The 72,089-nt window shown below is 35.9% G+C and overlaps 1 protein-coding gene across 1 annotated transcript; it reads right to left on the bottom strand.

The window, feature by feature from the left end:
* Nucleotides 1-52,237: 52,237 nt before the first annotated feature.
* Nucleotides 52,238-66,601, bottom strand: LOC143637048 (protein CLT1, chloroplastic-like). Its single transcript, XM_077104518.1, has 10 exons — nucleotides 66,219-66,601; nucleotides 54,614-54,759; nucleotides 54,491-54,528; nucleotides 54,195-54,310; nucleotides 54,017-54,113; nucleotides 53,891-53,926; nucleotides 53,750-53,800; nucleotides 53,542-53,665; nucleotides 53,320-53,445; nucleotides 52,238-52,407 (listed from the first exon to the last, which is right to left on the bottom strand). Exons 1-10 carry the CDS (start codon nucleotides 66,599-66,601, stop codon nucleotides 52,238-52,240), a joined length of 1,287 nt encoding a protein of 428 aa, XP_076960633.1.
* Nucleotides 66,602-72,089: the final 5,488 nt, after the last annotated feature.

Here is a 72,089-nt window from a genome sequence, read left to right as displayed (position 1 = left end):
ATGTTAAATGTCTATGGAGCAAGTGAGGTTACCTATGAAAATCAGATTAAGAGTTTGGAGGAGGATTGTATGCAAGCTTATTTAATTCAGTCAAAGTTGAATGTTGAAATTGAAGGGCTGAAGAAGATGTATACAGAAAAAAAGCTTAAGAACACCGAGCTGTTGATTCAAGTAGATTTTTTGAAAAATCTTGTGTCCACAGGGAACATAGTGGGACATATTGAAAAGATGAATCCTGAAGAGAAGTACAAGAAGGTTCCACCACCCTTTTGTGACAAGTATCCACTTAAGGTTGACAAAGAGCAAAGAGAGGAATACTTTAAGCAATTCAACAGTGTTTTTGAGGACAAGAAGGAATTTGTAGAGATGTATGACAATGTGATAGTGGATAAAGATGGTGAGTTTGTGATGAAAGAGAGTGCTGCACCAACAGAGAAAGAAAAGAAACATGTTGAAGCCAAAGTAAGATGGAGTGAGTACTCAAGTGAAGGAAGCACTTGCAGTTGCAAGAGTGATAAGTCAGAAGATGAGAAGAAAATAAGGAAGCCTGCAAAGAAGAAAAAATGTAGAGAAGATACCATTGGTGCCCAAAGCAAACCATAAAATGAAGAAACACTATCAAAATATGAGAAAGGAACATCGAGTGTTTAACACATGTGAAAGAGCAAAATCAGTAAATGTCAAATCTACAGGTTATGCATTTGATAGTTGCTTTGCTCCTATCTATCCTGTGTTTTCAAATCATGAATTATTTGACATAGGAGAAGTGGAGTATGCACCAAGAAGAAACTATGAGAAGAATGGAGGTCACCATACACCCCACTGAAACAGAGAGTGATCAAGTTTGTAAAAGCAAAGGATTCACAAGTTTTGGATGTTTCTAGACCTGTTCAGATTGATTTCAGCAAGACCACTTATGCAAAAACATCCTTGGGATTTGACTTCCCAAGACCAAGTGACAAGGTCAAGAACAAAAAGGAACTCGAAGAACTAGGGAGTTTTGCTAAGGTGTGGTGCAAGAAGTGTGACTCTTATGGACACCACACTGATTCTTGTTGGTTTGAAGAAGAAAAGAAGTATGAAATTCCTGATAAGTACTGTGGTCAAGACATGAAGCTATACAAAGAAAAGTATGAGAAGTATTTGAAGGATGAGAAAGATCAATCTGATGAAGAGGCTAACAGAGTAAAGTTAGAGAAAATACTGAAGGCTGTCTTGAAATTAAATGAACATTCCAGTGAAACAGACAGCGCATGAAGAGGAAAGAGGTCTAGCTTCAAAGGAAAACGTGTATAAAGACCTGGTTTTCTTAATGGTGATGAGAAATACCTCCTCAAGCAAGGTTTTAAACCAAGAGGCTTTCAATGGAAAACAAAAGAAGAAGTAATAAAGAAGAAGGAATTTGTGATTGAACAAATTGAAGTTGAAAATGTTGAAGCAACTGTTGAGTGTGGATATGAATCTGATGATTCATATGAGATAGTGCATGAAGATCCAGTTCCACCTCCTATGGAAGTCTCATATGATTCTGATTTACAAACTGATGAAGTTTGTATCTTAGAAAGTAACTGATCTTCTTATGTTTGTATGTGCAGGAACAGTCCTCAAATGGAAATGATATATGGTATATGGATAGTGGGTGTTCCTGGCACATGACTTGTGACAAAGAAGCACTAGTCAATTATGAACAAAATTTTTAAAGACATGTTGCCTTTGGGAGTGATGAAAATGGAGGGAAAATTATTGGAAGAGGCACTCTAACAAATGGCAAAGTATCCTTTGAGAATTGCTGCATGTTGAAGGACTACAATACAATTTGCTCAGCATTTCTCAAGTTTGTGATAAAAGATACAAGGTCGGTTTTGATGATGCACATTGTTTTATTTTGAAGCGTGAGTTTGTCATCCCATCTAAAATGATAATGATGATGTCTCCAAGGAATGGAAACCTCTATGAACTGAGAATGAAAAATGCAATATCTAGAGGTAGTTCATGCTTTGTATCTAAAGCAACTGAAAATGAAGCAAAAATGTGTGTGAATCTCAAGAACATGAAAGGTGTTCTTCTTGTATCAAGGGGAAGCAACACAAGTCCTCACGCAAGAGCATATTGATTAACACAATTGATGAGGTATTGGAATTGCTTCACATGGATCTGTTTAATCCTATGAATGTTCCAAGCATTGGAAAGAAAAGGTTTTGCCTTGTGATTACTGATGATTTATCAAGATTTACCTAGGTGTTCTTCATGGGAACCAAAGATGAGACTACTAAATTGATCAAAGGATGTGGGCAGAGAATGGAAAACGTGCTTAAAAAGAAGGTGAAAGTGATTAGAAGTGATAATGGGACAGAGTTTAAGAATGGAACTATGGATGAATTATGCACTTTTAAAGGCATCTTTCAACAATTTAGTGCTCCAAGGACTCCTGAACAAAATGATGTTGCAGAAAGAAGAAACAGAACACTTATAGACACTGCAAGAACCATGATAGCTGATGCCTATCTGCCAGTAACATTTTGGGCAGAAGCAATCAATACTTCCTGCTATGTGTAGAACAGGGTCCTTTTTAACAAGACACACAACAAGACTCAATATGAGATACTTTTCAAAAGAAGGCCTTATGTGAAGTTCTTGAAGCCCTTTGGCTGAAAATGCTCACTTTTGAACACAAAAGACTATTTGAACAAGTTCCAATCCAAGTCATTGGAATGCTTCTTTGTGGGCTATTCATCACAGCCAAAAGCATATAGGGTTTATGTGAAGGAACATATGTATGTAATTGAGTCATCAGACATAGTGTTCAATGAAAATCATTTTAATGATGTTGATGGACCAAAGTGGCTGTTTGATTTGGAAGAGTTGATCAAGTCATTCAAGATCTATAATGAAGATATGGATGACAAAATGTTAAGAACAAGCATTGAAGAAAAAGGAAAACAACTGAAGATTGATCTGGACAAACTGTGGTCAACTGTTGACTCAGGAGAAAAGGAATTTGATTTTGTGAGAAATAACATAAGACCAAATGAGATTGAGTCTACTAGACCCGAAACAGCAGTTGAAATCTCAAATGATGGTCCAAGTGAAGTGGAGAGTGAACCTATGCAAAGTCAACCTGAAGAAACAAATAGAAATGAAGACAGGTTTCAGTCATTGTTTGACTCACTGCAAATTGGAAATAGTGAGGAATCTACATCAGAAAATGCTTTCAATCAAGAATCTGCAGAGAATGTAGAAGAGCCACAGATTGAAACTTCTGATGTAAACATGACAAATTTATATGCTGAAGTAATGGCAGATCAGATTGTTCAAACTTTCTCAGTTGGAAGAAACCATCCTTCTGAAAATATCATTGGTGACCTGCATGAAAGTGTGACCAGAAGTTCATCTGAAAGGGAAAACATTTGTCTTTATGCTTGCTTTCTCTCTCAAGTTGAACCCAAAAACATCAATCAAGCTTTGAAAGATAACCATTGGGTAGAAGCAATGCAAGAAGAGTTGGCTCTATTCAAGGACTTACAAGTTTGGGAATTGGTAGGCTAACCCAGAGGAAAGTATGTAATAGGAACCAAATGGGTATTCAGGAACAAAAAGGATGAGAGAGGAATTGTGATCAAGAACAAGACAAGACTGGTGGCTTTAGGATGCTTACAGGAAGAAGGAGTGAATTTTGAAGAAGTCTTTGCTCCAGTGGCCAGATTGGAAGCTATCAGAATTTTCTTAGCCTATGTAGCATCTATGAACATAAAAGTCTATCAATTAGATGTGAAGTCTGCATTCTTGAATGGAAAAATTGATGAAGAAGTCTATGTTAGTCAGGCTCCAGGATTTGAAGATCCAAATCATCCAAATAAGGTGTACAAACTGAGTAAAGCATTGTATGGACTACATCAAGCTCCTAGAGCTTGGTATGATGAACTCTCAAACCACCTTCTGGATAATAGATTCTGCAGAAGAGCAATTCACAAGACTCTATTCTACAAAAGAATGAAGAAGGACTTGTGTGACATTCGTCAATTTTCGATTCATGTTCGTATTGTAAACCCGGCCCGTTGGGTCGTTTCGATGTATTAAATATATTTTAATAAAGTGATTTTTAATGTTCATTATTCGATGTTCGTTGTCATTCAAGTATTTATAAATTCCCGAGCCTTAAAGTAATCAAGCCGTACGGGTTAAACACGTAAAATCGAAAACTATTTAATTTAATTATAAAGTTTAGGGTTGAAAATGTAAACTTCAAAAAAACAAACAAACTATATTTAACTAAAAGATTTAAATTATCTTTTAAATGGTTATTGAAACTTCAGGGGCCAAACTGCAATATTCTTATTTAAAATGTATTAAAGTAATCAAGCTCAACCCTACCCCCCACCCCTGCCCGTTTTTCCGACCAACAAGTCCGGCCGCCGGAGTGGCGGCGCCGGCGACTCCCATCCACCCCTAAAACTCTAAAATTTGACCCAGAAAAGTTGTTTAACGCGTTGTATCATCGATATTACATGGTAATCAGCATATTAATTACATCATAACAAACTTATTCGCGAATTAAATCCCGTGATACTCGCCGGATTTTACGGGAATCAAAATTTAAGCATTTAACGTGTATACGCTCCAGTAGTAGTATAAATAGGACCTTACACAACCTTTACAACTCGCTCATACTTCTCTTTCTCTCTAAATCACACTATAATTATCATAATTGTTCTTCAAAGCTTCGGCTCCGGCATCGTCTTGTTCTTCACCAAATCATAACATCTAAAGGTAATTGATATATGCTTCTTAATGTCGTTACACCAATAAACAAAACCTCTAAACTTACTGAAACAAACATGGAACAGAAACCCCAATTGGAAAATTAGGGTTTATGTTCTTATAAGATGAAGATGATGAATCTGGTAATTATATATATATAAAATATTTTTTCAAGCTCAAACTGAATGAACACTTAGACCAACTGGTTAACTTCATTGTGTTGTAAACAGCAGACACGGGCTCGAAACCCGGGTCAAGCGTTGTCTTTTTGTTTAAATTGTTACTCATAATAATATTATTATTAATACTAAATAACTTTAAAATTAATAATATATATAATAATAATCAATACCTTAATGAATACGAGATCCAGACAGTTGGTTAAGACACTACACATTCACAGCCAAGACCCGGGTTTGAAACCCGGGTCAAACATCATTTTTTTTTATTATTAATATTATTCATTTATATTATATTAACTTAATTAATCATTATAAAATCATAAAAACCTTTTTAAATTAAATAAAAATTATGTAAATTGAATATAAAATATATCTCACCATTTTACGTTTAAAAACCAAGTTTCTCGATTTCGTAAACCATCATTAAAAATCGTTATTAAACGTAACGGAAACTTTAATGTTCTAAAATCGTCTCGTTAAAGCAATAATTACGTTCTCGTCTTATAAACAATAGTTCAAGTATCTCTAATGTTTAAACTTCATAATTCTCGCCGTTAAACTATTTATATCTTATTAATCAACAAGTTACCATTTAGCATGAATAATAATATAATAATCTAAGAGCCATAAGATTCGTAATAAAATTATAAAATAATAACTAAATTCTAAAAATTATTCGTGCCCAAAGCTATGAATGTGGCAGTACAGAACGTTTCAAGAGAAATTGCCCAAAGTTGAACCAAGGTGTCGTTGGAAGACGAATCTCATGACAAGCATCAACCTCTGATCAAGCAAGGAGCCGTACTTATGTGAGTAATTCGAATGAAGCACGTCATGATCCAAAGGTGGTATTGAGTATGTTGTAGTTTTAAATCAATAGGCTTCAGTGATATTTTTACGGTTGTCGATAGAAGTTAGTTCCTGCTAACCTCCTATCATTTGGAAAGATACCGATTAGTGAAACTATAGAACCCCATACGGTAAAATCGCTAACGGTAAATCCCTAATGGTTAACTAAATTGTTCGGAATTGTCCTATTATTCTGAACGATTAACCTTTCCTTATTAACCTACGACCAGTAAAGTTAAGAAGTTGTGACGTGATAGTTAACATGGATTGGCTAACTTAACATGAAGCTGCAATCAAATATGAAAAGAAGATGATTAGAAGCTCTCTTTCGGACGATAAGGCGATTAGATACAGAGAAAAGTGTACGGTATTATGTTACCACTCTAATCTCATCTTGAGATGTTATAATATTTACGACAAGAAGACGTGGTGTATTCAACAAACGCGATTGCCAAAGCATTTAAAAGAAAACATATAGAAGATGTTTCGGTGATACTTAGATATCCAGAAGTTTTCCCAGAAGAACTTCCTGGAATACCGCCAACCCGACAGGTCGAATTCAGAATCGATTTAATACCTCAAGCTGGCCCTGTTGCTAAAGCATCTTACCGACTTGCACCGTCCGAGATGCAAGAATTATCCAATCAGTTACAAGAATTTTTGGATAAGATTTTATACGACCTAGTTAGTCACCATGGGGTGCACCAGTTTTAATTGGGAAATGAAGGACGGAAGTGTTAGGATATGTATTGATTAGGGAGAATTGAATAAAGTGACGATCAGGAATAGGTATTCACTTCTTCGAAGTAAATGATCTATTTAACCAATTGCAAGGGGCGATTTATTTTTTTTAGAAAATTGATCTTAGATATAGTTATCACCAAATGAAAAATCCAAGAGGAGGACGTTGCAACAACAGCGTTTCGGACTCGTCACGGCCATTATGAATTCTTAGTTATGCCTCTCGGGCTAACAAATGCGCCGGCAGTGTTCATGGACCTCATGAACCGAGTCTATAAACTTTATTTTGACAAATTTGTCATAGCATTCATTGATGATATTTTGATATATTTGCAACGTAAAGAAGAGCACGAACGACGGTTAAGAAAATTGTGGAAGTGTTAAAGCAAGAGGAGCTATACGCGAAGTTTTCGAAATGTGATTTTGAATAAAGAAGGCATAATCCCTTGGTCATGTTGAAAAGCAACAAAGATTTCACAAAGATCCAAATAAGATAGAAACCATTAAAATTGTGCCAAGCGCCGATTTTAAGTCTCCCCGATGGAGACGATGGTTTTGTCGCGTATTGTGACGCATCGCGTAAAGGGTTAGGATGCGTGTTAACGCAGTATAATAAGGTTATAGCCTATGCTTCCCGACAGTTAAAAGTACACGAGAAAAATTACACTACTCACGACTTAGAACCGGGAGCGGTTATCTTCGCACTTGAAATCTGGAGACATTATCTCTACGGTACGAAGTGCACCATCTTCACCGATCATAAAAGTTTGCAGCACATATTTGATCAGAAGGAACTGAATATGAGACAACGAAGATGGGTCGAGTTGTTAAGCGATTATGACTGTGACATCCGTTATCACCCCGACAAGGCTAACGTCGTAACCGACGCCTTGAGTAGGAAAGATCGGGTTAAGCCATTGCGAGTGCGAGCGCTGGGGATTATAGTCAGTCGAACCTTTCGGACCTGATTCGAGTCGCTCAACGTGAGGCGTTGAAAGAGGAACAATTGGAAAAGGAGGGACTTTACGGCAATGAGAAGAATCTCGAACAGCACGTGGACGCAAATTCCCAAGGTTTATCAAATGCATGATGTAAATTGGGTAATCGCGGATCGATTAACCAATCCTCGCATTTCATCCCAATCCATGACGATTACCACAATGAATTCTCGCCCAAATTCCTAATGGCGAAATGGTATCTCGTCGGGGAGTACCATTTTCAATGATCTCAGATCGAAATAGTCATCCTACTTCCATTATTGGAAGGCGGGGAAGGAAGCATCGAGAGCTTGAAGCTTTCTATGGGTGAAGTAATTATCACCAAGTTGTTAAATTGAAAATGGGTGTCAATCAAGCCATAAGATTTGGGTTGATTCGAGAAACAACCAATCGGATTTATAATATTTAAGACAAGTTGAAAGCAGCGCGAGATTGGCAAATGATTTATGCCAACATTTAAAGGAAACCATTGTCACTGGAGAGAGGTGACAAGGCATTTTTAAGGCATCACCTTAGAGAGGTGATATGAGGTTTGGCAGAACCGAAAATAGCTCCGTAATATATTGGACCTCATGAGACTATCTCCATGATTGGTCACTTAGTTTATTGATTAAAGTATTCCAGGGGCTAAGTACTATACATGATGTTTTGCAATGTATACGGATTGAAAAGTACCTAAGCGTTGAGGCAACGAAAGTACTAGTAATGGAAGTACCCATAGAAAACATGCCTGATATCATAAATAATTCCGTTGAGATAGTAGACGGGAAAACTAAACAGTTTGGACATACCAAGCTTTATTGATTAAAATTAAGTGGAATTCACAGCGGGGACCAGATTATACCTGGTAACGCGAGGGTGAATTCTGAAGGAAAAACCCCCCACCTTTCTCTCGGAAGGGATAGTGGGCGTGTAAAATTTCGAGGACGAAATTTCTTAACGGGGGGAGAATGTAACGATTCCGACGAAACCCGGTATACCCTAACCGGTAGACAATAGTTACGTCATATTTAATGTCGGGTACATGAGTTACCATAGTAACTATACGAGAATACAGGATTCACTGTATTGATTGTGCGTGAATAAATAATTCATCGTATTGAATATGCGATTAGTCGATTGATAGTTATTGAAACCCGAACGAATCGAGGGTTCAATTATAGACGAGATATATGATATTTAGTGATTTTACGAAGCATTAATGCTTCGGGATAAGTAAAGTACGGCACAGAAAAAGAATTTCGATTTAATGGTACGACGGTACATTAAACGAAACCTTTAATACCAAACCGAGCAAGAGATGATCGATCAAGCCGAAAAAGATGCGCGATAATTAATGATATGATGTTTTAAGTTAATAAATGACATGGTTTAAGTTTTTAAAGTTTTTAAATCGGTTTTATATAAATTTCACTTTTAAGCCGAAAAAACGACCGTTTTAACCTCGTTTTAAGCCGAATTAAACGTTTAACCGAAAAACGAACTGAACCGGATTATCCAAAACATTATCCGGATTACGAGAATCCAAATATGTGGCTAATATTGGAGAGGTGGGTCCCACCCCACCCCTTGATGATTCCGATCGGATCTATAGGGTCACACCCCACTCTTCATTCTTTTTTTTTGTCCTCCATTGCAAGATCCTCATCCCTTCTTCAACATTATAATCCAAAACCGAGATTTGGGAGCAAGAAAAACACGGTAAGGATCGAGTTATCTATGTTTTCACCTTCGTTTCTTGAATTGGTTTGTAAGAAAATGAGGTTTCAATGATGAAAACCGATTCTTGCATGATCAAGTGATGTATACGGGTTATACAAGGGATCTTGGTCCAAGAAAGGAGTTAAACGAACCAAAAACGAATTTTTACGGTTAAATCTTTGTTTTTAAAGCAATAACCGAAACCATGAAAGAAATGGCTTGATCGTGAGTGTAACTTGCTTGGTATTGTGGTATGTTTTTTGTAGGTTCTGTTTTTAGTGGTAGATAAGGCGGAAAGACGAGTTTGTAGCTCGTAGTGGCGGAAAACGAAAGGTATATTCGGTTATGTTCGGTTTTGGGAAATTTGGACAGATTGTTGATGCTTTAGAGTTAGGTCATGAAATTTTACAGAGGTGTTAAACACATGAAAATATGAGTTCTGTGAATTTTTGGTAATTTTTGGATAAAGGATGAATATTTGGTAAATTTAATGCTCGGTTTTGGCCAAAAATGGTGAAAAATAGTTAAATATCATGAAAAATTCTGGACAATTGCAGATAAGCTTTTTATATCATGTATAAGTCACACACAAAATTTGAGGTCCGTTGGAGAAGTCTAAGTAGGCTTTTCGGTTAAACAAGTTCTAGGGTTTTCTAGCTCGGTTTTAGTGAAAATGGCATGTAAAAGAAGATTTTTGTTCTGGAAAATTACAGGGGACTATGTGGATGGCAGGGGACATCCAGGAAAAATTTGGGATTTTTCTAAGGTAGTTTGGTATTTACGACATATTTAGTGTTTAAATGGTGTTTAAAAATAGATAAATAAATTTTAAATATAAGAATTAATTCTGGAAATATTTTTATAAAATTCCCCACTGTTAAAAAGTGATTTGTGCAAAATTTCAAGATCCGAGAGTAAACGGATAATTATTTGTGCTAATTATCAAACTTTTAAAGTTAAAACGCGTAAACCGGTGAAGTTCGCTTAAGCGAGCTGACTGGTGTATAAAAACCCTAAAAATGAACTATTTTCATATAAATGAGTTAAACAAGTAAAAATAAATCATCCGAAAATAATTCGGATGATTTGAGTAGTTTTAACCTATTTTAACAGTTTCCGGTACGCCAAAGACGGAAACGGGTCCCGCGGCCAATCGGGACGTCTAAACCGAGCTATAATTTCACATCTTTAATTAAATTATCAGTCAACCACTATTTTCGGGTCATGTGTGACCAAACTCATCTTTGAAACATAAAAACGGATAACCGTGCTAGGCACGCAAAACGAGAAAAACGACTAATAGTAGTTGTGACCATGGAACTCTAAACGACATCACAATCTGAGTCCGGAGAAGTGTTTTTGGGTTAACATTGCCCCCGGAACAGGTATAGTACTGGGTAAACAGTGTCCCCAGATGTACCGATTGATAAGGTTAAAGATTATATAAACAATAATTGTATAATAACGATCGTAGGGATCATATTACAGATTGGACGTGTTAATTGATAATGATTGTTGTTACCTGCTTGCATGTGCTAAGGTGAGTTTCACGAGCCCCTTTTTCTGAATTATTTTCAAATATTTTCCCGGGGCGGAAGCATGTTACTATTGAAATGTTTAAGTACATACTGAACACATGGATTTGCGTGTATTTATAAATATTTGGTTGTACGGGAATCGTACAGAATGGGTACAGTACTGGGTTAACAGTGTCCCCAGATGTCTCTAGAAGTGTTTCTGGGTTAACATTGCCCCCGGAATGGGTACAGTACTGGGTTAACAGTGTCCCCAGATGTCCAAAGAGGTGTTTCTGGGTTAACATTGCCCCCGGAAATGGTACAGTACTGGGTTAACAGTGTCCCCAGATAATATTATATTATGATATTGATTTATCAAGGTTTACTCAAATTGTGAAACTCACCAACTATTCATAGTTGACCCGTTTTCTCACATGCTTTTCAGGTACAACTAAGATGAAGTGATTGCTTACGTGCTAAGTGCTTGATGTGTGTAAGATTTGCGTGTGGGATGTTAGGATACATTATATTACATAGAATTATGTATCGTATGGTATGATGTGTGTATCACCTAGACGGTAATGAAATACGAGATAATGTAATTTGAAGTATATTAATGTATTTAGTTTTCTTTATAAACAATGTGGTTGATATCAGACGAGTCTGTCGCATCCCGTTTACGTTTCCGCTGCGGTTGCGGGGTGTTACAGAACTTGGTATCAGAGCCATTGGTTATAAAAAAATTAGGATGTCTTTAAAAGATACCTAAAATATAACCAGTAGCTCAAGTATTATAGGATCTGAATATCAACTAATAATTTATAGTGACGGGAGCTGGATGAACTTGGATGGACAAGTGGGTTATTATGGTCCAGAACATAATAACAGACTTGTCCGCACGAGGGGATTCAGGGGAAGTCACGGGGAACATTTATAGGTAAAAATGGCAACATATGTGTAAAGTATATAATATTATTTATGCGTGCTAATGTGTGTGTGTATATATATATATATATATATATATATATATATATATGTGCATATCTTGTGGGTAGATGTATTGAGAAATAGGACCCGGATAAGGAACCGGGGGGATGAAATAATAAAAGTGCCGAGGATGCTAAAAATTTCTAGAGCATCGGTTGATAATGAGTCTGACTTATCGGGCCATAGTTATGATAGTACCAAGTTAGATCTCCCGTTTGACCTTAACCAGAAATATCTAGTAACCGTCACTCCCAACCAGAATTGATAAATCCCATACCCTACCAACACCGGTACCGTATATCCTAATAACCCCTATGTTCAACCGAACCGCCAACCCTCACGTACAGATGGACCTGTACCTGAACCCGTTCTTATTCCATTAAGGTAAATAAATAAATAAATAAATAATAATAATAATAAATTTGATAATAAATCAGCAGATAAAAATAATATATAGAAATATATATATGTATTTCTCACTCTCAAGCATATGAGTCATACCACCTCCAGATCGAGAATCATCGATTTTAGCGAACCTAGAACGCCTGAGGACATTGACTGAGCAAGTGTAGAGTTTCCCGTAATAGTAATTGATAATATTTGAAGGCAACCCATGTAGCGCGATTACCTTGAACCTTGCAACTCCCTATGTTATCCTTACATCCGTTAGATGCCTATACCCATATATGCTCGAATAGAATGATTACCCATACACAAAGAGGTGTTGGAATCATTATAGCATAGTTGGTTGTTCGTTCGTAGGTGGTATACCGTGTATGCCGAATATACAAATGGACACGGATATTATAACTCCGTGGTACGTAATCGTTTGGTGCTCACGGTGAGCATGTATCGGTTATGCTGACATGCAGAAGGATATTGAAATCAAGTATATTAAACATTAATCTTTGTTGAGAAAGATCTATATGTCAGTTGGTGACAAGGATTATGAAACATATTTGAACGTTAACCGACGTCAGGTTAAGTCCATATGTTATTATACTTGTGGGACATATATATTATATACTGGTATGTGTAATATGTATGATAATATTTGGTGTGTATGTGTACCTGCTGTTATGATTGAACTGGTAACGAGTTATATGGTGAGATTAGTATTGATTACTGCGTACGGGATGAGTACGGCAGAATGACATAAAAAGAGTAGCTCCAATGATGGAGATTGATATGATTCAGTTGATTGCTCAAAGATAGCAGATGATGATACCGAATGTCGTATCACAGATCACTGCTAGTGTTGATGCAAATGTGATCGCAGAATTATAGATCGAGCAATCACATGATTATGAATATTTCAATTCTTAGTGTTATTACTAAGAGTGATATTGTTCCACCGAATACTATTATGACTACAAGTATTAGTTATAAACTAAACATGAATAGTAGTCGTAATGAATTAGATCCGGTATGAGGGATATGTCTGTTGGTTGTGTTAAGGAAATTATTAATAGTACTGATGGCAAAAGGGAGGAATAGATTAACGAGTGGATAGAAAAGAACGAAATGGTTAAGGATATTGGTAAGAGTCTAGAACATTGTGTAGTGAAATATGCTACAGATATGTTGGTAGATTATGTTGTATCGTGATGGAACACGATGGTACAAAATTATAGTTAGAAAATTATTACTCAGATGTTATGGTCGGAATTTAAAATTCTTGGGCTAGAACACTTTTATTCGAGTAATTAAGTTCAGAGATTGGAAACTGAGCTATGAAAGGTAGAAATGTTGTGTGCTGATCACTTGGAACACGCTAATCGTTTGAAGGAATTGTCATGTCTGGTAACATGTCTAATTACCCCTGAAACTAAGCGAAGTGAGCGCTATATTGGGGACTAACTCCATCGATAAGGAGTATAGTCAATCCTGTAAAATATACACCCTTTGGAAGGGTTGTGTCACAAGCCAGCATCGATATATTTAACTCTATGGGAAGCGGACTGGAAGGACGTTAGGTGAGACGTCGGGTGTTAAAGAAGAGAAGTGATAAAGGCATAGTGCAAGATAGGCCTTTGAATAAGTAGGTATGTCCTACAACCCAGAATTATACTAAGACTAGTTCTGGTGTGAAAACATGAACCGTATAAAGGGTCCTTCCCTAAATGTGGAAGATGTGGTTATCGGCAGGAAGAAGAATGTCGAGTGATAGTAGGCCACAGGTGTGGTAAAGTGAACGTAATGCCCCAATTGTAGAACCAATTGAAGCCATGTGAACCGGCAACCCCAACCCATTCGTATAACAACCACTCCGAACCCAACAACTTCAATAATAATCTATCAAAAGAAACTAAATTATGCCAAACAGTTGTACTTGCTATGAATGTGGCAGTACAGAACGTTTCAAGAGAAATTGCCCAAAGTTGAACCAATGTGTCGTTGGAAGACGAACCTCATGACAAGCATCAACCTCTGATCAAGCAAGGAGCCGTACTTATGTGAGTAATTCGAATGAAGCACGTCATGATCCAAAGGTGGTATTGAGTATGTTGTAGTTTTAAATCAATAGGCTTCAGTGATATTTTTACGGTTGTCGATAGAAGTTAGTTCCTGCTAGCCTCCTATCATTTGGAAAGATACCGATTAGTGAAACTATAGAACCCCATACGGTAAAATCGCTAACGGTAAATCCCTAATGGTTAACTAAATTGTTCGGAATTGTCCTATTATTCTGATAGATTAACCTTTCCTTATTAACCTACGACCAGTAAAGTTAAGAAGTTGTGACGTGATAGTTAACATGGATTGGCTAACTCAACATGAAGCTGCAATCAAATATGAAAAGAAGATGATTAGAAGCTCTCTTTCGGACGATAAGGCGATTAGAAACAGAGAAAAGTGTACGGTATTATGTTACCACTCTAATCTCATCTTGAGATGTTATAATATTTACGACAAGAATACGTGGTGTATTCAACAAACGCGATTGCCAAAGCATTTAAAAGAAAACATATAGAAGATGTTAACGTGATAGTTAGATATCCAGAAGTTTTCCCAGAAGAACTTCCTGGAATACCGCCAACCCGACAGGTCGAATTCAGAATCGATTTAATACCTCAAGCTGGCCCTGTTGCTAAAGCATTTTACCGACTTGCACCGTCCGAGATGCAAGAATTATCCAATCAGTTACAAGAATTTTTGGATAAGATTTTATACGACCTAGTTAGTCACCATGGGGTGCACCAGTTTTAATTGGGAAATGAAGGACGGAAGTGTTAGGATATGTATTGATTAGGGAGAATTGAATAAAGTGACGATCAGGAATAGGTATTCACTTCTTCGAAGTAAATGATCTATTTAACCAATTGCAAGGGGCGATTTATTTTTTTTAGAAAATTGATCTTAGATATAGTTATCACCAAATGAAAAATCCAAGAGGAGGACGTTGCAACAACAGCGTTTCGGACTCGTCACGGCCATTATGAATTCTTAGTTATGCCTCTCGGGCTAACAAATGCGCCGGCAGTGTTCATGGACCTCATGAACCGAGTCTATAAACTTTATTTTGACAAATTTGTCATAGCATTCATTGATGATATTTTGATATATTTGCAACGTAAAGAAGAGCACGAACGACGGTTAAGAAAATTGTGGAAGTGTTAAAGCAAGAGGAGCTATACGCGAAGTTTTCGAAATGTGATTTTGAATAAAGAAGGCATAATCCCTTGGTCATGTTGAAAAGCAACAAAGATTTCACAAAGATCCAAATAAGATAGAAACCATTAAAATTGTGCCAAGCGCCGATTTTAAGTCTCCCCGATGGAGACGATGGTTTTGTCGCGTATTGTGACGCATCGCGTAAAGGGTTAGGATGCGTGTTAACGCAGTATAATAAGGTTATAGCCTATGCTTCCCGACAGTTAAAAGTACACGAGAAAAATTACACTACTCACGACTTAGAACCGGGAGCGGTTATCTTCGCACTTGAAATCTGGAGACATTATCTCTACGGTACGAAGTGCACCATCTTCACCGATCATAAAAGTTTGCAGCACATATTTGATCAGAAGGAACTGAATATGAGACAACGAAGATGGGTCGAGTTGTTAAGCGATTATGACTGTGACATCCGTTATCACCCCGACAAGGCTAACGTCGTAACCGACGCCTTGAGTAGGAAAGATCGGGTTAAGCCATTGCGAGTGCGAGCGCTGGGGATTATAGTCAGTCGAACCTTTCGGACCTGATTCGAGTCGCTCAACGTGAGGCGTTGAAAGAGGAACAATTGGAAAAGGAGGGACTTTACGGCAATGAGAAGAATCTCGAACAGCACGTGGACGCAAATTCCCAAGGTTTATCAAATGCATGATGTAAATTGGGTAATCGCGGATCGATTAACCAATCCTCGCATTTCATCCCAATCCATGACGATTACCACAATGAATTCTCGCCCAAATTCCTAATGGCGAAATGGTATCTCGTCGGGGAGTACCATTTTCAATGATCTCAGATCGAAATAGTCATCCTACTTCCATTATTGGAAGGCGGGGAAGGAAGCATCGAGAGCTTGAAGCTTTCTATGGGTGAAGTAATTATCACCAAGTTGTTAAATTGAAAATGGGTGTCAATCAAGCCATAAGATTTGGGTTGATTCGAGAAACAACCAATCGGATTTATAATATTTAAGACAAGTTGAAAGCAGCGCGAGATTGGCAAATGATTTATGCCAACATTTAAAGGAAACCATTGTCACTGGAGAGAGGTGACAAGGCATTTTTAAGGCATCACCTTAGAGAGGTGATATGAGGTTTGGCAGAACCGAAAATAGCTCCGTAATATATTGGACCTCATGAGACTATCTCCATGATTGGTCACTTAGTTTATTGATTAAAGTATTCCAGGGGCTAAGTACTATACATGATGTTTTGCAATGTATACGGATTGAAAAGTACCTAAGCGTTGAGGCAACGAAAGTACTAGTAATGGAAGTACCCATAGAAAACATGCCTGATATCATAAATAATTCCGTTGAGATAGTAGACGGGAAAACTAAACAGTTTGGACATACCAAGCTTTATTGATTAAAATTAAGTGGAATTCACAGCGGGGACCAGATTATACCTGGTAACGCGAGGGTGAATTCTGAAGGAAAAACCCCCCACCTTTCTCTCGGAAGGGATAGTGGGCGTGTAAAATTTCGAGGACGAAATTTCTTAACGGGGGGGAGAATGTAACGATTCCGACGAAACCCGGTATACCCTAACCGGTAGACAATAGTTACGTCATATTTAATGTCGGGTACATGAGTTACCATAGTAACTATACGAGAATACAGGATTCACTGTATTGATTGTGCGTGAATAAATAATTCATCGTATTGAATATGCGATTAGTCGATTGATAGTTATTGAAACCCGAACGAATCGAGGGTTCAATTATAGACGAGATATATGATATTTAGTGATTTTACGAAGCATTAATGCTTCGGGATAAGTAAAGTACGGCACAGAAAAAGAATTTCGATTTAATGGTACGACGGTACATTAAACGAAACCTTTAATACCAAACCGAGCAAGAGATGATCGATCAAGCCGAAAAAGATGCGCGATAATTAATGATATGATGTTTTAAGTTAATAAATGACATGGTTTAAGTTTTTAAAGTTTTTAAATCGGTTTTATATAAATTTCACTTTTAAGCCGAAAAACGACCGTTTTAACCTCGTTTTAAGCCGAATTAAACGTTTAACCGAAAAACGAACTGAACCAGATTATCCAAAACATTATCCGGATTACGAGAATCCAAATATGTGGCTAATATTGGAGAGGTGGGTCCCACCCCACCCCTTGATGATTCCGATCGGACCTTAGGGTCACACCCCACTCTTCATTCTTTTTTTTTGTCCTCCATTGCAAGATCCTCATCCCTTCTTCAACATTATAATCCAAAACCGAGATTTGGGAGCAAGAAAAACACGGTAAGGATCGAGTTATCTATGTTTTCACCTTCGTTTCTTGAATTGGTTTGCAAGAAAATGAGGTTTCAATGATGAAAACCGATTCTTGCATGATCAAGTGATGTATACGGGTTATACAAGGGATCTTGGTCCAAGAAAGGAGTTAAACGAACCAAAAACGAATTTTTACGGTTAAATCTTTGTTTTTAAAGCAATAACCGAAACCATGAAAGAAATGGCTTGATCGTGAGTGTAACTTGCTTGGTATTGTGGTATGTTGTTTGTAGGTTCTGTGTTTAGTGGTAGATAAGGCGGAAAGACGAGTTTGTAGCTCGTAGTGGCGGAAAACGAATGGTATATTCGGTTATGTTACGTTTTGGGAAATTTGGACAGATTATTGATGCTTTAGAGTTAGGTCATGAAATTTTACAGAGGTGTTAAACACATGAAAATATGAGTTCTGTGAATTTTTGGTAATTTTTGGACAAAGGATGAATATTTGGTGAATTTAATGCTCGGTTTTGGCCAAAAATGGTGAAAAATAGTTAAATATCATGAAAAATTCTGGAAAATTGCAGATAAGCTTTTTATATCATGTATAAGTCACACACAAAATTTGAGATCCGTTGGAGAAGTCTAAGTAGGCTTTTCGGTTAAACGAGTTCTAGGGTTTTCTAGCTCGGTTTTAGTGAAAATGGCATGTAAAAGAAGATTTTTGTTCTGGAAAATTACAGGGGACTATGTGGATGGCAGGGGACATCCAGGAAAAATTTGGGATTTTTCTAAGGTAGTTTGGTATTTACGACATATTTAGTGTTTAAATGGTGTTTAAAAATAGATAAATAAATTTTAAATATAAGAATTAATTCTGGAAATATTTTTATAAAATTCCCCACTATTAAAAAGTGATTTGTCCAAAATTTCAAGATCCGAGATTAAACGGATAATTATTTGTGCTAATTATCAAACTTTTAAAGTTAAAACGCGTAAACCGGTGAAGTTCGCTTAAGCGAGCTGACTGGTGTATAAAAACCCTAAAAATGAACTATTTTCATATAAATGAGTTAAACAAGTAAAAATAAATCATCCGAAAATAATTCGGATGATTTGAGTAGTTTTAACCTATTTTAACAGTTTCCGGTACGCCAAAGACGGAAACGGGTCCCGCGGCCAATCGGGACGTCTAAACCGAGCTATAATTTCACAACTTTAATTAAATTATCAGTAAACCACTATTTTCGGGTCATGTGTGACCAAACTCATCTTTGAAACATAAAAACGGATAACCGTGCTAGGCACGCAAAACGAGAAAAACGACTAATAGTAGTTGTGACCATGGAACTCTAAACGACATCACAATCTGAGTCCGGAGAAGTGTTTTTGGGTTAACATTGCCCCCGGAACAGGTACATACTGGGTTAACAGTGTCCCCAGATGTACCGATTGATAAGGTTAAAGATTATATAAACAATAATTGTATAATAACGATCGTAGGGATCATATTACAGATTGGACGTGTTAATTGATAATGATTGTTGTTACCTGCTTGCATGTGCTAAGGTGAGTTTCACGAGCCCCTTTTTCTGAATTATTTTCAAATATTTTCCCGGGGCGGAAGCATGTTACTATTGAAATGTTTAAGTACATACTGAACGCATAGATTTGCGTGTATTTATAAATATTTGATTGTACGGGAATCGTACGGAATGGGTACAGTACTGGGTTAACAGTGTCCCCAGATGTCTCTAGAAGTGTTTCTGGGTTAACATTGCCCCCGGAATGGGTACAGTATTGGGTTAACAGTGTCCCCAGATGTCCAAAGAGGTGTTTCTGGGTTAACATTGCCCCCGGAAATGGTACAGTACTGGGTTAACAGTGTCCCCGATAATATTATATTATGATATTGATTTACCAAGGTTTACTCAAATTGTGAAACTCACCAACTATTCGTAGTTGACCCGTTTTCTCACATGCTTTTCAGGTACAACTAAGATGAAGTGATTGCTTACGTGCTAAGTGCTTGATGTGTGTAAGATTTGCGCGTGGGATGTTAGGATACATTATATTACATAGAATTTTGTATCGTATGGTATGATGTGTGTATCACCTAGACGGTAATGAAATACGAGATAATGTAATTTGAAGTATATTAATGTATTTAGTTTTCTTTATAAACAATGTGGTTGATATCAGACGAGTCTGTCGCATCTCGTTTACGTTTCCGCTGCGTTTGCGGGGTGTTACAGTGTGTGTGCAAGATTCCAAGCAAACCCCAAGGTCTCCCACATGTTAGCAATGAAGAGGATATTCAGATATCTGAAAGGCAAACCAGATTTGAGAATCTGGTATCCAAAGAACAACTCCTTTGACTTGATAGCGTACACCGACAGTGACTATGATGGTTGCAACATGAGCAGGAAGTCTACATCAGGAGGATGCCAATTTCTTGGAAATAGGCTGGTGTCATGGCAATACAAGAAACAAACCACAACGTCAATCTCAACTGCTGAAGCTGAGTACATTACTGCATCTGCTTGCTGTGCACTGGTTCTTTGGATCCAAAATCAGATGTTGGATTATGGTCTGAATTTCTTACTTACTCCTATTTTAATTGATAATACTGCTGCCATGTTCATTGTGAAAAATCCTGTTCATCATTCTAAGACTAAGCACATAGAAATTAGGCATCATTTCATTAGAGACTGTAATGAAAAAGGGCTAATAGAAATGAAAATGGTAGAAACTACTGACAATTTGGCTGATTTATTCACCAAACCTTTAGATAAAACCAGGTTCAATTTTCTGTTAAAATGCCTAGGGATGATCAATGCTGGTGAAGTCTAATGTATGAAATGTGCTTATGTGAGACACTTAATTGACTATCTGTTGAATACTCACTGTTTGAATGAATGAATGAATGTGTGGTATATGCTTACAGATTATGTTCCGTTTTCCGATTGTGTTTACTTGCTAGAAAATTGTTTGACTGATTGCATGATTGATCTATATTATCTGGTTTGAAATTGAAAAACTGAATGAATCAATGCTTTGAAATGAAATATGCTTATGACATTTGATTCATAGTTTGTGTGATTAATGTGTGCTTGAGTGAACAATCATTCATCTAGGATGAATGAGTCTGATTGAATGAATCATGTTTAAAGTGTTGAAAAAGTTTGTAAGTCAAATGTTCTTGAAAGACAAAGTTGTTTTCAAAATCAAATGATAAATGAATTTTGAAAGGTTATTTTGAAACAATAAATGATTTTTGGACTAAGCAAACTATTTTTGGTGATCTCATAAGAGAAATGATAAGATTATTCAGTTACAAGCTTTATGGATGCTTAAAAAGTTTTTAAGATAGAGATTGTATCCAACATTTTGGGAAATGATAGAAAGCTATGTAATTCAGCTAGCACATGGATTATAGGCTTAAATGACCAAATTCAGTCATTGACATTGTATGGTAACTTTCCATGTTGAGTAGTTGTCTAAATGATATACACATAATGATCTTGCTAAGTCTGATGTGGGGAAACTGATGTGTTGCAAAACACATCCGTTTTTCGCGCTTGTTTTAATAAAAAATCATGCTAAATTATAACGTTTATGTGTTGAAATCAGCATGTACTTATATATTTTCATATAATCAGGTACCTGTGCATGGAAGGAGCGAAAATGAGGCTAAATCTTGAAGAAACCAGCACACGGGAGAATGAATGGGAATGAAAGAATAAAACTATAAAATACAGATGGATTGGAAGTGGATATATTAGAGGAGAATATGATAGAGAGTTGAAATACGAAGACGTAGGAAAAAACGTGCTAGAAAACGGAGCTAAAACGAAGATTCTACAAGTGAAATAAAGAAAATTATAAAATAATGTGTCAGATTTATCCTCCGCAATACGCGGAGGCTTGGAGCTTCATGCTACGCGCGGCTCGAGGCGCTCAGAAAGGGAAATCGACTATTTTGTCCTATTAGAACCCTCGGAGAACAAAAAGAAGTCCTACGCGCGGCTCGGGTGACGTATGTTAGGGCTGGTAATTTATACACGAGACACGAATACACGACACGTACCTACACGACTTTAACAGGTAACTGTAAGGCCTTAACAGGTTTCGTGTACTAAACAGGTAGACACGAATTTACCTGTTAATTTTCGTGTCTAAACAGGTAAAATACCTGTTTACCTGTAAGTACCTGGTTAGATTTTTATAATTAAATATATATATGTATATAATATATAATTATAATATATTATTATCCATTTATCCCCAAACCCTAACTCCCATTTCCACTTTCACGTTTCCAAACCCTAACTCACTTCTCCATCGCCGCCGCCACTTCTCCGGCTAAACCTCTCTTCGTCCACCGCCCTTCTCTGGTGATTCCTCTGCCACCACTTCTCAGCCGGCACCACTTCCTCACTGGACTTTCTCAGTTTCTCCTCTCCGTTGTCAGAGCCGCCGCTGTCCGCCGGTGCTTCCTTCTACTTAGTAATGTTGCTTGATAAACTATATGAATATACCCAATTTTCCATATGATTAATATGACTAATTCACTATACTTATTTTGTGTGTAGGTTTGATTGTTTGCTTCCTTGGAATTGAAGATTTGAGAAGAAAGACCAATTGGAGCTTGGAAGTTTGGAACTTGATGTTATTTGATTAGAATTCAGATGCTTTATTTTAAGACTTTTATGAACTTTCAATGACTTTTGTTTGCTTGTTATTGTTTGCTTCTATGGTTTTTTGTCTTAAAATTGTTAAGGATCATGGATTTATGTTTTATTTTAAGACTTTTATGAACTTTTGACGACTTTTATTTCCCTAAACTGGTTGTCAAATTTGTGTTACTAAACAGCTCTTATCGTGTATTATCGTGTATTACAGGTATAAACAAGTTCGTGTTCGTGTTTAGGATACAGGTACATGAAAAGTTTTCGTGTCATGTACAGGTATACCAATTTCGTGTTCGTGTCTTATCGTGTACAGGTATACACGATATGCCTGCCCTGACGTATGTCGGCAATTTTAGGGTATTTTCATGTATTTAAGCATCATTATACAACCCTAATCGAATAATTCAACCTTTAGCCGTCCCTCAGGGACCCTTGGGGCGATTTTGGAGCAGGAGAGTGTTCGGGATCAAGACATTAAAGGCCGGTGCATGAGATTGATCATTAAGCGAGTCTTGGTTCGTTTATTCGGTTTTTCTTGTGTTTTCTTCTACTTCTAGAACATGTATGTGCTTAATTATCATATTTTGCTGCTGTTCTTGATGATTATCGGCTAGATACCCATTCTACCTAGGTTTTTGATGATTACTTTGTGATTTACGGATTTTAATCGGTTTATTGGATCTTATTGTTGGTTTAATGCTAAAGTAAGGAACTTGATTACAATTGTTATGATGTGTATGCATATTTAGATCTGATTTATTGTCTTTCTTTGTTCCACATGTGTGTTGTTGAATGTATTTCGGTTATAGATGCATGTTTAAATCGCTTACTGTGTGTTTGTGATTATTTTATGGTTTCGGTAGACGTAGTAATCCATAGGGGCATTGATTGGTTATTGGTTAGAACTTCATATTCTACCTATCTAGATAGCTGACAGGTAATAGATAGTCGGATTGTCCTTGGGATTAGGCGTTTAGGCTAGAACGCTCTGACAGGAGGTTTCCTATATTTCCCAAGTTTCATTGTAATTCCGTGTCTTATTGATTGTTCTTAGGTTACCCCTTGCACTTTAGGGTGTATTGAGATAGTGAGACTGACAGGTAATCTATCTTATAGGGTACTTTAGTATTGTTGGAGAGACTGACTGGTAATCCAACTAATCGGTAAGTTTAAACGCCCCTTAGTGTTTCCTTTTAGGTGAAACCCGGAGAATGATCAGGGATCCACTAGGTTGTCTAAGGGTGTCGTATTTTAAGATCCCGGTTCCATCATAGTTTCCATAGCCGAGAGAGATCCAAGATTCACAAGTTGGATTCTAAACCTAGGTAGTGCTTCTCCTATCTTTGAGTTCGTCTAGGTAATCGAGTTAAAGTCAGTTAGTGTTAGTTTTAGTTTAAGTATTATTTAGTTTATAATTAATAAATAAAAAACACAAAAATCATTTAAATCTGTTTAATTAAGTTAATTAGTCAGGGTCTAGTTTAGGTGTCGCTAGTGTGCTTTGGGTTCGATATCCGGACTTCATTAGGCTTTACTACAGTTGATAGGTACATTTGCCTGTCTAGTGGTCTAGCATTAGGATAGTCTAGATTTATAAATTTAAAACTAGAGTGTCTAGGTTAGGTTAGATTTTTATAGACCGCTTTGAGCACATCAAGTTTTTGGCGTCATTGCCGATGACACTTAGGCGATAGCGTAACTAGCTTTGATTGAATTTAATTGATTAATTGGTCTTATTTGTATTTGTGTGTCTTAGTTTGTTTTGAGTCAACCCGTGTTATAGATTTAACGTGTCTAGTCGTCTTTAGGATAATTTTGTTTCTGTTTCATTTAATCGAGTCTAGCTAATATGTTTAATAGATCGAGTCAGTTTAGGAGTATTTTATATAGAAGATGTTGGAAAGAGATGATGTTGGAAAGAGCTGAAGAATAGGAACGTGAAAGAGTTCGGAAACTAGAGGCATTGGAAGGTAGGCTTGATAAGTTGATCGAAATATATTGGCTCCGTAAATTAGAAGAACTAGAAGCTAGGTTAGAGGAGTTAAGTGCTATATATCAAATTGAGAGTTTTTCTTACATGGAGCAGCAAGCCGTTTATGAAGAGGACGAGGTTGTATGTGAGGATATCACTTTGGAACTAGAGGCGATAATGGACGAGTCAATCCCACCTCCTGTTCAGGAAGAAGTTAAATGTACTAATCAGTATCCCATTGATGACTTTTGGAGTGATGATGATGAGGGCGTGATAGAAGAGATGGAGTTGGAGCTACCTGATTACATTGCATCCTTAATTGAAAATGTTATTGAGGAGCCACTTGACCAGATGGAAGATGACGCACAGGAGGAGCATGCACCATCTTGGGAGGATGAGTTTGGTGATGAGTTGGTGGGTTTACCAGTTTATGAAGAAGATGGAGAATTTGACCTTGTTGGCGATCTTATCTACTTAGAGACACTAATCATGGGAAAGCCAACAATGGAGATCAAGCATGCACCAAATAGAAAAGAAGAGGAAGTGGCAAATGAAGAGGATCAGAATATGGAGGTAGTTGAGTGGACACATCATATGAAGGTTAGCAGGTCTGTGGAGGAGCTAGACAATGGATCATCACCGAAATCGACAAAACCACAAAAGAGGGCACGAAAATGCTTAGATCTGCACATTTTAAGGGTTCAAAGATGGTACATTAAGAGTTATAGGACAAAACTTAAATGCAAGATAGACCATTTTTCCTCATTATATGGCACGTATTAGGTTTGGTCCGGGTAAGTTTAAGTATTTGTGGTCCGACCCATTTGATTGTTTTAAAATGCTTTATATTTCCACTATTTGTTATTTGATTAAATATATTGGACGGGTGGAACTAAACGGGTTAGACCGGGGTTGGATAAAGGAGAAGCCTCTTGATTGAGGTTTTAGGAGCGAGTCTGGCTGAAGACTCTTCTGTAAACTTAGCGCTTCCCGGGAGGCAACCTGGTAATATGTTTTCTATCTAGTTTATTTTATTTTGATTTTATTTCTTGTTATGTTGGGTGTTTTCTTCTTTTGTTTTCATGTTGTTTCAGGGTTGTGTATGGACGGTTGATGAGCTAGGGTTTGAAGCAAGTGTGGGGATGCCGACTGCCGCAGGATTACCAAGACATTTTCATAACTATTAAGTATTAATTGCCACTTTCGTTCGTGAGTGACAGTTGGGTAAAGAGCACTTGAGTTTGACGCTTTTGTTCGAATTGGAGGGATATGAACATGATCTACCATACACTTTCACGGATACATTTACCAGGGGAGTATGTTCCATGTTATTTTTCTTTATGCTTTATTTGTGTCTTTTCCTTGTCTCACATTGAGGACAATGTGTAATTTAAGTGTTGGGATGGGGAATTGACGATTTGAAAAGAAAAATAAAAATAAAAAAAATCAAAAAAGTCATTAAAAAATTGAAAAATGTCCCGAAAATTTAAGTTATGTTTGCAAAATAATGGAAAATGATAGAAAAATTTGAGATTGGTTTTTCAAAACTATATATGAGATTAAATAAAAGATAACGCACTAAACTTGGGATGTGTTGGTAGGCCCAACTAGCCTTGAAAGATTTCCCCTGATTGTTATTAATTTACCTAATAATCATAAACTTTGTGGGTTCTCATCTTAAGGGGGGATAGTGAAGCTGAAAATTCGATAAGGCATAGCGAGTATTACCATAATTTGACTACCTTGAGGTGGTGATAATTACATGCACTTAAAATTAGCACGACATTCTGTTTTATGAAAGTAAATAACGAGTAGTGGCGCCCCACCATGTCCAAATTCTTTACGAGCTTAGAAAATAGTTATATATTTAGGTTAAAGGTGCCTAAGAGCACAAAGTTTTGTTGCACAAACATCAAAGATGTGTAAATATTTTGAAAGTAAAGTGAATGAGAAAGTAATGCAAATGCTAAAGAAGCATTCACAAAAAAAAAATTAAAGTAATAGAAAAAGAGGCCAAAAGGCACATACTAGAAGGGGCCGAGAGCTTACGTGTTACCAAGGGGATGGTGACTCTGAGGATACACTATTGGGGCTCGAGATTTTTAGTCAATAAATATTTTTAGAAAATACTAAGGGTGGAGGCCTAGGACCGTCATATACTGGGTTGCAGCTCGGGTGAAACAATGCTGGGCCAAAATCCGCTAATATAGTTTTAAGATTAGGTATTTGCTCGTGCGACCTCACTTGACCTTTCATACATCTAAAATTCCACCTAAGTGCATTTTCTTCTTACCATTAAAGGGTTTTTAGCTTACGGTGATAGGTTGAGCCAGTCTGTCTCAACCCGGTTTTAACATGTCTTGATTATGCTTGAGGTGGGGTTAAGCAGATCTGTAACACTTTAGGTGTGAGACCCATAGGTTATTTGATGTCACTTGAAATTACTCGTTAAATATGATGGGGGGCTTGATAGGCTGGTGACTGGGCTTAAGTGGACAACAATATCGACAATCGCGGTTTTTGCGTTTATCTATGCTTAAAATTAACCTATATGTCTTAAGGATCGATCTTGAATTCTGATTCCATTGCAATGTATATTTTTCGAGGACTAAAAAAGTTTAAGTGTGGGGATGTTTGATGTGTTGCAAAACACAACCGTTTTTCGCACTTGTTTTAATAAGAAATCATGCTAAATTATAACGTTTATGTGTTGAAATCAGCATGTACTTATATATTTTCATATAACCCGGTACCCGTGCATGGAAGGAGCGAAAACGAGTCTAACTCATGAAGAAACGAGCACACGGGAGAATGAACGGGAACAAAAGAATAAAACTAGAAAATACAAATGGATTGGAAGTGGATATATTAAAGGAGAATATGATAGAGAGTTGAAATACGAAGACGTAGGAAAAAGCGGGCAAGAAAACGGAGTTGAAACGAAGATTCTACAAGCGAAATAAAGAAAATTATAAAATAATGTGTCAGATTTATCATCCGCACTGCGCGGAGGATTGGAGCTTCATTCTACGCGCGGCTCGAGGTGCTCAGAAAGGGAAATCGACTATTTTATCCTATTAGACCCCTCAGAGAACAAAAAGAAGTCATACGCGCGGCTCGGGGGACGTATGTCGGCAATTTTAGGGTATTTTCATGTATTTAAGCATCATTATACAACCCTAATCGAATAATTCAACCTTTAGCCATCCCTTAGGGACCCTTGGGGCGATTTTGGAGCAGGAGAGTGTTCGGGATCAAGACATTAAAGACTGGTGCATGAGATTGATCATTAAGCGACTCTTGGTTCGTTTATTCTGTTTTTCTTGTGTTTTCTTCTACTTCTAGAACATGTATGTGCTTAATTATCATATTTTGCTGCTGTTCTTGATGATTATCGGCTAGATACCCGTTCTATCTAGGTTTTTGATGATTACTTTGTGATTTACGGATTTTAATCGGTTTATTGGATCTTATTGTTGGTTTAATGCTAAAGTAAAGAACTTGATTACAATTGTTATGATGTGTTTGCATATTTAGATCTGATTTATTGTCTTTCTTTGTTCCACATGTGTGTTGTTGAATGTATTTCGGTTATAGATGCATGTTTAGATCCCCTGTGTGTTTGTGATTATTTTATGGTTTCGCTAGACGTAGTAATCCATAGGGGCATTGATTGGTTATTGGTTAGAACTTCATATTCTACCTATCTAGATAGCTGGCAGGTAATAGATAGTCGGATTGTCCTTGGGATTAGGCGTTTAGGCTAGAACGCTCTGACAGGAGGTTTCTTAGATTTCCCTAGTTTTCTTGTAATTCCGTGTCTTATCGATTGTTCTTAGGTTACCCCTTGCACTTTAGGGTGTATTGAGATAGTGAGACTGATAGGTAATCTATCTTATAGGGTACTTTAGTATTGTTGGAGAGACTGACAAGTAATCCAACTAATCGATAAGTTTAAACACCCCTTAGTGTTTCCTTTTAGGTGACACCACCCGGAGAATGATCAAGGATCCACTATGTTGTCTAAGGGTGTTGTATTTTTAAGATCCCGGTTCTATCATAGTTTCCATAGCCGAGAGAGATCCAAGATTCACAAGTTGGATTCTAAACCTAGGTAGTGCTTCTCCTATCTTTTAGTTCGTCTAGGTAATCGATTTAAAGTCAGTTAGTGTTAGTTTTAGTTTAAGTATTATTTAGTTTATAATTAATAAATAAAAAAACATAAAAATCATTTAAATCTATTTAATTAAGTTAATTAGTCAGGGTCTAGTTTAGGTGTCGGTAGTGTCCTTGGGTTCGATATTCGGACTTCATCAGGCTTTACTACGTCTACAATTGATAGGTACATTTGCCTGTCTAGTGGTTTAGCATTAGGATAGTCTAGATTTATAAATTTAAAACTACAGTTTCTAGTTTAGGTTAGATTTTTATAGACCGCTTTGAGCACATCAGAAACATTTAAAGATCAAAGTATGTTCTCTTACACATCTCTCCAAATGATAGGCAGAAAGGTAATTATCCAATCATACACAAGCCTGTTGATGTTTTGGTCACCTAAAACTCTTATATTTAAATATTTGAGCAATTGTATATGTATATATAAAAGGTGTTCAAGCTACTTATTATAAATATTATAATTTTATAAAAATATTCAGTCTTAAAGGGGCATCAAGGGAACTACAAGGGTGGGGCATACAAATAAGTCCTAAGCACCCTGAATGTAAGGCATGTAAGTCCGGATGACTTGTAACTTCAACGTTCAACCTTAAAGTCTGCTTTTAGTAATGCTGCTCATATAATCAAAACTATTTTGACCATACATCAGGGGGTTGAAGTCAAATTGGGGTGACTTGGAGAAAGCTAAATAAGCCTTGAGAAGAGATTAGGGACAACCTAGGTTCAAAGTGTTGACCATTCATATCTTATGCACTTAATTGAACCTTAATCATATCACTGAAAACAATGATAATCATGCTAAGTTTTATACCTGCTGTCAACCTGAGCTAAGTCAGAATAATGCCAACCATGAAACGTTGTGAAAGTAATTATATAGTATGATCCCATGTTGAGATCTCTCTATAAAATGTTTTGAAATGACCATTAACTGAAGTTTGATCTCTTATTCACCTTAAACTTATGCTTGAGTCTGATAAAGTGTCTTAAATGATAAATCTTGATGATTTAAGCAAAGTTTGTGTGTGAAAATGTCTAGTTTTCTAGACATATGATAATTTATTTCAAAAGTATAATCTGAAATGGTACAAGTGTTTTCGAGCATGTTCTAAGTCTCAGAATTGCTCTAAAAAATACTTCGAGCATGACTCTATGCTTGAAATTGATTTTGTTACTCTTCGAGCACAAAGATATGTGTTGAAAGTTTTTCTAAGTCTTTCGAGCATAGATTCTTGCATTATTTTCATGAATTTGAATTTTGAGCACAAGTTGTGGAATGATAGATTTTGCTAAGTGTTTCGAGCATGTGTGTAAGCTAGATACATAACTTTTTCTCTTTGAGCACAATATTGAGGAATGATAGAATTTTCTAAGTGTTTAGAGCATGAGTACACTCTACGAGCATAGGTGATAACATGATAATTTGTTTAACTATGTTCGAGTAGAGTTGATGATTTGAATGAGTTTCGAGTATCATTGATTGACCGAGTATTTATCTAAGTACTTCGAGCACAAGAGAAGTTTTGTTGTGATTGAAAATTTGTCTGAGTGTTCTCGAGCATACTAATTATCTCGAGCTTACTGATTTTCTTGCTTGAACTGATTATGTTAAGTGCTTGAAATATTCTCGAGTATGATGTTATATTCGAGCAAGTGTGGTTGTTATTTTGATAGATAAAACAAAAATTTAGGTTAAGGGAAAGTTTCGAGCACAGTTTTGAAATGTCTCAAAGATCGAAATTCTGTCTAAGTCTTTCTCTCGAGTATACTTGGTTCGAGCAAACCTTTTAATAAATAATCTCATTAACCATTTTCAATAAATACAACTCAGGCATGGTTTGAGAAGGGTATTCGAGCACAAGGGGAGACAACTATTCTTTTGGCTGTATGCTCGAGCAGAGGAGGTACATTTATTTCAAATTTAATGACAACTAGAGTGCACTAAACGACAAATCTATGTTGTTCTATCCACGCGTTATGTATAAAAGGGAGACTTAGAAAATTTTCCAAACATTTTTTCCCTCTCTTAGACTAAAACAAACCCTTTGCTTGTGCCTCCCTTGCTTCGCTAAATCACTTGATTGTGCTTCAATACTTGCTCGACTATAGCCATTAGCTCTGTTTCGACCTTGGTAAGATATTGATTATCAATTATCGTATCTCGGAGTTTCAGAATTAGGGTTTCTATTTGAATCTCTTACTGATTGTTTACTTGATTTGTGCAGGTTCGCAAACTGTTATGGAACAGGTTACTAAAGATGACTTTCTTTTCTAACTTCTAATCGCTATTACTCTGTTGTTATAAGTACTGACTATTTCTTTTCTATTGTAGAACTAATGGCAATGAGATTCAAACCAAAGCACAATATGTGCGCCAGTTTGGTTGTAGACGATGAGAACAGGGAGTTGGAGTTTATAATCAACTTCCTAAATAACTCCAATATACGGGTAGCACAAACAGAGAACCCAATCATCTATAGAAATCATATCACAGATTTCTGGGGCTCTGCTAAATATATGGATGATGTGAATGGGAAGAGAATTGAAGCATCTGTCCTAGGTCAAGACATTGAAGTAGCAGAAGCATCCATCAGAGAGACACTGTAGCTACACGACAATCATGAAGTGCAGCTTCTGTATTCAACCACCCAAAGACTGTTGAGAATTTTCCAAGAGATGCTAGGTTATCAGGGTGGGATACATGAAGGCCAATTTCAAAAGGCGAGTTTCCCATTGATGTACAGATTTTTGATCCCCCAAGTTATCCAGGCCCTGTCACTACGAAGAGGGACTTGGACTCTTTTGAGTAGAGAGCTGGCTACAATGACAGTTGCTATATTGTTCAACCAACCATTTAACTTTTCAAGATTCATCTTTAATGATTTGGTTAGTAATGCTCAGAAGGAGGAAAATGAAAGGCTCCTGATGTATCCCAGATTCTTACAGATCGTAATCAATCGAGCATTGCAAGGTTTAAATCTAGCTGGAGAACATCTGCCCTTACAAGACCCAAATATTTATAAGAGAATCAAAGGAGCAAGAAGTAATTTCAATGAAAATATGGAGTGGGATATTCTCCTTTGGTTTTTAAGTGTAGACATTGAAATAATGGAAGTACCTCCCTCACTAGGACAAAGTGATGATGAAGATGAGGAAAGTGACAGTGATGAAGAATCTGATGATGATACTGATAATGAAGGCGGTGATAATGGTGGAATGGGAGATGAGATTGTGGTTGTTGCACCACAAGCAGATCATGAGATAGTTGAACCGGCTGTTGCATAGCTTGGTCATGAAGTTGATATGGATAATGCTAAAGAGGTTATTGAACCAGTAGTTAAACCAGTGGGACATGAATTGGTGGTCTTTGTTAATCAAGAACCAGATGTGCAGGTTGAAAAGGAAGAAGCTCATGTTCAGGGAACAAATAAAGATCATGTTATGGAACCAAGTGAAGTAGCAACTAAGCAGATGGATGATGATGTGTTTGTGGCTATGTGATCTCTTATGTAACTTACAATATCCAAAAGTTAAAACCACCAGATTCCCCGGATCCACTTGAAGGCAAAGATGATACATCCTCCCTAGGGTCAGAAACAGCACATGATTCAGTACCATCATCCCCTACCAACACTGAACCCTTTGCATCCAGCATTGAACCTGCTCATGACACATCCATGCCAACACCTCCAATATCTCCAATTCCTGGACCTGTTCAAGATAAATCCATTCCAACACCTCCAATATCACCTATCCAAGAAACATCTGTCCCTACACCACCAACTTCACCAATAAAAGAGCCAATTCAAACTACACCCACACCTCTCACCCAAGACATTCAAGACAAAACTGAAACTTACACAGTGCCATCACCTGAAACTTCATCAAAGCAGCCAGAGTCTGAGCCTGAAGCTAAATCTACCCAAGAAACACCCTTATCAAGTCCTACATACATGAATTATGACATTCTGGCAGAAAACGCATAATTGGAATTTCAAAATATTCTGCTTAGGGAGAAGAATGCCTTTCTGGAGAAGAAAAGCAAGGCCTTAGAAGAAGTTCTGCTACATGCCTTAAAGAGAATTCAAGCCCTGGAGCAGGCTGAGGTTGAGAAGGCCTCAGATGCACCAAAACAGGGAGAGAATGACGAAGAAGCAGATGCTCTTATGATGATAAACGAAACTAATAATGAGGCCAGTGATGAAAGTGTTGAAGTGGGAACATCAAATGCCTTAAACTTGAATAATGATGAAGAAGAAGTGAATGAGAATGTGAACAGGAGACAGGTATCTGAAAAGGGGGAGATTGAGATTGAAGAGGAAACCCCTGAACAAATTGAAACGAGAAAACAAAAGGGAAATGGGATTGCTCAGATTTACACCCCAAGGCTACTCACAAGATAACATGTGGAGATGTAATACTAGAGAAGAATGAAGTTAATGATCCAGATGTAGCTGAAGTAGAATATGTTAAAACTGTGATGGGGACTATTGTGACATTTGAGCCAAAACAAGGTACACCTTAGTACGTATTTACCGATTAAGCAAATAAACGCCTTTTGCGTAACAAATGAACGATTAACCGAACGGGTCGGGTTATGACCCATATATCTCGGGGGGGGGGGGAATCTATAAGTGATATACGATCTATACAAGCTAAAATATTAGAAAAATGGTTTTAGTTTGATAGCAAACAAGTTAAACGAAAACATGCTCGTTTAACTACCCGCTATAGATTTAAACGCGAAAGATAGTTACAAACCAAGCATTGTATCATCCGTTAAGCCGAAAAAGACTTACCAAACACTTACTTGAAATGTTTTAAGCGATCCATGAAAATATTTTTGATTTTTACAAACATATAGTATGTTTTTATAATTTTACACAAAACTAGCCGAAAAACACTCGTTTTCGCGCTGTTTAACGCACCCGATAAGTTTTTCGCGCCAAAAACCAAACCCGAACTAAATTTGGACTGGGCTTTTCGTTTTTGGGCTTGAGAAACAAGATTATTGGGCCAAAACAGCCCATGGGTACTGATCGGCCAGCCCAACCCCACCCCCCATTATTTTTATAAAACTTGTTTTGGAAGCTTGGTTATTCATTTTGGTTTATAAAAACTGAGGTCCAAGCAGCTGCAAGCTGATTTTCCAGAAATCCTTCAAACCCTAAGGTAAGGGGCTTAAATAAGTAGCTTTTGTACTTGTTTAACCTTGATTAATACCATAAAAACATGTCTTGGTTACTAAAAATCATTCCTAACCGTGTAAAAAACCTAAAAATGGTCCATAAACATGTTTTGATCATAAACACGGTAAGGAACCTGTTTTGATAGTTTTTTTGGCCATAAACACGGATTAAAGGGTTGAAACGGCTTTTTTACGATTCAAAAGTTCGTTTTTGTGCACTAGCCAAAACCCTAAGTTAAGGGCTGTTATGTTGATGAAAAATTTCTTAGTTTGTGATATATGACTTGTAACTAGCTTTCTTAGAAGCACAAGAACCTGAAAACTTGATTAAAAAGTCGGAAACGAGCCAAACCCTCTAAGGTAATGCCGAAACACTCGCTTACGGGCTATTTAGGTTAAGGTTGTGATGTGTATACTTTTAGGCCTTGAAATTTTTCAGGGACGTCAGGGACCAAGTTAATGAGTCCCTGTTCAAATTTGGTAATTTTTCGACCATCCGAGAATATTTGGCGAATTTATTACCGAATTGGGACGTTTATTTGGGAAAAATAACTAAAATACTTCAAAAATTATGAAATTTTTCTGGGAACTCGGATTTGATGTATTTTAATCACATATGAATTTTGGGATCATTTGGAGAAGTTTAAAGGTGTTTTGTTTATATGCGTTCGTGTGAATTTTTATAGCCGAAATTGGGCCGAAAAGAATATCGCACGAGCTTTTTACATTCTGGAATTGATACAGGTTGATTTGGGAATTGAGCATTCAAGAATTTTTGTGGAATTTTTGGAAATTTTTGGGGCTAAACGGACGATTTTCAGGCGAAATATAGCTGATAAAACGAATTTTGATAAATTAATAAATCAGTAAATAAATTCCAGAAATATTTTTATAAAAATCTACATATTTTAATTGATAAATGGTTAAATTTTTATAATTTAATGATTAACGGTTAATTAATTATGCTAATTTGAATATTAAACAAATCCAGTTTTTATAAAAACCGGCAAGTTTGCGACTAGCGAACCTGCGGGAATATTAAAACACCAAAACTGATCAAAAATCATATTTTTAGACTAATTAAGTAAAAACGAACATTTCTATTAAAAACCTGGGCAATCCGGGTGGATTGTGCGCGTTTCTTCTTAAATCAAACTGAATAAACGGAAACGGGCCCCGTGGCTAATCCGGGACCCCAGTATGTGATCTTTCTTTATAACTTAATCATTTTGTTAACCAATACAATTACCCAAGCTTATTTTCCGATAACTGTTTTCTGAACGCTTAAACGAACAACTTGGCCCAACTGGGAAAACGGGAATCTGAGCCAAGTTCGGTTTTAAGTATTAGACATTGAACAACATCACAACCTAAGCCTACTGGCACTTTCTAGGCGTTCCAGCTACACCCAGATTAGTTATACAGCCCAGTTTAGTATTGAGATTATAATAATATTAAAATATTAATATTATTATAATATTGATTATAGGAACTACTGATAGCAGACCGAACAAACCACGAGCTGATACAGTACTGAATATCTACTAAACCGTGAGTTTCATGACCCCACTTTTAAACTGTTTTACGAACTTTTGGGGTGAAAAGCATGTTTGCTTATATCTATATACTTATCTGAAACATGTGATGATGTGAATTATCTAAGTGCTAACACACGAAAGTCCCCACGATCACAGTGATTAACTTCGAGCCGGTGGCTTGTGAATAGTACTATTGGTTTGACAAACCCAGGCGGGGCCAGCACGGTTGCTGAGACATTATCCCGTTTGCACATGTCCATAATTTTTACGAACCAGCTATGTAGTGTTAGACATAGCTACCGGGGCATGTTGTGGGTGGAAAGGGGCCACAGTGGTTGATTGAGTGTGGGAAATGGAGGCACGCAACACGAACAGTCTAGGCTTCACTATAGCTTAGCATAATTACATCACATACATCATTTACATACATACATGCTTATTTCATGATTACAAGTGTTGACTTGTGAATACTCATTATTGATTTCTTAAAACTCGTGAAACTCACCAACTCTAGTAGTTGACCCGTTTTAAACTGCTTTTCAGGTGTACCTAAATTGGAATGATTTGGTGACCTGTTACTTTCCTGAGGTGTGTGGTTGATGCTACGTGAATAGATCAAGGGCGATAGTAGTAAGAATGTATAGTTAACGAACTAGTCTTGTTTGTATCGCCTATGCTGTAAAACAATGATAGAACGAAGAAATGTAATATATTGTAAATTAGTTTGTAATGTTTCTTTATAAACAATGTGTTGATATCAGAGGTATCTATTACATTCCCGTTTTACGCTTCCGCATTGTGCTAGTCGGGGTGTGACAATTATAAATGAAGAAGTGGTTACAATGGCTACAGCTGATGAAGAGGAAGAGATTCCTCAAGAAGTACTTGAAATATTGATTAATTTGAAAAGAAAGGAAGTAGAGGAAGAGAGATTAAGGAAAATGGCTAATGAGAGCATAGGGGCTGCCATGGAACAAGTTAAGAAGATTCAAACTGAAAGCCCTCAAACTGAATCAAGTTCTGTAATACCAGAGCAAAATGAAAGAACTGAAAGACTTACTTTTGGGCTGCTTACCAAATTGGTAGTTTTGAGGATTTATAACAATATTTTGAAGAATCCTGAAAGATACTCACTTGACATTGTGGCTGCTGCAAGGAAAACATAAAAAGAGATGCAAAACAGAATCAGTGAGCCTCAAACTGGAAATATCTCAGAACCAAGGATTGAAGAAGTATTTGATGATGAGCACACTGAAAAGGTCACTGAACCAGCTATTACTGAACCAGTTGTGACTGAAGAGCATGAAGCTAGAGAATTAGATAAGAGAAAAGAGACTTCAAAGAAAGAGACTCCTAATGCCAAAAGGCAGAAGACAACCAAGAAAGTCTACACCAGGAGGGATAAGCCCAAGGTTGTTGATAAGCATAAGGTTGTGGATGAGCCAAAGGTTACCGACACTGAAGAACCAATGATAGAGGCTTTACAAGATTTGGATGAACATGCAGAAGTTGAGGAAGATGAGGAAAGACTAAAGACTGATCCAAAATTGTATTTCTAATGCAATGTGGGTTGAAATTTGAAGATCTTAAGAAGATGACTGAAGATGAGATTGAGCAGATGGCAGAATTAAAGGCCAAGGAGAAGAAAGAAAGGCTAGAAAGGGGAGAAAAAGGAGAAAAGGAAGACAAAGCCTATCTCTTAAGCCTTGAGTATGAATAGAGGTACATAGATCAAATGTCAAGAGAAAGAATAACAGAGGATGCAGAGGCATGGAGAAGGTGAGAAACACAAAGAGCCTACCTACTACGAGCTGTACATCCACACCCTCCTACTTTAACCGTGAAGCATTCACTGATTTTGATCGAATGTATAGACAAGCTTTGGTTGATGATACAGCTGAATATGTAAAAGAAGTGACGAGAAATAAGCTGAATGAAAGAAGGGATATGAAGAGTTGAAAAAGAAACAGAATGGAGAATGAGAGAAACACAAAGAGCCTACCTACTACGAGCTGGACATCCACCCTCCTACCTTAACCGTGAAGCATTCACTGATTTTGATCGAATGTATAGACAAGATTTGGTTGATGATACAGCTGAATATGTAAAAGAAGTGAGGAGAAAAGAAGCTGAATGAAAGAAGTGTAACATCCAATTTTTTGTTAAATAATAAATGACGGAAAGTTTTGTTATTTAACTGTGTGTCGTTAAGTTAGTCGTGTGTTAAGTGTTTGGATAATATTTGGATTTGGAATTGTGAGTGGGTTGTGGGGCCCATGGCTCCCTATATAAGCCTAACATCTCCCTTCTTTTCACCATTTTGTTACACACACACTCAAGAACACACACACACACTCTTTCTCTGCATTCCGGATCCAAATCCGTGTAAAAAGGAGGAAGAATCTCGTGTGTAGACATCATCAAACAACAAGAATCACGTCCAAATCTACGTATTGTCCATATCTGAACTCGAACCCGAAGCAAAAGGTGGGTTTCGGTTTAAATAGTTAAGTTTTATGGTTTGAATCGTCATGCAAACAGATATAATGATAGATCGGGTTGTAAAATGTAAGAAAAATATAAACTTGGTAAGTTATAACCTCTCGGGTGCACTTTGTGATAAAAAGGTGGTGTCTGGACTTTAAGAGATAGGTTTAGGATCAGGTGCATGGGGTCAGAATGTGTCAAAAGTTGGGAAAGAGTAAAAAAATCAGGTCCTGAGGAAGAGCCACAAAGTAAAATGGCTTAAAAATGGTAAAAGCGAAGAAAGGCAGGCATTTCGCTTCGCTCAGCGATGAGAAGCGAAACAGTTATTTCGCTTCGGTCAGCCATGAGAAGCGAAACAGGTATTTCGCTTCGCTCAACGATGAGAAGCAAAATAGTCCTTTCGCTTCACTCAGCGATGAGAAGTGAAACAGTCATTTCGCTTCGCTCAGCCATGAGAAGCGAAACAGGCATTTCGCTTCGCTCAGTCATGCGAAGCGAAACAGTTCCATGCGAAGCGAAAAAGCATGCGAAGCGAAATTCCATGCATGCGAAGCGAAATTCTTCCATGCGAAATTTTATAAAATTCATTTTCTGATGCATTTTTGTTAAAGGACTGTTAATGAAAATAAATTTTTTCCGAGCTGACCTGGCAGCTCAACCCCAGCCAGGGGCGCTGCCCCTTAGACCCTGCTAGGGGCGTAGACCCCGCTACCAGGGACGCTGCCCCCGGACCCCCGTTAGTTGAGGGTCTCATTGACTTAGATATAAGAAGTAGTAGTAATGGATATTTGACACTCGTAATGCGTTATACAGTTAGCCGAGCACAGCTAAAGAAGGGCATTACTATTAACGGCGAGAGAAACCGACTTCAGGTGAGTTTCTAGCCCCTTTATCCATTATGTTTTTGGGGCTGTGTGCATACTCCTTTGTGATAGTTATTAATACACTTAACTTAAATGGTAAGTGTATGATATGTGTGTGTTATGTGTATGACTAAGTATTGAATGTTATTATGGAATGTTTATATGAATGAATATGTACATATACGTATATACATGACCAGAAGATATGTAAAGTATGCATGAATGAAAATGAACGTATGATCGAGTGACGTGACAAGTATGGTTATTGGAGACGAAAGGACCAGACCCTAACAATATCTGAGACAGAAGGGACCGGACCCTAATAATATCTGTGACGGTAGAGATAGAATAGCCTATGGTAAATTACAAGGCCTTATGAAAGAAAGTATGTAAGCGCGTGTGCATGTATATAAAGTTTGTATGAAAGAAGTAAGAGTAAATAAGGTATGAATACGTATCTTCGGATGCGTATGAGTAAGGGTATGAAAGTATTGTATGTTAAATGATTAACTAGAACTCACTCAGCGTAGCTGACTTTTAGTATGCACGCAGGCAAATAGGTTGAGCAGTTGGCTTAAGGAGGGACACAGGGCATGGACTGAAGAGACTGGCATCCATGATGAAGTGTTATGACTGTTTTAATTAATTATTTATGAAAAGACAATTTGTATGTTAAGACAATAATGAATGTTTTGTAATGTGATGTATGAAGTTTTAAATTATTCCGCGAAAGTTTTAATTAACTCTGATTTTAGAACTGTGTTTATGAGTAAATCAAACACCAAAGTAGGGTTACCGGGAACGGGGCCTTACAAGAAGGGATATGAAGAGTTGAAAAAGAAACAGAAAGATATCAAGTTTCTGCAATTGCATGGATATAAGTATGACTTCATCAAAGACTTAACATTGATGAATTGAAAGGACAAGTCAAGAAAGTGAAAGACTCTCACAAGCATGAAAAATATGCAATGGATTGTGAAAGAGAGAGGAAAGAGAAAGAGAAACAAGAAAAGGAGAGAGTAGAGGCAGAGAAGAGAAAAGCTGAAGCAGTAGAATGGTTTAATGACCCTGATAGAGTGAAGACTTTGAAGGATATATTATTGAAGAAGGAAATGATAGAAACTGAGTTTAACAGCCTGCCTCATGAGCAATTATTAGAAATATATCATAGAGAGCAGAGGCTGTACTTAGAGGTAGAAAGAAAAATGTTGGACGAAAGGAGGAGAGGAGAAGAAATGGAGAAGGCTAAAATGATCAATGTGCTATGCAGAAGAGGTGCCAAATGGGACATCTGATATTGCAAGATGGAGAAGAGATCAAAAGATAATATGATGAATCTGAAAGAAGGTTTGGGAAGAAGATGACTACAACAAGGTCTAGTGGACTTGTTGTTGGAACTGAAGGTGCAAGGCAACAAGCTTCACAGAGAAATCTAAACCTGTCAACACACTTGTATTTTGACATAAGATCAAGAACTCTGAGAGTCATAACTGAAGATGGTCAAGAGACACAGATAATATTCAGGAGTGACTTTAGAAGTTTCACAAGGAAACAATTGGAAAAGATGGCTCAGCTGGATTTATATGACAATCAATACAGAAGCAGAATGGCTGGCCAACAAAGAAATGATTTCTCTAAGTACTTAAAAGAACAATTTGAAAAGGGATTTCCACTCCTTGACCAAAAACAAAGAGAATCATATACAGCAGCCGAGAGGGAGAGGAGAAAGAGAAGAGTTAGAGATGTAAGACTATCAGAACTCTCCCTCTAGGAATCCAAAAGGAAGAAAACACAAAAGGTTGGTGGCTCAAGCTCCATTAGAAGAACATTGAGAGAAAGCCTGGCTATGAGAAGAGAGATGGAGGTGCCTAATTATGAAGTACAGCAAGATGGGAAAATTGCTCATCTTACTTATAATAGGCAAAGTGATTCAGTAACACTTAGAAACTCTCAGGGAAGAACCATAGCTATTGTTGAACAAGAGGAAGAGTTGGAATTTATAATCATCTAGGATCTTCAAGACATTATTAATGTGGATGTGCCTATAGATTTTGAGGATGGTGTAGAGTTGGAGATGATTAAGCAAAGGGCTGGAGCTGTCAGATATGAAAAGCTAATTGAAGCCGAGAGTTGACAGTGAAGGAGATAGCAATGATGGAAGCTAAAGGATGATCTGACTATGCCTTGTTTATCTTTTGTATTTTTTTGTTTTGTTTTTAATATGTAATTTGAAATGATATGAAATTTTTGATGTGTAATGCCAAGTGGCAGAATTCCCGTTATGTAATGTAATGACTTATTCTTAAATTGACTATCTTTAGAAAATTGATACATTTGTAACTATATGCATGTATGTTTTGGTGCATCTAAGCTTTTTTCCAATCTAGGGGGAGTTTGTTGAGTCGGATATTTATAAAGGAAGATTAGAATATTCTCAACCTCCTCAAAGAATCGGCTAAGTATGGACTACGAGCAAGCTTGGACGTTCGAGCATGGTTTCACTATCTCGAGCATGATGTCTTATGGATATAAGACTATCTTCTAGAATTTATTCTAAGTGTTGAAGGCTTCGTGCAAGCTACACTTCATTAAGCAAGAATGTTCTTCATCGAGTATGGATTGCCAATCGGGCAAAAAACTTGATCTATCCAACTTAAACCAAGTGTTCCAAGCACATTGGTAGGTCAAGCATGGATACAATAAAGAAATATCTCAAATGTTCTAATTATAGACTTCGAGCATGGTTCAGTCCCGAGCAAGCTTCACATCCGAGTATGCTGAAGATTGTTCTCAATAAGTCACTAAGGCAGGATTGAAGAGATCTAGAAGAACATGCTTGCTCAAGGGACTTATTCGAGCAAAGCAAGGATTAGTCAAGAAGATTGAAGTCTGCTGGAGGAGAATATTTTCTATCTAAAAATATTCTAAGTAAAGTCTGCTCGAAGACTTGTATCGAGCATGTTGTGGGTATCAAGTCTGCTCGACCAGGATATATCATACTCGAAGACTTGTCTGCACTTGTATTTATTTTGACCCAGATATCCTGGGGGGGGCCATCTACAAGTGATATACGTTTAATATAAGCCAACATATTGATATTATAGCCTTAGTACAATTGCAAACCAATTAAATGAAAACATACTCGTTTAACTACCTGCTATGACGTTAAACGCGAAGGTTAGTTCCAAAACAAGCATTGTATCATCCGTCAAGCCGAAAAAGACCTACAAAACACTTATTGGGAATGTTTTAAGCGATCCATGAAAATATTTTTGATTTTTACAAAAAATGGTATGTTTTTCTAAATTTACAAGAAATTGGCCAAAAAACACTCGCTTTCGCGCTGTTTATCGCACCCGATATATTTTTCACGCCAAAAACCGAACCGAAATAAACTTGGACTCGGGAGAAAATTGGGCTCAAAGGGGGCCCCAACAACCCCAGCCTGCCAAAAAAGACTTTTTTCCCCTTTGTTTTCATTTTTTATAATATGTTAAGTGAGATATTTTACACAATCTTCTTACCAATTCTGGAAACCCATCTGCTGCTCTTGCCAAAACTCAACAAAACCCTTGGACCTATACCTATCTTACATAGAAGCACAAGAACCGATAACTTTTATTAAGAGAGCGAAAACGAACGAAAACCGCAAAGGGACTAAGAGATAGCAAGGGAAACGAACCCCGAGCTGACATTGCCGTGAGTACGTACTAAACCATGAGTTTCATGACCCCTCTTTTCAAACTGTTTACGAACTTTTGGGGTGAAAAGCATGTTTATATACGTTATTTATCTGAAATCGATCAGCATATAAATTATCTGAACGTTCTCATACGTAAAGTCCCTATAAACATAATGATTGACTACGTGCAGATGAAAGATGAATAGCATTGTTGATTGATAAATTAAATGGAGATAGTACGAATGCCAAAACATAATAAAATTACATGTGACAACGTGTTTATACAAACACTCTACGAAATGTTAAACTTAACAAACTGGGGAATAACGTGGTCTGTGAAGGCCATGGGCTATCGTGGGCGGAAGGGGGGCCACAATAGTAACAAAACAAAGTTGAGTATGGCCTATGTGTCAAGTTCTGCTGCAACTTAATAAACTAAAGTTGAGTATGGCTTATGAGCCAATTTCTGCTGCAACTTAATAAACTAATGTTGAGTATGGCCTATGAGCCAAGTTCTGCTGCAACTTAACAAGCTAAAACAAGCTAAAGTTGAGTATGGCCTATGAGCCAAGTTCTGCTGCAACTTAACGAACTAAAGTTGAGTATGGCCTATGAGCCAAGTTCTGCTACAATTTAATAAACTAAAGGTGAGTAAGGCCTATGAGCCAAGTTCTACTGCGCAACTAAACAAACTAACTTGATTATGCATGAATGCCAAGAAAATAATGTGATTATATGTCACACCCCATTTAGAAAATTGCGGAAGCGTAAAATGGAAATGAAACAGACACCTCTAGTATCAACCACATTGTTTATAACGAACAATACAAACTAATTTACAATATTTTACATTGATCTAACTTCGTTTACAACTAGGTGATACAAACTAAATCCAGCCCATTAAGCGGCTTTACTTCTTACTAGCACACTTGCATCAATTCACCCAGCATTGATAGCAAGTCAAGCACGTAGCACATTGACTTTCTAGTCCAAGTCCGGTATACCTGAAAAACATGTTAAAACGGGTCAACTACAAATAGTTGGTGAGTTTCACGAGTTTCAAGATTTAACGATTGTTTATGGCTCAAAAAGGTAATTTAGAAAAACTATTGTGTTCTGGATCACTCAAAAGATTTATCGGATTTTTCAGAAATCGTTTGGTATAAACGAATAATTTACCTATTAAAAATAGTATATAAAATGAATTTCTATAAATTAAGGAATAAGTAAATATTATCAAAAATATTTTTTTATAAAAATCTAAATATATTAATTAGTGAGTGTATAAATTTTTGTAATTTAACAATAAACAGATAATTAGTTGTGCTAATTTGAAAGTTAAACAAATATAATTCTAATAAAAACCGGCAGTTTTGTGTTAACGAACCCGCTGAAACATCAGAACATCAAAACTGGTCAAATATTATATTTTTGGACTAATTGAGTAAAGTCAAACGTTTTATGAGAAATTTGGACAATTCGAATGAACTGCGCGCATTTTTCTCCAAACAGACTTTATGAAACGGAAATGGGCACCGTAGCGAATCCAGAAATCTAAACTCTGGGTTTTCTTTGTAAATTGAATCATTTTATTAATCAACACGTTTACTCAAGTTTGTTTGATCTTACGTGTTCTCGAAACGTGTGAACGATAAACTTGGCCCAGCACGTGAAACGCTGACATTGAGCCAAGTTTGATTTTAAACATTAGACATTAAACAACGTTACAATCTAAGACTGCTGACATGTTCTGGGCATGACAGCTATACCCAGACTAGATATGCAGCCCGACTCATTATGGAGGCTATATTAATATTATAATATTAATTATATAATTCTGATTATAGAAACCGAGTTGTGACATGCTAGACGGACTGTGAACCCATATTGTGTTGAGTACACCACGATACTGTGAGTTTCATGACCCCTCTTTGCAAACTGGTTTACCAGCACTTGGGGTGAAAAGCATGTTTGTTTATACCTGTATATCTGGAACGCTTTATGTTTTATTATGTGAATTATCTAAATGCTAACCACAAAAAGTCCCCACAAACATAGTGATTATCTTAGCCGGTGGGTTGTGAATAGTACTATTGGTTTGACAAAGCCAAACGGGGGCTGACACGGATGCCGAGACAGACATTACACCATTTGCACATGACCATAATTATACAACCACGCTATGTAGTGTTAAACACAATTACTCGGGGCATGTTATGGGCGGAAGGGAGGCCACAGTGGTAGACGATGTGTGGGAAATGGAGGCACGTAGCACGAACTAACAGTCAAGGCTTCACTGTAGCTTAGCATAATTACATCACAAACGCACAAATAAACATACATACAAACGTACATACATGCATACAAGCGTACATAAAAACTATGATTGTTGTGATTACGCATAACTGATTTCGTTGAAACTTATGAAACTCATCAACTATTCGTAGTTGACCCGTTTTAACATGCTTTTCAGGTGTACCAAAATTCGGATTGAATGATGTTTTGCTACGTGTTTTCGATTGTGGTTGACGTTGTGTAAATATATGCAAGCTACTAATAAGAAGTAAAGCAGTTTAACGAACTGTTTTGATCTATATCACCCAGTTTGTAAACGAAGTTAGAACGATGTAATATATTGTAAATTAGTTTGTAACGCTTCTTTATAAACAATGTGGTTGACACCAGAGGTGTCTGTTGTATTCCCGTTTTACGCTTCCGGATTTGTTAGTTGGGGTGTGACAAAAGTTGGTGTCAGAGCCCTTTGTTATAAAGGATTAGGTTATCCCTTAGGATGCCTAATATATATCCATAGGCTTGATTATCTCTGGGAAAATAAATAATAATAGTATATACTGATGGATATCAGGATGAACTCAAAGGGCAAGTGAGTTATTATGGTCTGGAACGTAATAACAAACATGCTTGTATGAGGGAATTCGGGGAGAAGTCGCGGAACATACCGAAAGGTAAAAATGACAACATATGTGTATAAAATGTAATGTTAAGTATATATATGTAACATACATACATGTTTATCATAATAATATGTAGGATTACGTGTACGTACTGTGCTGTCAGTAATATTAAACCCTATTGTAAATATATATATATATATATATATATATATATATATATATATATATATCTGATTATAATTAATATCATATTTTGCCCGAATTAATGATATACCTTACTTCGATTAATACTATCGAAAAATGTTATTTTTATGACTAGCCATTGCACATAAAGATGTCAAGATCTGGCAGTCTTGTGTCAAATGAAGAACTGCGTGGCCAATAGATGAGAACGCTGTAATTTCTAGGGAAATACCTAGTGACTATCATCAAACACTAAGTATATTATTAACTTCTTTACAATAAATAAAATTAGAATTCAAAAAATATATAAATATTAGAAACGAATAATGTAAAACAGCCCCCGTAATACGGAAGATAAAAACTAGTACATATATAGGAGAGATTTCAAATGAGAACCCCTTTAAGTTTTAGGAACTCGAAAGAACTCAGTGTAACAAATTTTTTTTTTCGAATTTTTTTACACATGCGTAATATATGTCGGGTTACACATACGTAAAAAAATTACACAATTTTTTACACACCGAGTCGACTTTTTACACATGTGTAACGGACGTAAAAGTTAGTGTAATCACCAATGTTTTAAAAACTGGTTTTTTAATTGTACCGGATTGGGATAAAAAATGGTACAACCGGTTGAACCGGGTTATACCGGGAGGTTCAACTGGTTGAATAGTTTATCTTAAAATTTCCAATAAATACAACTTTAACTCCAAAAATAACCCAAAAGTAAATGATTTCATAACAAAAAATAATCCAAAAGTTAATTCATATTAAAAAAATAATACGAAAGCACTCGATTTTAAAAAAAACAGTCATAAAGTTTACACGTTTGAATATTAATTGTTGGGTTAAAAGTACTTTTGATAAAATATGAGCCACAAATATCAAAAATTTTCTTGGACATAAAACCGGTTTGCCGGTAAAAACCGGTATTTTAGAAAAAACCATCGTTACGATGTTATAACAAACCGACCAAAAATACCGGGCTTAAAATACCGGCCTGCTGTACGAAATCCGGTTTAACCGGTTCAATTGATCGGTTTGAACCGGTTTTTAAAACACTGGTAATCACTTACAACTTTATTCTCTCTCATACTTTGACTTTTTGGTCAGATTTAATCTCAACCACATATTCCAATCGATTTAATTATATATGTGGCCAAAATTGAATTCTTAAGTTCTTAAAACTTAACATGGTTCTCAAAATATCCATCCCATATATATACATATATATACATATATACATATATATACATATATATATATATATGTATATATATATATATACATATATATACATAGAACTTAAGAATTCAATTTTGGCCACATATATAATTAAATGGATTGGAATATGTGGTTGAGATTAAATATGACCAAAAAGTCAAAGTATGAGAGAGAATAAAGTTGTAAGTGATTACCAGTGTTTTAAAAACCGGTTCAAACCAGCCGGTTGAACCGGTTAAACCGGATTTCATACAGCAGGCCGGTATTTTGAGCCCGGTATTTTTGGCCGGTTTGTTAGAACATCGTAACTGCGGTTTTTTCTAAAATACCGGTTTTTACCGGCAAACCGGTTTTATGTCCAAGAAAATTTTTGATATTTGTGGCTCATATTTTATATATATATAGGCTAAGTATAAAATAAAACAAGTATTAAAATAAAACACACCGCCTAAAAAACACACTTTTTATCTAGACCATCAGATCATCAAATCTAACGCACCAGATTACTTCCTACACTTTTTAGACACACTCCATTTCTTATTATAACTCCACCCTATATATATATATATAAGGGAGATTTCAATTAAGAACCCCTTTGAGTTTTAAGAACTCGAAAGAACTCAGTGTAACGATTTTTTTTTCGAATTTTTTTTACACATGCGTAATATATGTAAGTTACATACACGTAAAAAAAATTACAAAATTTTTTACGCACCGAGTCGACTTTTTATACATGTGTAACGGACGTAAAAGTTAGTGTAACCACTTACATATTTATTCTCTCTCCTACTTTGACTTTTTTGTTAGATTTAATCTCAACCACATATTCTAATCCATTTAATTAAATGTGTGACCTAGAATTGAGTTCTTAAGTTCTTAAAACTCAACATGGTTCTCAAAATATCCCTCCCCATATATATATATAGGGGTAAGTTATAGTAAAAAGAGATAGTTTTCTAAGAAGAGTAAGAATAGATCTAGGCCCTTGGATCTAGGATTTAGTAATTAATATTAATATTTTCAAAAATACCAAATAGTGTCCTAGGATCTAGGATTTAACCTATATAGTTCCCTAAATAGGCTCACATAGTTTTCTAACTCTAAATTTTATGTCGTTCCTACTCTTCCTACAAAACTATGTATTTTTATTTTAACCCTTTTCTATATATATATATATATATTAACTTTTATCCCCCGTATTACGGGGGTTGTTTTACATTATTCGTTTTCAATATTTATATATGTATATCAGGATTTTAATTTTATTTATTGTAAGAAAGTTAATAAATAATATACTTGAGGTTTGATGATGAAATGGTTTCACAAATAAATGATATGTTATAATCCGGTTTAAAAGCTATCTGGGTTTGGTGATGCCAATTACCCATTTATTTTCTTTATTATAAAATTGTTTCTTAATTATAAATAATATCTTTTTTTTAAATAAAATATGATATTAATTTTTAGTATATCCCTATTTTATAGGATTTTCATATCAAATATTTGATGAAATTAATTTTTAATATAATGAGATGTTATAACCCGTTTAAGAGCTATATAGGTTTGGTGAGACCTTTACCCATAAAATTCGAGTCAAATGCGTGAGAAGCCTTGATTTACAAATAAAGCAATATGATGGCTTGAGAGAATGGTTGTGTTACATTTTTCATTTTTTATTATTTACTTTTTGGATTTTAATTTTCTTTATTATAAGAAAGTTAATAATATACTTAAGGTTTGATGATGAAAGGGTTTCATAAAAAAATAATATGTTAAAACCCGTTTAAAAGCTATCTGGATTTGGTGACCCATGACCTGTTTATTTTTTTACTATAAAATTGTTCATTAATTATAAATAATATCTTTTTCTTTTTAAATTGGATATTAAATTTTAGTATATCCCTATTTTATAGGATTTTCCTATCAAATAATTTGTAAGATTAATTTTTAATTTAATGAGATGTTAATAACCCATTTAAGAGCTATCTGGTTTTGGTAAGACCCATACCCATGAATTTGGGTTAAATCAATGAGAGGCCTCCATTTAAAAATCAAGCAATCTGATGGCTTCCATAAAATGAGGGAGCGACCACATCGCGACACGTAGGATTTTAGGGGTTTCATATATATATATATATATATATATTATATATATATATATATGTTTAAGTTCAGGGAGAAATGAAATTACTGTGAGAAATGTGATAAATGAATATGAGCCACTAGTTTTATTTTAGGTTTTAAATGTTTAAAAATAAATGAAAAAAATTGTAAATTCAACAATAAATGCATCCTCTCTCTTCAATTAATACAACTAATATAACCATAATAAATCACTCTCTAATTATAGATGCACATATCCCATACGTGTGTAGGTTATATGTTTTTCGTGTGTAGGTAATATGTTTTTTTATTCTTAGAACAAGTGTATATTATATGTTTTTGTTTAGGTTACATATTTTTTATTGACATTTAATGCTAACATATGTAAGATAGTTTTTTTGTATTATTCATCACAATGTACCTACGTGTTGATTGATATTGATATATAATATATGAATAAATTGTATTTGTGTATGATAAAATTTTTGAGTGTAGGTTATATGTTTTTCGTGTGTAGGTTATATGTTTTTGTGTAGGTTATGTACTTTTTTGTTGATATTTAATGCAAACACATGTAAGATAGTTTTTTGTACTATTTATCACAATGTAATTACGTGTTGATGGATATTAATATATTGAGTTGGAAAAAATTGGTTTTGGATAGAAAGAAATTTTAATGTATGAATAAATTGTACTATAGGATAAAAATTCAAGAGAGAAAAAATAAGTTATAAAAATAAATGAATTCTTATTATTTTCAATTATAATAATTTGATAAGTTATATTAATTGAATACATAACTATTATATTTATTAGTTATATTAATTGAAGAGAGAGCATGAATTAATACTTTACTTATTTATTTTTAAGCATTTAAAACATAAAATTCATATTAATTTCTCATATTTCTCACAGTAATCTTATTTATCTCCTGAATCATCCCCTATATATATATATATATATATATGTGTGTGTGTGTGTGTGGGAGATTTCAAATGAAAACCGCTCTGAGTTTTAAGAACTCGAAAGAACTCGGTGTAACGATTTTTTTTTTGAATTTTTTTTATACATGCGTAATATAACCACTTACATCTTTATTCTCTCTCCTACTTTAACTTTTTTGCCAGATTTAATCTCAACCACATATTCCAATCCATTTAATAAAATGTGTGGCCTAGAATGGAGTTCTATATATATATAGGGGAGAGATCTTTTGAGAACCATGTTGAGTTGTAAGAACTTAAGAACTCCATATAGGCCACACATTTAATTAAATGGATTGGAATATGTGGTTGAGATTAAATCTGGCAAAAAAGTCAAAGTATGAGAGAGAATAAGAATGTAAGTGGTTACACTAACTTTTACGTCCGTTACACATGTGTAAAAAGTCGACTCGGTGCGTAAAAAATTTTGTAATTTTTAACGTGTGTGTAACCTACATATATTACGCATGTGTAAAAAAAATTCAAAAAAAAAATCGTTACACTGAGTTCTTTTGAGTTCTTAAAACTCAAAGATGTTCTCATTTGAAATCTCCCCTATATATATATAGGGGTGAGATCTAGAGAGAACTAGGGAACTAATAAAAATTATTTTTAAAAAAATATTTTATGATTTTTTTTTCTTTCCTCCTAAGATGATATTGTTCCTAAAAAAAAAAAAAAAAAAAAAAAAAAAAAAAAAAACCATTGATGTAGTGCATATGTGCACTAATGTGTATTGCATATATACAATAGTGTTTTATTGCATATAGTACAACACAAGTAAATTATACAATACACACTATTAAATATATGCAAATACAAACACAAATAATTGTACTCAAAACACACTATCGCATATACGTAATACAACACTAATGCACATATACACTATATTGTTTTTTTGGTATTTTTGTATATAATATAACACTATTGCACTAATACAATACAAAATTTGCATATATGCTATTCAACATTATTGCACATATCAAAATACACACTAGTGCACATATGCAATAAAAAAAGTCGATGTATTGCATATGTGCACTACAACGAGTTTTTTTTTATTAGTTTTTATTTTTTTTATAATTTTCGAGTGAATGGTAACAAAATATAAGAATAATGGCAACACGGAAATTTAAAAATATTTTTTTAATTAAATTAAAAATATTTCTTTATTGGTTCTCTAGTTCTCTCTTGATCCTCTCTCTCTCTCTCTATATATATATATATAATAACACGAATATCTCACTGATAGTTTTGACCATTAATAAGGTATAAAAACTTATCTAATATACACTCATATAGTATATAGAGAAAATGACCGTTTTAGTCTCTGTGGTTTTTAGACGGAGTCACTTTGCGTCCCTGATAAAAAATTTGAACCGTTTACATCCCGTGTTTTAAAAGTTGAACCATATGCGTCCTTCTGTTAGTTTAACGTTATCTTTTCCATCCAAAAATGTTTGCATTTACTCTTTTACCCTCATATATTATAACATATGTCTGATTGTTAGTTGAACCCTAATTCACACAAACACATTGAACAGCAGGTATACTACGATCCGTGATTGTCTGGTTTCATCTTCTTCCTCTCTTTGTAATATGGAGCCCTAAATGACTGATTCTTCTTCTTCCTTTTCGATTCGATTGGAGCCCTAGGTAACTATCAACTTTGATTGGAGCCAAAATGTCTCAATTCTCCTCCTCTTCTTCGGCGAATCGAGGTCACGGGGTGTTGGTGCATCAGATTTGTTTTGCTCATGCGGTGTAGGTGCGTGTTATAGATTGACCAGCGATTGGTGAATGGCGGATTGTGAGCGGCGGTATAGATTGAAGGTTGTCAACGGTGAGGGTGAACGGAGAGGGTGAAATTGACCGGCGAGGGTGAATGGCGGATTGCGCAGGCGAATTTGTGACCTGCGAAATTGTGACCGGCTAATTCTTTGCTAGCCGGCGATATTGATGTCAAAAGAATGTAAACGACGGACTGCTTTTGGTCTGTAAGACAAGCCTCCACACACGGGTCATCGAATGTGAACGACGATATAGATTGACCGGCGATTGGTGAACGACAGATTATGAACGGCGATATAGATTGAAAGCTGTCAACGGCGAGGGTGAACGGAAATGGTGAAATTGATCAGCGAGGGTGAATGGCGGCTTGCGCCGGCAAATTCTTTGCTGGCCGGCGATATTGACGTCAAAGGGATGTAAACGGAGGACTGTTTTTGGTCTGTAATATTGAAGTTATCCTAGGTAAATATGAGTGTGGTGTAAAATTACATATATGGCCCTGATTTTAACCTTAAACTTAACAGATGTTAGATTGAGGGACGCATATGGTTCAACTTTTAAAACACGGGGATGTAAACGGTTCAAATTTTTTATCAGGGACGCAAAGTGACTCCGTCTAAAAACCACAGGGACTAAAACAGTCATTTTCTCTAGTATATAGTTTCCAACAACAAAAGTCCAGCTCATTAATTGGCAACAACATCCACATATCTGATAGCCAACAACATTATATTGGCCTGATGGCACAAACAAAACTACCTATTTCTATGTCACAAAAAAAGATGATCATGATGAAGATGTCAAGGGGTGGTGACATGTGATGGCATGGGAGGTGGAGTGGATGGCGTCCAAGCATATATCAACATGCCCATCACAAGCACAACGGCGCCTGATATGAACCCTGATGGAAGCGAGGATGCCACTCCCAAGTATGGCAATGGAAGTGTGAACACAAATACCGATATTGGAACTGCAATCAACATGTCAACAATTGTTAGACAACAATATTATTGTTTCACCTATTCCTTTTAAGCCATAAATATCAACAAAATAGAGACAATCTTATAATTGTAGTAATAAATCTATTTGTGTAATTATTTTGAAATTATAATTTTGTAACTATTTATTTTTTTTGTTTTAAAAAATTCAATGTGAACAGGTGATTCAGGGTTTACTTTGTTTAACTTTCAAATTTTGACAACGAGAGCAATGATCATATACGTAGACAGGTTTTACTTTCACTAAAACTCGCTCCAACTCTGATATATGTGATCGTGTCTTTTAAAAATTGTCACTTTCATCATATTCGTACATGTTAAAATTCTAAGCAAAAAAAATGAGTTTTTTTTTTTTTAACAAAAAAGGACCCCAATGTTAAATACCACTTTACACAGAACTTAACAACACACTCACTCATTCTTAAGGCAGACTTGTAGCGATTTGCTTGCAAGTTTTACTTTAATTGCGGCTTTTTGCTACCAAAATACTTTTTAAGTACAAGAATGTTAGATTTATATTATATTTAGAAACAATCTGGGTTTTATAAAGTGTGCATCACACAATATGGTCTGATGTAATCTTATGCAATTGGCCAACTATTTGAGCATATTGGATAACTGATTGCAATGTGTTTGAGTATTTGAAAAAATTAGACCATTTATTGAACAAATCTAACTAGAGATGATAGGAATATCCTATTTTTGGTGTTTAAAATTGTCTATGGATAATTTTTTAGTATTTTTTTTAATAACGAAAGCCTTGCATACATGAAGCGCGGGCTGCATGCATCATGCATCGGCTTTTGAAATCAAAACGCATCGGTCATCACAATGCTTTTTAAAACCAAGGAAACAATTAAAAAGATATGAGGGCGTATTACAACCTGAAACTGTGGAGGCAAGTGAAGATACAACTGCGGATGAGATTTTTATTAGATGCAACAATGATATGTTGTAAGCCATATTGACAATACAAAACAACACTGGTAGCAGGGGAGCTCCCTCACATCCTGTGGAAGTCCAATATTATTAGACTTAACTCTTCATTAAACAACTAAGGAGATTGATCAACCAAAAAAAAATAGCAAGATGAAAGGACCACTCACCACTTGATATAGTACTCATGTTTAAAAAGCAAGCTGCACCATCTGAAAGATAGTTTGGCAGTTGATGAAACGGAATACCCCATAACCTTGACAAAAATGGTAAAAGAATGCAAATAAAGAGCGCCTGCACGAAAGAAAATATGCATAAACCGTTTCATTGTTTAATTGTTTGAAAAGCTAAGCCCTGTGATCCAAAAAGTGAACCTACCTGAAATGCAGATCCATAGGAATTTATAACAAACAGATCCACTGAACCAATCTGTTAATCAATTTGTAAAATATGATCATAAATGAGTATAGTAAAAACGAAAAAAATGTTACAACATTTATCAAAATCCATCATACATACCTTAAACTTTTTCGCAGCATCCAAAAAAATGACTTCCTAAATCCCAGGAAAGGAAGACATGAAAACTAATGTTTTTAACCGAAAACACATAAATCCTGTTTAACGAAAGAAATTAAATTTATAAACCTTTAATATGGTGTCGGCTGCTTGAAACAGAAATGAAACGATCATTAGAAGACTCCAAAATAAATCAGCTTCCATTAATGAACCGGCACTAGATCCACTGCACAAGAACACTACTGGCTTAAAATTTAAATGCATACGTGTGTAATACATGTTGATCAACATAACAATAGTAAATTACCTGGCAACAGTGACAATGACACCAAAGGCGACAAGGAAGCAGCCGAGTAACTGGTTGAATTTGTATCTCCTTCCAAGAAAAAGATATGATAATATGATTTGCCAAACTAGAAAGCTCTGCATGTAATGGAGAGGTGGTAAGGCCCACGACTAAACACTGCACAACAGATGCAATACTTGACATCTTAAATAGGATATGTGTGTGTTGGGCGTATCTTAATTTGACAGTTAAAAAAAATAAAAAATAAAGAGAGAGAGAATTTATAAAAGAAAAGAGTCTTAGTTTTAACTAGTTACCTGTGACAAAATTGGAATAGATGCTCCTGAAAGAACGGCTGTTAGACAGGCAGAAACATGTTAATACTTTTAAAGAGAAAACAAGTGCATAAATTAAGTTGAGTGAATGGTTTGTATTAGTACCTCCTGCGGCCATTCCACAAGCAGCACCAAGAGCTTCCAAGAGACCAACAGCAAGAAGTGGAGCTTTTGGCATGGAAAGCATTTCATCAGTAACAATGCCAGCTCGGTACCGGAAATGTAATATCGAGAAATACACAACCACGTACCTATAAATTAATAGTTTTAACTATCATAAAACAAAGCTTACAATACATATCTCAACTGTAACTTTAAGTTTTCTGAATTATAATATCCTTTTTATCAATGTTCAATGAGCTCCTTACATAGTTGATATTGCCTTTTTTTAGCTTTAATAAAATTGTTGGCATCATTCTTGCTTTGCAATAGGCCAACAAGTTTGCATTTTTTAAAATAAAAATAATAGTAATAATAATAATAATATATATTGCATATAAAACATTTTAGATGGACATAGTTGTCATTTTACACTTTTAAGATCTCGTTAAAATCAATGAGGGAGACGCCGTTATATTTATGACCTCTGGTCGGCTGGCGAACCCTATTTACTGCTCTCCGGCGAATTCAATTCCACAGACCTACCAGTTCCTCAATTAAGTGAACGGTTACCACGCGATTTAATTATCCGTCCTAATGGCGGTGACCGTTCAAGACGTGGTGCTCTTAATTAACACTCCGCTCAATCTTCTCTTTCACTCTCTCTCTAGATAAACCAGAGTCAATCAAGCAACACCAACCCATTTGATTGATACGTTCTCATTAATATTTTTTGATTTTGATTGTACTTCTGTTGTGAATCATTATACAAACTTAGCTGCTTATTGATTTTGGGTTATTTAAAGTTTTGATTTTGCTTGTTTTGCAATGGATACTGTAGACATGGCATCTATTCTTGGGTTGCCTCTTAGTCTACCTACTAGGCTCTCTCTTAATAGGGTTCAATTTCTTTGATTTCCGGTGATCAGTTTAGGTGTTTATAGTTAATAAAAATGTAACTATTGTTAGTTTTTTTACTCTGCAGTTGTGACAGTTGAAGGAAGATTTTTTTTCCACAAATGTGCAAATCTTAGTGGACACTTTATTTTGGTCAAATATGTAAAGCTAACTTGCTGTTTGTAAATCTTTAGTTTTGATTATTGCTATTTGTTTTTTATTTAGGCATAATTAGGTTTTCGTTTGTATTGCTGTATTGCATTAAATTATTTCTTTAGGTGTGGTGTACTATTTTTCTGCAGCTGAAATTTACAATCAAGTCTCCTTCTGTAGCATGATTTACAGGTATTATATTGAACTATAGCGCTTAATTTGTGGCTGCATGTTACCTTTACCAGGCTTTCTTTACAATTTTCGTTGTTTCATTCAAGTGATTTGCTTATTAACTTTCAAATTCATATCTAAATGTGTTTGGATGCGCAATTAAACGAATGATAAAGTCAGAGTCTGACAAAAATGTAATGCAGAAGCTGTTATCGAGAAAAATGATTATTGGGTATTGACCACATTTTGTTTATTATTTTTAGAAGACTCACTTTCAGTCATGGGCTAGCCCAACCCGTACAACTGTGGCTCGATCTGCAGCTTCTTTTTCAACACGGTCCGTGTCAACTGGTGAGACTGTTGTTTCAGTTGACTGTCATGCCAATCTGCGTGAGCCGGATTTGAAGGTGCTCAAGTGTTTAACTCTCTAATGTGGTTTGCTTTTACATCTATGCTGATCATGCTAATGTTCTTACATTTAATGATATGTTTATTTATAAAGATTCTTATTAGCTGTATGATACATTTGCAGTTGCTGGATGCATCATGGTACATGCCTGGTGAGGAATTCACTCCAGGAACAAGGTGTGTATTATTGTTTCTTGTTTCAGTAACTTGTTTTACAGATTGTGATTTTTGTTTCAACGGGTTGTTCATATTCCGGGTGCTCTTTTGTTTAATGTTGATGGAATATCAGATCGAACTACTAACGTAAGATGCTGTATTTAAATTTTTTTTAATGTTCTTTATTAAAAGTAAACTTACTGTAGACCAAAAAAAAGACATCATAAGTAGATACCTTCATGATGTCATGATTCTGGCACCATCTCAAAGTAATGTATGATTCATCAAATATGATTATAAAAACTCAATTGTCACCACCAATGGAATTGAAGCCATCATCTTTCATTCCACAGACTCATCACTTTTATATTGCAATAAGGAGTCATTTTGTAAACTAACGTTTTAAAACAAAATTATATACAAAATATATATATATAATTCTTTTAAAGATTATGGGCTTATTGGGAAAATGGGCATGGGCCCGTCGACGTCCTCGAGCCCCCTTAGGCCGGCCCTGACCCTACAAATTACCTGGTGGCATTTGGGTAAAATAGTAATATGATATGCATTTCTTATATTTTGATTATTTTCTACATCATAAACTGCCATTTTAATCTAATAATAATAACATTCTATGCTTTTTAGCATCTGGTTAGAAAATTGGCATATGAATGAGACTTCATGTAGTTTTAATGCATATGATATGGATTTCTTATACTGTGCACAACAAGCACTGCACTTTATGCATGAAACCTGGTTAATATATTTATTTATTTGCAGATTGAAACACTTTTTAGTGGTAAAGCTTGCAAAGAGATTAGAGAAGAAACAATAGGTTTGACTAGAAGACTTGCACAGACAACAAAAGACATATTTGGAGATTTTAACGAAGCTGTTGAAAAAGACGCAAGAAACAACCGTGTTTCGGATGGAATCGTACATCCTTTTAGCAGTTATGATAGTCATACCTAATAGTCCTCTGACCCTCAAAATGTCAAACATGATCTCATTGGTATTTATTCGGAGGTTGGTGTTCCTTTCCCTTTATATATTTATATAGGGTAGCCTCACTTGATTGGCTTGTTTTAATTAAGCTGCAAATTTTAAAATATAATAATACTATCATATAAAACTATGAAAATAAACAGCCTGACCCGATAAACTGCGAAATGTCATATTTTAAAAATAAGTGGTTGTATTATGCTGCTTCCTGTATTCATCGATCTGTTTTAACATGTTTCTAAAACTGGTTGGTGTCCTATGGAACTCTTGGTCATTACTATGCTAGATTGTGTAAGCATCGCCATGCCCTTGATCCATTTCATTATTACTTATTGTTTGACATTTGTAGACTAGATGATCAGATATTTATAAATTTTGAGAAAATTAGGACAGGCAAGTAGATGCATTTTGAAATTTTCTTCTTGTTTACTTAAATTAATCATGATATTGTTGACAAAAGTGCACATGCAAAAACGGATTTTTTAAAAATGTACGGTTTGACTTTTCGGAGTCAAATGGACTGGTAACAGATGGTGGTCAATCAATCAATCATACCCAGTAAAATCCCACCGACAGCAGAGCTATAGGTAGGGTCTGGGGAGGGTGGGATGTAGGCACACCGTACCTCTATCCAAAGGAATAAAGAGGTGGCTTCCAGAGAGACCCTCGGCTCTAAGAACATGTGTATGAAGCAAAAAAAGGAAATCAAAGTTTAACAGTTATATAAAAAACTACTACTAATTATAATAATATTAATAAAAAGGTCACAGTTTAACCGCAATATAAAAGCTAATAATAATAATAATAAAGTATGTAAGGGAAATACCATTATGGTATGTGACCTAAATAAGTTAAGTCTAAGCCCTAAGGTATTCAATTCTCTCTAAAAATCCTTAACTTTAATTCTACTTCTCCACGAATTCCTATCCTCAACCATGTCCTCAGAGAGGTTTAGGTCTATCAAATCATGCCTAATCCTCTCATCCCAAGTCAATTTCGGTCGTCCTCTACCCCTCCTCCCCTCTATAGTAATGTTTTCTACGGATCTAACAGGATTCGTCGTCTGTCTTCTCTTTACATGTCCAAACCATCTCAATCTCCACTCTCTTATCTTGTCTGCTATGTTCGCCACCCCTAATCTCTCGCGAAGCACAACGTTTCTTATTCTGTCTAGCCTTGTGTGCCCACACATCCAACGTAGCATTCTCATTTCTGCTACCTCCATCTTCCGCACTTGTGCCTTCTTGATGGCCCAACAATCTGTTCCATATAGCATTGCAGGTCTAACTGCCACCCTATAGAATTTTCCCTTCAGATTAGTCGGGAAACTCTTGTCGCATAATATACCTGTGGCTGCTTTCCATCTACACCATCCTACCTGAACTCGGTGGGTCACATCACTGTCTAATTCCCCATCGCTCTGTACAAATGATCCTAAATACTTGAACTTCGTTACCTGCGGGACCACCTGCCCTTCAATTGTGATGTGTGCGTCTTCACTGTCGTTTATCTCACCAAAATCACAGTGTAGATACTCCGTCTTAGATCGGCTAATCTTTAAACCTTTTGTCTCTAAGGTTGTTCGCCACTCCTCAAGCCTCATGTTTAGTTCTTGTTTTTTCTCAGCAAGTAACACAATATCGTCTGCGAACATCATGCACCACGGGAGAGTCCCCTGAATCGACTTTGACAACTCATCCAAGACTACTGCAAAAAGAAACGGGCTCAACGCTGACCCCTGGTGAAGACCTACCTCTACAGGAAAGAAATCAGTATCCCCCACTGGCGCACGAACACTTGTTTCACTCCTGGTATACATATCCATAATTATCTCTATGTATTTCCTGGGCACTCTTCTACCCTCCAAGCACTCCCAGAGCACCTGTCGTGGCACACTGTCGTAGGCCTTTTCTAGGTCAATAAACACCATATGTAGATCACGCTTCTTCTCCCTATACTTTTCCATTAATCTTCTTATAAGGTGTATTGCCTCTGTGGTGGAACGCCCCGGCATGAAGCCAAATTGGTTGACCGTAACCTGAGTTTCTCGTCTAAGTCTAACCTCAATCACTCTTTCCCATAGCTTCATAGTATGACTTAGTAGTTTGATTCCTCGGTAGTTACCACAACATTGGGCGTCTCCTTTGTTCTTATAGATAGGAACTACAACGCTGCTCCTCCACTGGTCTGGCATCTTACCTGATTTGAGAATACTATTGAACAGAGTAGTTAACCACATGACTCCTTCCTCCCCCAGACACTTCCACACCTCGATGGGTATGTTGTCTGGGCCAACCGCCTTAGACCTTCCCATTCTCCTAAGTGCGTCCTTCACCTCTTCTCGTGTGATCCGTCGGCAGTAGCAGTTATTCGATGGTAACAGATGGTGGTGTTTCCAACAATATAACTTTGACAGCAATCATAAAAGTTTCCTATGCAAAATTCAACTTACAAAACTTCAAGTTTCCACAAATTATTACAGGAGGTGCTTGGTGGCTAAACAAGATGTTAGCCATGAAGAAACCTGCTAGGTTGCCAACGAGATGATTTAGCATGTATATTTGTCGAATTCTTTTTATGATGCATGACTGATTGAAATAGGTGAGTTTTGTTTATTAATGGTTGGTTCTATAACCTGTCTACACGTGATAAACTCAAGATAAAGTAGTTTAGTTCTTTTTTGTGTTATCGAATAATTTTTATTATCAAACTTGGGAGTATTATAGGCGACCTCCATCGGCATGAGTTGTTAACACTAGAGATGAATTTGACCAATTACTTGAACAAAGATAACTACAACTTGTGTTTTAGGGGAGGTTGGTTAATCTATATGTTTAATTACTATACTCATAATATGGACTGATTGTAGGCTTCAGATTAGCACTACCAAATGCTAATGAAAGACACTCAAACAAAAAAAATTTAATAACTGTATACTGCTTTTGGTATCGTAAACTATACGGAATCTAAAATTTACTATCGAAAATGTCGGTAACAAAACGATCTGCTACTAACTGAATCACAATTGTGTCCCCGCTGCAACGCGCAGGCACTCTTACTAGTAATAGTAATGTGGAAGAAATAAATGACAAAAAGAAGAAGCTTTTAGTTTCTTTCCTAACTTTATATTTTCCCTACAATAGAAGAGGACTTTGTCCCAAAAGAAAAGTTTAGAAACTAGAACAAAACTTAATTATATCGCATCGAAATATGTAGCAAATTAGATTTCGATGACGAAAAATGTAATTAACTATAAGGGGGACGGGACACCAGCGAATTCCCTAATCGAGTAGTAGCCACGGGTTATGTTTACCGATTGATAATTTGATATTATCAAACTAGCCGTTATCCAACGCCTTTATAGCCGTTTAAAACTTAAAAAAAGAAATGAACTATTTTACCTATTTAATATATACTACACTTTAACCATTTTACCTAAACAAAATTCAAACTTATTTATCAAAATTCCACATATACACAAACAAAAAGGATGAAGAGTTAAATTTATTCATTCCACCAACGATTACGATGACGAATTCTACACCGATACTACTCTACTAGCCTCCCACTCTGTGATATTGTCAAACAATCCAAAGATGAAAAGACAACATCTAGAAAAAGATGCATGCCACGTGATCGCGAAAAAAGGCCACCAAGTTCTAATGGAAGATTATTTCGGCTGAAACGCTCGTTCTTAAAACGGTAGGTGATACAGAAGCAAAATTTGAATGGTTTTAATAGGGCCTAGACATGAGGATGAAAAAGAGTTTTAAGGCGTTACAAAAAGGCACATAGGCAGTTAAACAACTCGCAACCGTTAGTACTTCTAACGAATATAAATATTTATGTATACGTGAATGCCTGCAGTTATTCTGTAATGCCGTAATTCAGTTATACGACATAGATTACTTACCTAGACTAACAAGCCACGGCATTGCGCTTTTGTATCAAGTAAATAAAAAAAAATCATCTTCCTACGATGATGGGTAGCATTGACCGTGCACGTCTTGTTTGGAGCATTTGTCCTACTCAGTTGAGAAACCAATATATGAGAGGTGATCATCAATATCTAACGGTCAATGCTCGAAGCGGGTGGCTTCAATAGATTTGTGGGTTTGGCATGCGTTGGTGGTTCGTCCAGATCAAACGACATCAAAGTTCTCATACAATCTCTAATATTTCTCACCAAATGGAATAGAAATGCGCCTAGCTGTCCATAACATGTAAATGGACGAGAATCTCAACGTGGATTCAATCTTACAAACGGAATCTACCCTACTTGGTCAACGCTTGTGAAAGCGTTTTCATATCCCGTCTTGAGGAAGGCAAAGGCATTCAATAAGGTCAAAGAGTCAGCAAGAAGATGTGGAGCATGCTTTCGGTGCTATAAGGGAAAACAGGGTATACTTAAAAAGACCCGTTAGGCTATGACTGTAGAAAGGAAAGAGACGTATGCTTGCATTATATTGCACAACATAATCTTAAAAGACAACGAATGCGATATCAATTGCCTACATAAGAGCATTCTCATTCAATTCTCCATCTCCATCTCTATAATTACACTAAAAACACTATCTTTTCTCTCTCATTTTCAATTAAATAATACTTTTTTATACTTTTATCATTACCTTTTCTCTCTCATTCACTCATAACCACTTTCAAAAATATTAAAAAATTATAGAGATGAACAGTGCGCTTCTTCAAATTTAACCATGAACAGTAACATTTTCTCTCTCCTCCTCTCACAACCATTTTTAACCATCTCTAAAAAATGGAGAACCCCCTCACATAATTTAGGGAATCCATTGGGAATGCTCTAAGGGATCCTCCGGTTGAGCCAGTTTTTGACTAAAATGTCCAAGATGAGTTGCAAACATAGTTGTCAATTGCAAATAGCGATAGGCTACCTATATGCTACATAGCTAATAGCGCTAAATAGCGACCGCTAATCGTGTTTAGCGGTAAAGTAGTAGAAAATTTTATATACATAATAAATAGCTATTTATAAATAAATAGCTTTTAAACATTTTATGTATAGATTTACAAGTTGAAAGACCAAATATAAACTAGTAAAGATAGAGGGGGGCTAATTGTTGAAATACAAAACTAATTTTACACTTTTTATGTAAAAACAATCAAGTTTCAGGGACTAACGTAAACTATTGAAAGAGAAAGGGATTAATTGTTAAAACATATAAACCTATTTAAACCCTAAAAGTCTAAAACGCATCACCCAGCCGCTTTCTTCTTCTTTCTGAATTCCGGCAACTATTTTCGACAGACATTGCAGGCATCGGCGTCGGATTTGCCACCGGAAACGCTATATGGTCGCTATGTGGTCGCCTGGCAATGCTATTCGCTATAGCGCCCGCAATGGATGCTATTATCAACTATGGTTGCAAAAGGTAAGCACACATTTCCAACTTTGAATGGATATTGTAGAACATTTTGCAACTCTTGAATTATCGTACCCTGATTCGGGCGAGTAGTTGTGTTTTCCTTTTTTCTTGTTTACGCATTGATATATATGTTTTTTTATTTAATTAAGCTATATTTTAGTTTTAATGAAACTTAAGTTTTATTTTTGTTTAAAAATGTATAAGTTTTATTTATGGGTAATTGAATGAATGAAGTGGCATTGCCAATTAAAATAGTTAACGGTAGTCCAGGATAAAGATAAAAGTGAAATGACACTCAAAGATTAGTGAAGTGTAACCAAGTTTTCTAAACACAACCGGATCAAAAGCGCATGTATATTAATAACTAAAACTTTTTGTTTAATTTATAAAACAAAATATTAACAACCAATTTATTTAATTAGTAAATGATAATAAAGAAGTATAAAGTAGCATGTGGGGTAAGGCTGAGGGGTGTGGGGCTTCAACGGGGGCGCTAGAGCCCCTCCGCTCGCGCCCCCAGGCGCTAACACCACACCACCAGGGCGCTAGCGGGGGCGCTAACGCGAAAAACAATGCAGGCGTGAGCCGGTTAGCGGGAGAAGAGAGAGGGCTGCACAACTTTTGATGGTTTTTTGACCGTTGGGAGCCGAACAAACCAAAAAAAAATATTTTTCCTATATAATTATACCCCATTTCACCCATTTTTATACCAAAACTTTAAACCTTCACCCAAAATCAATTCATCTTCTCAACTTTTTTTAAAAAAAATGGCTGGAAATTGGTTCCCAAACCTTGATTCAGATTATCTTGACGATGATTTATGGTCGTCACCGCACCAACCGATGTTTTATTCGGAGCCGCAAGAATCATCCGGCTTTCAACCATCCAACACACAACCGTAGACACAAGAATCACACGGTGAAGCTACGGGACCAAAAAGACGCGTCCACCGGAAAAAACAAGTTGCAACGGACGGGTCGGGACCGGCTTCGACTCCGAGGACGAAACGGAAAGCCACTCTGTGGTCATCGGATGAGAAGGAAGCCTTGTGTCGGGCTTGGATAGTCATTTCTGAGGATCGGCGTTGCCGTAATTGTTTTAACGTTTTTAAAAATGATTTTTAATAAAAAAGTTAAATGGAAATCTAATTTATTTAGTCATTTTGCAGCCGACTACCAAAAGAGCAAGATTTTTTGGACAAAGGTTAGGGAGACGTTCTACATGCTCGTTGGGAGTACAGAGCGGAACGTCGATATGATTTCGGGTCGGTGGTCCGAAATCAGAAAATTTGTCGGCTTGTTTACTAATCTTTTCAACAGGAACAGCGGTCGTATGAGACCAAGTGGCAGTGATGATTTGGCGGTTTACAATTTCACGGTCGAAGAGTGGAAGCAGGAGTGTTTGCGGAGGTATGGGATGGTGAAGACGTGGGACGATTTAAAGTTGTGGGAGAGGTTGAAAAGGTGTTCCAAGTGGGTTGAGCTGGTGGCGCCGGACTTTGATGTGGAAGTAAGGCTGAAACGGACTAAAACTAGTTCGTCTGGAGCGTATAGCACTTCAACCTGGTCGGATCCGCGTTGGATTCGACCTAAACATTGCGGAGGAGAAAACGTCTTCACCGCCGAGGAGGTGGCCATTGGGAAGGGACGCCAAGGGGAAAAAACCGGCTGAGGGGGAAGCCGTAAACATCGCCAATCTTGTTGAATCCCTCAATAAATTCAACAAAACCATGGAGGTGGTCTCTTATGACAAAAAGGAAAAAAGTCGAATGAGAGATTTGGACTTTCTTACTAGAGACTTCGGTAACCTAAATCCGGTCGATCAAATGCTAATGGAAAAGCAAAAGGAACGGATCCGAAAGAGGTTGATCGAAGAAGACCAAGCCGAAGAACAAGAAGAATGTTTTTTTTTAGTACTTTAATTTTTATTTTATTTTTAGATATTAATGTGTTTTTTTATTAATGTGTGTTTTTTAATAATTTATGAGTTTTTTTAATAATACGTTGTTTGAATATATTTATAAAAAAATAAAAAAAAAATTCGCTGGAGCCCCTCCACACCAGGGCCAGAGACTCCAACGGGGGCTCCAACACCCCCTTATCCAGTTTCTCTCTCTGCCACACGTCGTAATATTATTGGTTGGAGCCCCCATTAAAGCCCCATTAAAGCCCCCCACACCCCTCAGCCTAAGCGTGACATCTTGACACGCGTGCAGAATCTTGGGTTTAAGAAGATGGTCCCAAACATAAATTAATATATACACGTAACGCATAATTTGTTAATATATAAATAAATAGTGGAATAAAAGTGTTTTTTCCTCGATAATAATCCTGGAAGATTATGTTTGTTTAAAAATGCATATTTTATATATAAAATCCAGTGTTAAATTAACAAAAACCCAAAATCATATTGAGACACGTAATTAAAAAATTATTAAAACTAGGGGTCAGTTATGCTATAAAGAGAGATAAAAATGAAAATGATTAGAATCTTCTGTAGCCACAAAAGATACCTCTAAAAATAATAATGAAAAATTAATAAAAAAAATAACTCAAAATTTAATACAAAAACAAAAAATGAAAAAAAAAATGTTTCCACCGTTTTCCTCGTTCTAAGATAAAAAACTCGAAAAAGACATAATGTTGAGTGAAAAAGATCATTGTGTCTTGTTTATTATTGTGTTTTGTGCTTATTTTCGTCAATGATTGTGTCTTTTTTTTTGTTGACATTGCGTCTTTTTTTTCTTGATATTGTGTTATATTACTTCACATTGTGTCATATTTGTTCGGCACTGTGTTATATTTTGCGATATATTGTGTCTTTCTTTTGTTTATCATTAGGTTGTTTGTTCATTTTCGGCATTCCATCTTTTTGTCGTTTTTTTTTAACGCAATTACAGAGGAAACATTTTGGTTTTTTAATTTTTAACGTTTTCTATTTATATATTGAGTTATGATTTTATTATTATTTTTTTTGAATTTTTTTAAAACATTTTTTATTTGGACACAAATCACGCTTATCATTTTTTTCTACCTTTACGTTTTAACTTTACTCTTAAAACTAGTCCCAAACCCAACCAGAAAAAAGTTATCTATTTTAAGTTGGCCCTGCTAATTATAAGGAACCAACATTTGTATTCATTGTCTCCATTAAATGAATGATAAATATATCATGCACCTCCACTAATAAGTAATAACTGATTCATTTTACTCCACAAGATCTGAGTAGATCTTGCCAGGTTTTAAAAAATATGGGTGGTGGAGACTTGGGGTGTGTAAATATTTATTATTATTATTATTATTATTAAATTAAAAAAAAACATTCCGAAGAAAAGAAGACTAGAAAGTACGATGTTCATAGAAAAGAAAGAGAGCAGTTTCAAATAATTGAATGAATTTTGGAGGAAAATAAAAAAGTTTTGTTACCCGAAAGTTGCAAGCTGAGCCAAGAAAAACGGATAGTGCTTCAAAGGCACCAAAGCCAGCTTATACAGGACCCGATTCCCTACACCTAAGCCCATGGTAACAACCGCGGCCGCTGCAACCTCCACCCTCCGATCCCGATCCTTCCCATCCCCACCGTCAAAACACTCCTCTTTATTATTATCTTGTAACGCATACCCGCAAATCAATTTCCTCTTCTCCACCCGATTAAGAGCCTCAATCCGGCGATTTGTCGTCAGAACAATGGTTTCTGTTGCCCATTGATTTGGGTATGAGAGGAATTGGGTTTCTGAGAATACTCGGCGCCTCCTGCGAAAACGGAATCCTGTTGATGAGGCGGAGATCCGGTGACTGGTGGCCGCCATAATTATGAAAGGGAAGGAAGGAAGGAGAATGGGGGAATGAATATATATTTTATTATATGGAGATCTGACGTGGGTCAGAGGAAGAACGTCGCCGTTTCTGAATTCTTTTACTTTCTTTATTCCAACTCATGTTGTGCCCTTTGTACCATCAGATAATAATAATTTATATAATTCTATTTATTTCGAAATTTTTTGTTTTATAATATAGGGTTAGGTTTAAATAAAAAGTTTGATTTTTCTAAAAATGTTAGGAAGGATGGTATTTTAGTCTAACATTTTAATATATATATTAGCAAATTGAGAACTTTGAGAACCATTTTGGACCACTAAAAAAATATTAAAAAAAATTATAAAACAAAAAAAAACTGAAAATTTTAAAAAAGTAAAAAAAACAAAAATTCTTATATTTCATTCCGGTTTCATTAAAAAAACGAATTTTTTTTCATTTTAATTCGTATTATACCTATACACATATGTATACTTTCATTTAATCTCTAGTTACGTAATATACACATATGTACATTATCATTTATCTTAAATTATACATATATATATAGGAAAAAACATATGTGTACATATTATACATATATGTATAATAAAAAAATCCGATTTTTTTAATTCGTATTATACATATACACATATGTATACTTTCATTTAATCTCTAGTTATGTAATGTACACATATGTATATTATCATTTACCTTAAATTATACATATGTATATAGCAAAAAAACATGTGTGTACATAGATGTACATATTATACATATATGTATATGTATAATTTAGCTAAACCGAGAATTTTTTTGTTTAGAAACCGGGATGATAAATAAGAACTTTGGTTTTTTTTACTTTTTTTATTTTTGTGTTTTTTTTGTTTTATGATTTTTTTTATTTTTGAGTTTTTTTGTGGTCTAAAATGGTTCTCATAGTTCTCAATTCCCAAAAAATTCTCACATGATCCTGATCCTGATCCTGATCCTGATCCTGATCCTCTCTATATATATATGTGTGTGTTTATATTTTAGGAAAATATAATTTCACTTTGCATGTATTAAATCATTTTGGCGTTTGCGAAAATATCTCAGGAGCAACGTGGTTCCTGATTTGCCTACATATATTTATGTGGGTAGATAACTTTTGTTTTGTTTCCATCAATTATCTTATAATTATCCTATAATGCCATTTGCATATTTGCACAATACCATATCTATAGACTCTATATAATTATTTAGGTGTCACTTTCTAATAGTTGCTTCCCCGGTTGGTATAATCAAATTTCTTCGTTTATGAACGGTGAATTCTCATGCTTTTAATAATAATAATAATAATAATAATAATATAGGTCTCATTAAACCCAGATAACTTTCAAACGGGTTATAACATCTTTTTCATTTGTGAAACTCTGACATCATCAGACAATTGTCATGCGTCTCATCAAACCCAGATAGCCCTTAAATGGGTTATAACATCTCATGTATTTGTGAAACCTTGACATCATTAACCCTAATTTAATTTCACTTATCAACATATTCGTGTTGTCGATCTATCATCTCCATCACATGTTAACTTCCGATTATCAACCACCATCGTCAACATATATCAACCACCATCGTCACCTACATCAACCACTCCTTCGTTGGATTTCTCCTGAATCGCTGAATGGACCTTGGTTAATCAACCACTGGTTCAAACATGATCGTCCCTTACCTCATCTTTTATTTATGAAACCCTACCTAAGTCTACCCGTTTTCATCTTCATCACTCATACCACCAACACCACGTCAACCTTGATTTCAAGCCTAGAACAATTGTTACTGGTGGCAAGTTATCAGTCAATCTTCAATTCTCCATTCTAAGCTCCAAATTGGTATTCATCAGTTCATCATAACCTTTAGAATTTATTGAGCTGGAACTTGAGCTAGATTTTAGATTATCATGCTCCCCCTCAACATGAGGTGGGGATAAATCAACCATTTCTTCGAAAACAAACTCATCTCTAGGCCTTAACCGTCACGTAGCTTCATGGGTAGAAGAGATTAACCTTCTACTTCAAAACCATAAGCATTAATTGTTCCATCCACAAGAGCCTCAATCAGATAAAAACCGACACCTGAACTAGAGAATGTGAAGATGAATCTTCAAGGAACTGGTTCTAGGGTAAGAGAAGAGGTGTGATTATTATAAGAATGAGAAGTGGTAGGGAATTCTTAATTGAAAGAACTAAGTAGTATAGCAGGTTCTCAGTTGAGTAGTTGAACAAGATTGCAAAATTGCCTCTTTATGACTATGGTAGTCAATGGAAGCTTGCTAGGGCTCAACAGAATAAGCTAGCTGCTTATTTAAGAAACCAATCAAGAGGGTTCCCAATGTTCAAAAGAAATATAAAGTTCAAGATTTATGTGGAACCCTCTCTAGCCATTGATAAAGAAAAGAAATGAGAGCTAAAGAACTTGAACAAAGACCATCAAGATATGCTCCTAGAGATTGGACAATCCGTTAAGCGATGAGATTAAAGAGATATATCACACGTCCAAATGCAGAACTAATACCTTATGGAAGAATCATTGGTATAAAATTTGATTCGAGTTCAGAGAATTTCATTCTGCTTGGTGAGAGAAAGACTCTTGGAACAGTTGAAATGATTATAAGATCAAGTACATTCATGAAGATGATTTGTTGGACATTGTTGAGTAGTAAATCCCTTTCTCACATGGATAGTATGTGGAACTCAACATGTTCCAACAAAGAGTTTCATTGGCGCTTGAGGGAAAAAGATATGAAGGATAAAGAGAGGTCAAGAGACGATATGATATACTTGATCAATGAAGGATAAATTAGATTTGTCTTTTGTATTTTTGTTTCTTGATGTAATTTTCATTTTTTGTGCTTTAACGTGTAGTGCTAAAGGAAAACTTTAATAAACGTAATCATTTCCTTTTTAGTAATGTAATTTACTATTTTTTAACGATTTGATGTGTGTTTTGGCAAGTGTATGTAATCTTAGGGTGTTGTGGGTGCATCTGAAGTTGCTAATGAGCAAACTTGTTGATGAGGAAATGCTTAAGCTATGTTTTCGGGCAACTTAGTGGGTTGAGCAAGCTGCTATTTGAATAACAGATCACAAGCATGCTGGTAGGGAGTTAATAACATTATTCTAAATGTTACTCCCAGCATGCTTTAGTCCCGAGAAACTTGAATAGTACACGTGCATACTTGGTTTTTCAAATAAAAACAAAGTTATACTCTAAAAGTGATTCAAGCAAGGAATCCTTGCTCGTGGTAACAATGCGAAGAAAAGTTTGGCTTTTCTTTTGAAGATGAAGCTTGCTTGAGAGGAATGTTTGCCCGATGCAAATGTTCTAAGTATTTGCTTGCTCAAAGAAGAGGAAAGTATACTTGAAGTTTAAAAGGTCAAAGGAGCCATGCGCGAGAAAGATAAATCTTGCTTGAAGACCTTTTACACTTGTACATTTTAATGTATTATCAATAATTAGGGTTTTTAGAAGGAATGTCAGGGCCCCTATAAATAGAATGATTGTTAGCATCTATGGGACCCCTCTCAAACTCCTGACCTACTGTCTGACCTACTTTGTAGCCGACATTCCTTCAAACCCTAATATTCCATTGTACTGAATTTAATGAGATATGCAATAATGGAAATCTTTTGAGTATATTTGTTGAAATGTGTTTCTGTTTTTAGCAACCATACTAGTTACTGTTGATTCTAGCCATCATTTATTATTTGTTCTTTAAGTTTATTATATTTTTGTTGGTTCTTGTCAAACGTGGTGAATATACAATCCTTACATTTTCAGTTGTTTATGGTAGAGATCACCATAGGGCTTGTGAGGTTGAAGTTATTTAGCTCAGCAGTTCACCCCTTTTAAATGCACCAAGACATTAGGGGTCGATTTATCTCTTTGGCCTAGTTGACTTAGTTAGCCATTGCAAGACCACGTGCGGTTTTCTAGCCGTTGATTAGGTTAATTTGTAAATTGTGATAAAGAACCCTTAATATCAAATTACCCCTTATTCCCTAGGATTGTTATAACTACGAGCCTTAGAGTGATTTGTGGCTTAGACATGGACCAAGTGGTTAAAGTACTTAGAGAATCAATCGTACCTTATCATTCTTTCTAAACACAGTTAGGGTTTTTAGCAAAACTGACTGTGGGGACCTACTTACCCTTATCATTGTCTAGTTAGTTTATCCTTAGAACATCGTTTCATGGGCTTGGTGACACCCAAGCATCATTGATAGTCACTGAGGATCCTTACATAGGTGGTTCCCGTTCATCATATATAAGAGTTCATTAAGCCCGTTAAGTTTTCCTGTTAAGATTAGTTAATTTAGTTTAGATATATAAGTTAAACAAATATATTATTTAGGCAAGACTTGGTTAGGGTTAGTGACCTGAGCCACCTCACGTGTCTTCGTTTTTGATACTCGGACTTTCCAGACTATGTTGCTACGCGACAGGTGTTGGGGTTTAACAAGATTATCAAAGTCATATAACCTCTTTTATATGAAAAACGCAGCAGAAAATTAGTTTTAAATCTTGTTATGTAGATGAATATAAAACCGATTTTATATGTAAAACCCAAAACCTTGATCCATATACGAACCTACATGCTTACCAACACATAAACAACCATATGAAGTTCATGCATGTCAACCTTTCAAGGAGTTAAGAAGGTTGGAGAAAATTATGGAATGACAAGTCTTTAAGGAAGAAAACCTCAAGCTTGTATACCCCCAAGCTTCCAACAAACACCTTGTATGCTAGGATTTTCACTTCAAAAACTTCTTGTTCTTCCTTCATTTGGCCGAAAACTGAGAGGGAGAGGAAGAGAGGTTTTCTTTGTTTTCTGTCTTGTGTGTTTTGAGAGAGAGAATGGAGAGTTTTGAATGCACCACCCACATCACCAATGAATTCCCTTGCATGTAGTTTTATAAAAGAAAAAAGAGAGGGGGGGGCAGCCATAATTCAAAATGGAAGAGAAAATGGTGTAGATATTGAAAATGTTATGGAAAGAAAAAATGAGCTAAAGAAAATGGCTGCTTCTCATGGGAGATAATCCTTCACTTGGAATTTCATGATGATGAGTTGAGGAGGTTGAAAGGAAATGATAAAGATGACGATCCTGAAGCGGGGAATACCGGTGGTGATAAGCAACAATTTTCTTTAGTTGGTATATCTACACAGGGGGAATCTTTGGGTCAACAAGTGATTATTCATGAATCATCTACTGTTAGTAATTAAATGTCTATTGCTTAGGTCTTGTATGTATTAGATAACAGTTCTGGATTGTTTTGTCATGTTTAGAACGTATTAGGGACCTATACGGGGTGTTTGTGTTACACGACGCATAACTTATGTGCCGTATAACTTAAACGGCCTATAAGTGGTCTTTTCAAGTCTATTAATAGGTAATTAGACTTATATGTTTTTAGTTAGTGGTCTAGAGAAGTATTCTTGTTGTAAACT

This window comes from Bidens hawaiensis, unplaced genomic scaffold, assembly GCF_021521415.1.
Source record: "Bidens hawaiensis isolate Kalapana, Puna unplaced genomic scaffold, B.hawaiensis_p1.1 tig00008100_1, whole genome shotgun sequence".
In the NCBI taxonomy this organism is placed as follows: Eukaryota; Viridiplantae; Streptophyta; class Magnoliopsida; order Asterales; family Asteraceae; genus Bidens; species Bidens hawaiensis.
This window is presented reverse-complemented; position numbering and strand designations above follow the sequence as displayed.

Bases quoted from the DNA above. Each gene is read 5' to 3' on its own strand.
- LOC143637048 (XM_077104518.1), bottom strand. From the start codon at position 66,601: ATGGCGGCCACCAGTCACCGGATCTCCGCCTCATCAACAGGATTCCGT. The intron at 53,801-53,890 runs GTATGTATGATG...ATTGATTAACAG, and splicing joins ATGCTGCGAAAAAGTTTAAG to ATTGGTTCAGTGGATCTGTT. The intron at 53,666-53,749 runs GTAGGTTCACTT...TCTTTCGTGCAG, and splicing joins CCTATGGATCTGCATTTCAG to GCGCTCTTTATTTGCATTCT.